The sequence below is a fragment of the Triticum aestivum genome, chromosome 7D, assembly GCF_018294505.1.
Source record: "Triticum aestivum cultivar Chinese Spring chromosome 7D, IWGSC CS RefSeq v2.1, whole genome shotgun sequence".
NCBI lineage: Eukaryota > Viridiplantae > Streptophyta > Magnoliopsida > Poales > Poaceae > Triticum > Triticum aestivum.
The window spans coordinates 98,240,188-98,312,276 of record NC_057814.1 but is presented as its reverse complement, the minus strand read 5'-3'; the positions used below and the strand labels follow the sequence as shown (position 1 = coordinate 98,312,276).

The 72,089-nt window shown below is 44.6% G+C and overlaps 1 protein-coding gene across 1 annotated transcript; it reads left to right on the top strand.

Annotated features, from left to right (window-relative positions):
• Positions 1–33,882: 33,882 nt before the first annotated feature.
• LOC123169559 (BTB/POZ and MATH domain-containing protein 1) lies at positions 33,883–35,501 on the top strand. The gene is made up of 2 exons (XM_044587425.1): positions 33,883–34,025; positions 34,146–35,501. The coding sequence occupies exon 2, from the start codon at positions 34,240–34,242 to the stop codon at positions 35,308–35,310; it is 1,071 nt and encodes a 356-aa protein (XP_044443360.1). The 5' UTR covers positions 33,883–34,025; positions 34,146–34,239; the 3' UTR covers positions 35,311–35,501.
• The last annotated feature ends 36,588 nt before the right edge of the window (positions 35,502–72,089 follow it).

Sequence of the window (72,089 nt, the reverse complement as noted above, 5' to 3'; positions counted from 1 at the left end):
TTGATATAAGCCCTTTTCGAGATGTCGCTTAGACGTCCGACTGTTTCGTTCGCCGTTTGAGTTTCGTTGCATCGTTCGATTTGATTCTTTTTGCAAACCGGAGTTCTTAAGTTGAACTTTCTGGTTAGATCTCTTATTTTGAGTTTTATCCGTGCACCCTTGCTTGATTGCTTATGTATGTATTGTTTGTTTGTGATAGGGTAACCGGAGTGCGAAGCGTGCTACTACGAGTCTCTAGGTTTCACGGATCATCAGCAAGGCAAGTAACACTTTGATCATACCTCTTTACCACCCAGTTTTATTGCATTAGATCAAACCTCAAACTATTGCATGATTAGGATATGATTAAAATGTGGGTTTTGGGAAGTAGTTGAGGTAGTACCTATTGCCCTGTTTATATCAAACCATTGGGAGTTACTTCTACGTTTGCTTACATTGCTATGCTATGCTCGTAGACGTGGATTGGGTTTGAGAGTTTTCCATGACAGATGTGAGATTGTTAATTAATGGTTCAACTTAAGGTGGCTACTCTAATCAACATCTGGGTGGATTGAGGCACCTGGAGAAACCAGTGTTGCCTGTATTTTTGGATATCCCGGAGTACCCGTGTGATCATCCTATGGACCGCCACCCAGACTCAAAGGGATCATGAGATTATTCATGCTAGAAACTTCCGTGTGCAGCCACAAGCTATTATGGGCTCTAGCATAATTGAGTAGGTTACATGACCTCTTGAAGAGGTGGGCTAGCAGATGTAGGGGAAAGTAGGTGTAACTGTCCACCCGGAGTAAAGAGTATTGTTTCTGAAAGACTATGTCTCGGTCATCCGTTTCTCAAACACCATGTAGTGCGAAAAATCAAGCAGAGGCGATTGAGTCTTGTGGGGAAAAGTGCGCAAACCTCTGCAGAGTGTACAATCTAATCATGGTTAGCCGTGTCCCCGATTATGGACATATTGAGTATCTAGTTCTTGGATTATCATGTGGATCTCATCATCATGTTACTTAATTTAATTTGATTGGGTTAATCACGTTCTTAATTGGGATTGAGTTGGAGGTACCTTCTCAATGTTTAACAACCACCATGATAGTTAAATAAAATTTATTCCTTTGTGGTAGGGAAAAATTGGCTTTTCGCAAAACTGTAACAATAGAGCTTTCGACCAGCCAAATATGCATGTAGTGATAGCATTGTTCTGTTCATTACTCTCTATGTGTTACATTGGCAGCATATTCCATGTGCTGACCCGTTTTCGGGCTGCAACGTATCATGTTGCAGACTTTTCAAACGACGAGTAAGGTGCTGTAGGTCGTGGTCTTATACTCAGTGATGCCGTAGGAGTTGATGGACTCACTCTATCTGCCAAGCCTTCCGCCGTTATCCTTTTTAGATGGCCTTAAGCCGTATTTATTGTATTAAGTTCTCTTTTGAGATATTCGATGTAATAAGTGTGTGATTGCTACTCTGTTATAAATCCTTCAAGTACTGTGCGTGTCAGCATTACCGATCCAGGGATGACACTGATGCACAGAGACTAGACTGTTTGAGGTCTGGTCGCTAGAAAGATGGTATCAGAGCACACGCTGACTATAGGACATGACCACTAAGCTAAAGCCCTAGATCACTACTCTCTTCTCATTTCTAACTCCTCTCCTTCTCTTCCACTCTTTTAGGATGGCGGATGCAAGGAACAAGTTCGCGCAACCGGATGAGGATACACCTTTTGGACGACACTTGAAGGAAGTTACTAAGTACCTGAATATCAGAATACCAAGCTTCACCGGAACCTACAACGCCACACTACCAGAAGAGGAGCGCTGGATGATTCAAGTTCAAGTTCCAGGAAGGACGTTCATGCCAGTCACTAAGCCCATAGAGTTTTCCTTTGATGCACCAACCTGGAGTCTAGGAAAGAGCATGGCAGCCCACATCACCATGGGATGCATTGGAGAAGTGTACCACAATGATCTCAAGGATACTATCTATCAGATTTGTGGACGCCGAGACGAGCAATGGGAGATGATCAGCACCAGGAAGGATAGATCTATTGCAGCTTTCATTCAGGAGTTAAACCAGCACATTCGTCGCCAGGAGAACCAGATGTGCGCAGACATGATAGAACTGAAGAAGGCAAAGACAAGGATCATGGAACTAGAGGAAGAACTCAAGGCTACACGCGAGGATTATATGGAGGAAATCGTCGCACTAGTGGAGAAGAATGACGACCTGACAAAGAAGCTAGGAGTTTTCATGGGAGACCCAGCACCAGGAGGAGATGATGACGATTCTACTTGCCCGGAGAACTACATCATCATCGACGACACTGACTCGGCCCCCAGTGATGATGATTGGGAGGATGAAGCCGGAGCAGATATCATGGAGTCTTCGACTGAGCTATTTTTCTAGTAGACCACCAAATTAGTAGTAGTATTCCACCATGTATATAGTATAGTCCAAGCACTTTGTAACGATAGTTAGATCGATTGTATGCCTTGTTTGAATTGATTGGAGTGATATGATTGTGTTTGTCTCATGTGCATATGGGTAGTGTTTTCCCTCTAGACCTCATTCTATCCTATTTTCTCATCTTTTCTATACCCATCAGATGCCTCCGAGATGCGACACCGGATTTGTTTTCCCACCGGAGATCACTCAGTTGATTCAGCAGCAGAATGCCCTGATGCAAGCGCTAGTTCAGAACCAAGGCAACAACAACAACAACAACCCACCACCACCACCTGTTGATCACTTAGCCCGTTTTCTTCGGCTGAATCCGCCGGTGTTCTCCAGTAGCACCGAGCCGATTGTGGCAGATGATTGGCTCCGCAAGGTTGGAAGGGAGCTGACCACTGCAGGATGCACAGATGCGGACAGAGTGCGTTTTGCCGCACATCAGCTTGATGGACCCGCGGCATCATGGTGGGAGAATTACACAGCCACTCACCCCATTGACACCGTCACATGGGACCAGTTTCGGCAATCTTTCTGTACTGCCCACGTTTCAGCAGGAGCTATGGCCATGAAGAAGCGTGAGTTTCGCAACTTACGCCAAGGAGGACGTACTGTTGGCCAGTACATGGAGGATTTCAGTAAGTTAGCACGTTATGCCCCAGATGACGTTGCTATGGATGCAGCTAAGCAAGAGAAGTTTCTGGAAGGATTGAATGATGAGCTGAGCATGCAGTTGATGGTGGCAACTTTTAACAACTACCAGGAGTTGGTAGATAGAGCTCTCATGATTGAAGGGAAGCAGCAGCAGATTGAGAGCCGTAAGAGGAAGTATGGACAAGGAAAGTACAGTACAGGAGCTCACCAGAAGCCTCGTTTTACCCCGAACTCGGGAGGACACCTTCAGCATAACCATGGAGGTCACAATCACAATGGAGGGAGCTCGCACAATCATAGTGGCCCCAAGAATGGCAATGGGAACGGAGGAAGCAACGGACAGAACCGTACCAACCCATCAACCCCAGCCAAGAGGGGTCTAAGCCACGTTAGTTGTTTCAAGTGCCAGAAGACTGGACATTATGCCACTGATTATCCGGAAGCTAAGAATGGAAATGGCAATGGAAGCTTGGGGAAGAAGCCGAACCCTTTCAACAGAGGACAAGTGAACCACGTTAATGTGGAGGAGGTTGAAGCACAGCCTAATGCAGTAATAGGTAAGTTTTTTGTTAAGTCATTTACTGCAATCGTTCTTTTTGATACTGGTGCATCACATTCATACATATCAAGGGGATTTGTCGATAAGTTTAAGTTGCCCACCAAAGTTCTTAGAACACCTATGTTAGTAACCTCGCCAGGAGTAGAGTATATGGCAAGCCAAGGATGTTTTCAGATGCCATTGGCCATAGGTAGGCATGTTTTCCCCTCAGACCTAATAATTTTGGAGTCGCAAGGTTTGGATGTGATTTTGGGAATGGATTGGCTATCGATGTATGGAGGAAACATCGATTGCGCCAGTAAGACGATTTTGCTTACTACCCCAGAAGGAAGAAGGATTAAGTATGTATCCCGGCATGTGCCGAAGAGGACTCAAGTGAATTCCTTATCAGGAGTTTTACAGGAGGAAGTGCCACTGTTGAAGGATTTCCCTGACGTATTTCCAGAGGAGTTGCCAGGCATGCCACCGGATAGAGACATCGAGTTTTTGATTGAGCTTTTGCCAGGCACTGGGCCAATATCTAAGAGACCGTACAGGATGCCCGCTAAGGATTTGGAAGAAATTAAGAAGCAGATTAAGGAGTTACTAAATAAAGGATATATTCGCCCAAGTTCGTCACCTTGGGGATCACCCGTACTTCTAGTGGAGAAGAAGGATGGATCATTGAGGATGGTGGTTGATTATCGTGGATTGAATGAAGTAACAATTAAGAACAAGTACCCACTGCCGATGATCAATAATCTGTTTGACCGGCTACAAGGAGCTAAAGTATTTTCCAAGATTGATTTGCGATCAGGATACCACCAGTTGAAGATTCGAGAGCAGGATATACCCAAGACAGCTTTTACCACAAGGTATGGGCTATATGAGTACACCGTTATGTCATTTGGCCTGACTAACGCACCTGCCTTTCATGAACATGATGAACAACGTGTTTATGAAGTTTTTGGATAAGTTCGTCGTAGTGTTCATTGATGATATTCTGGTCTATTCGAAGAATGAAGAAGAGCATAAGGAGCATTTGCATTTGGTACTTGGAAAGCTGAGAGAACATCAGTTATATGCCAAGTTCAGCAAGTGCGAGTTTTGGTTATAGGAAGTTGGATTCCTTGGACATGTTATATCCGAAGAAGGAATAGCAGTAGATCCCACCAAGGTTAACACTGTGACAAATTGGGAGTCACCCACGACAGTTGGAGAAATCCGGAGTTTTCTGGGACTCGCAGGATATTACCGGAGATTCATCGAGAATTTCTCGAAGATTGCAAAGCCCATGACGGAGTTGTTGAAGAAGGACACCAAATTCAATTGGACTGAGGAATGTGAGGCTAGTTTCCAGGAGTTGAAGAAACGTTTGGTTACAGCGCCAGTGTTGATTTTGCCAGATCAACGCAATGATTATGAAGTATATTGTGACGCTTCTCGTCGAGGACTTGGAGCAGTGCTAATGCAGGAGGGAAGAGTTGTTTCATATGCCTCACGACAGCTTAAACCCCATGAGTTGAATTATGCTACACATGATTTGGAGTTAGCAGCCGTAGTGCATGCGTTGAAGACGTGGAGACATTTTCTCATCGGAAACCATTGTGAGGTGTACACGGATCACAAGAGTTTGAAGTACATTTTCACGCAGAAGGAGTTGAATCTCAGGCAAAGGAGATGGTTGGAGCTCATTAAGGATTATGATATGAGATTGCATTACCACCCAGGAAAGGCTAACGTAGTAGCCGATGCGTTGAGCCGCAAGAGCCATGTCAACACACTCATGACCGGAGAGTTACCCAAGGAGTTAGCAGAGGATTTTCGTGAACTATGTTTGGAAATAGTTCCAAGAGGCTATGTAGCACCATTGGAGATTCAGTCTACTTTGATGGATAAGATCAGAGAAGCTCAGAAGACAGACAAGGAAATTGCCGAGATAAAGGAAAGGATGAGTAAAGGAAAAGCCAAGGGATTTCGTGAGGATGAGCACGATACCTTATGGTTTGAGGACCGCATTTATGTGCCCAATGATCCGGAGATCAGGAAGTTGATCTTGCAAGAGGCCCATGATTCACCATATTCGATTCACCCAGGAAATACCAAGATGTACCTGGATTTAAAGGACAGTTTCTGGTGGACCGGAATGAAGAAGGATATTGCGGAGTATGTAGCAGTTTGTGATGTATGTCAGAGAGTAAAGGCAGAGCATCAGAAGCCAGCAGGATTGCTACAACCATTGCCGATACCCAAATGGAAGTGGGATAAGCTAGGCATGGATTTTATCACAGGATTGCCCAGGACTCGTTCAGGCTATGACTCGATATGGGTTGTAGTCGATCGTTTGACGAAGGTAGCTCATTTCATCCCAGTTAAGACCACTTATACAAGTGCTAAGTTGGCAAAGATATACATGACCAGGATCGTATGTCTGCATGGAGTTCCGAGGACCATTGTATCAGATAGAGGAACCCAGTTTACTTCAAAGTTTTGGAATTAATTGCACAAAACTTTGGGTACCAGGCTAGAGTTCAGTACAGCCTTTCATCCACAGACAGACAGACAGACCGAGAGAGTCAATCAGATTTTGGAGGACATGCTGAGAGCTTGTGCGCTAGATTATGGATCTAGTTGGGACGACAATTTGATGTATGCAGAGTTCTCTTACAACAACAGTTATCAATCCAGTTTGAAGATGGCCCCTTTTGAAGCTCTGTACGGAAGGTGGTGCAGGACTCCATTTTTGTGGGATGAAGTTGGAGACCGCTAGTTGTTTGGACCAGATTTGATTAAAGAGTCTGAACAGAAAGTGAAGTTGATTTGCGATAGGCTCAAGGTAGCCCAGTCCAGGCAGAAGAGTTATGCGGATTCTAAACGCAAGGAGACAGTTTATGAAGTCGGAGATAGGGTTTATCTTCGAGTAACACCACTTCGAGGAGTCAAGCGCTTTGGATTTAAGGGAAAGTTAGCGCCACATTTTGTAGGACCATACAAAGTTTTGGAGCGTATGGGTGAAGTGGCTTACAAGTTGGAATTGCCCGGAGGATTGTCGGGAGTTCACGATGTGTTCCATGTTTCTCAGCTGAAGAAGTGCCACGCAGAGATGGCTGAGATACCACTGAGAGATACAGTGCCATTGGAAGCGATTCAGCTGGATAGCGATTAGACCTATGAGGAGAAACCAGTCAAGATTCTCGAATATGCCACCCGAGTCACCCGCAGCAAGGTTATCAAGTTTTGCAAAGTTCAGTGGAGTCACCATACCGAGGATGAAGCCACCTGGGAGCGAGAGGAAGATCTACGGAAGGACCACTCTCACCTATTTTCTAGCCAACCCAAATCTCGAGGGCGAGATTCATCTTAAGGGGGGTAGGTTTGTAACACACATCCCAAATTTTCAATTTGGAATGTTATACATAGATCCTTCTTGCATAACATATTTTATTGCATTTGTTTTGCGATCCTAGAAATTCTATGCAACTCAAGGACCCACGGAGAGAGTTGGGGATTTCATTATTTTCATATTTGGGTTTTCTCAAATTTTGAAAATAGGATCATTGTTTTAATTATTTTCTCACCGAAAATATTTCATATAAATTATATGAGAGGGGATAATATGACTTCTCCAAAAATAATGAAATATTGGAGGAAAAATATTAAAAACAAATATTTGATTTTATTTGAACTAGGAAAAAATATGCGTTTTTCAAAATTGCATTTTAGGCCCAAATAAATGTTCATCTTGTTCTAAATATTTTATTTAGATGGAGAAAATTTGTTTTGGCATTTTTAGATTTTTATTTATTTTTCTAGGATTTATTTGAGTTTCGGCGAAATTGATTTAAAAAAAATATTTTTTTTCGCCCACGGATCGAACTGGGCCGAAGGCCCAGCCGGCCCATCTGCCCACGCCGCCTCGCCCGAGCGTGGCCGAGCCGGACTCCCGCCGGAGTCCGAGTTAGCGCCGCCGCCGCCGCCCGGGGGTGCCCCCTCCCCCAAGTCGGACGCCCCCCCGACCCCTTTAAGTACCGCCGCCCGCCGCCACCTCTTCCCAACCCCGAGCCGAGCCGCCCCGCCACCGAACGCCGCCGCCCGCGCCGCCGAACGCCGCCGCCCCAGGGAGCCGCCGCCGCCCGCCCTCACCGCCGCCCCGCCGCCCGACGCCAACCCCGCCGGAGCCCGCCGCTGGAGCCGCCGCCGTCCCGCGCCTCGCCGGAATCCCGCCGGAACCGAGGTAGTAGCCGCCGCCGGTCTTTCCCGAAAAACTGATCGTTTTTTATAAAACCCGCGGTTGTTTTTTTATATATATAGATCGGTTTAGTTTTTTCGGTTTATTTATTTTGCGGACGTTCGTCCGTATGTTCGTTTTAACGAATGGTTTTCGCCCGATAGTAACTGACAACGAACGTTCGTTCGTTATCCTGTTCGTCAGTTTTTCTTTTTCTCGGATTTTTCGTGATTATTTTCGATCGCAATTTCCGATCTGTTTTTCTTTTTATTATAACTTTTCGCTCGTTTATCGGAATCAGGCGATTCAAGCGCCTAGAGTTTCGTCTCGAAACCCTCTTTCTGTTTAACCAACTTGAACAAGATTTTGGTACTGTAAAATTTGACTTAGGTCCAGATTAGTAAACGAAGCTTATTTCGTTCGCCGTTTGAGTTTCGTTGCTTCGTTCGATTTGATTCTTTTTGCAAACCGGAGTTCTTTAGTTGAACTTTCTGGTTAGATCTCTTATTTCGAGTTTTATCTGTGCACCCTTGCTTGATTGCTTATGTATGTATTGTTTGTTTGCGATAGAGTACCGGGAGTGCGAAGCGTGCTACTACGAGTCTCTAGGTTTCATGGATCATCAGCAAGGCAAGTAACACTGTGATCATACCTCTTTACCACCCAGTTTTATCGCATTAGATCAAACCTCAAACTATTGCAAGATTAGGATCTAATTAAAATGTGGGTTTTGGGAAGTAGTTGAGGTAGTACCTATTGCCCTGTTTATATCAAACCATTGGGAGTTACTTCTACGTTTGCTTACATTGCTATGCTATGCTCGTAGACGTGGATTGGGTTTGAGAGTTTTCCATGACAGATGTGAGATTGTTAATTAATGGTTCAACTTAAGGTGGCTACTCTAATCAACATCTGGGTGGATTGAGGCACCCAGACTCAAAGGGATCATGAGATTATTCATGCTAGAAACTTCCGTGTGCAGCCACAAGCTATTATGGGCTCTAGCATAATTGAGTAGGTTACATGACCTCTTGAAGAGGTGGGCTAGCAGATGTAGGGGAAAGTAGGTGTAACTGTCCACCCGGAGTAAAGAGTATTATTTCTGAAAGACTGTGTCTCGGTCATCCGTTTCTCAAACACCATGTAGTGCGAAAAATCAAGAGGAGGCGATTGAGTCTTGTGGGGAAAAGTGCGCAAACCTCTGCAGAGTGTACAATCTAATCATGGTTAGCCGTGTCCCTGGTTATGGACATCTTGAGTATCTAGTTCTTGGATTATCATGTGAATCTCATCATCATGTTACTTAATTTAATTTGATTGGGTTAATCACGTTCTTAATTGGGATTGAGTTGGAGGTACCTTCTCAATGTTCAACAACCACCATGATTGTTAAATAAAATGTATTCCTTTGTGGTAGGGAAAAATTGACTTTTCGCAAAACTGTAACCATAGAGCTTTCCACCAGCCAAATATGCATGTAGTGATAGCATTATTCTGTTCATTACTCTCTATGTGTTACATTGCCAGCATATTCCATGTGCTGACCCGTTTTCGGGCTGCAACGTATCATGTTGCAGACTTTTCAGACGACGAGTAAGGTGCCATAGGTCGTGGTCTTATACTCAGTGGTGCCGTTGGAGTTGATGGACTCACTCTATCTTCCAAGCCTTCGGTTGTTATCGTTTTTAGATGGCCTTAAGCCGTATTTATTGTATTAAGTTCTCTTTTGAGATATTCGATGTAATAAGTGTGTGATTGCTACTCTGTTATAAATCCTTCAAGTACTGTGCGTGTCAGCATTACCGATCCAGGGATGACACTGATGCACAGAGACTAGACTGTTTGAGGTCTGGTCGCTACAAAACCGAGACGACGGCGGGCGATGGCGGCGTTCCACGTTGTTACCTTGATGAAGGCATCGTCATGTGACTACCGTCGACCCACTCGTATTGCCTCGGGGGAACCCTAGGATCTGGTGTTCCAGACCGGACGATGGCGGCACTGCGGTGTCGTTTCTCTCTTGGGAGCATCGTTTTGTGGAGCAGCGCTGGAAGTCAGAGGCAGGAGGTGGAGCGGGTTCGTCTTGCACGGAGCTTCGGTGGAGATGTCAAGTCATGCCTGACCGACAGGTGCTACGCTTGGTCATGCCTGGTCGGCAGGTGCTACGCACGACTGATCCTTCAAGGGCTTCAAGCTGTGTCGGCTGGTGATACTTGGTAGCATGGCGCTGAGGTGTATCAGTGGCGACCGCGACGTGTTCAGCTGTTTGCGCGCAGGGAGGAGGTGCCGTTGGGTGCCGTAGTGGCGTCGACGATAGCTGGACCGAGGAAGGTTGATGCATCAGTACAGTTCTGAAGATGGAGCGGTGGCAGTTGGCGGCGGCGGCCTTTGAGAGCACGCCGGACCAGTGTGTGCCCCAGACCCGGCAAGTGGCTAGGTTGGGGTCTCAGGTCTCAGATGTTAGGCTTGGCTGCGATGTCTGTTTGGTATTAGGCCTAGACTATCTGCGCCCCTTCATCAACTGGATAGGTGTAGCGGCAGTTTGTTGCTTAGATAGCGGCTTTAGTCTTACTGCTGTATGACTTTGTAAGGTCTTGTGAGAATAATTAATAAAGTGGCCGTATGCATCATCCAGATGCAGAGGCCAGGGGTCATCCTCCTTTTCTAAAAAATGGGAGAAGTCTTGCTATAAGTAGTGATGTGAATTTGGTATTCGTTCGATATTTTGATGAGATGTATGTTGTCTTTCCTCTAGTGGTGTTATGTGAACGTCGACTACATGACACTTCACCATTATTTGGGCCTAGAGGAAGGCATTGGGAAGTAACAAGTAGATGATGGGTTGCTAGAGTGACAGAAGCTTAAACCCTAGTTTATGTGTTGCTTTGTAAGGGGCTGATTTGGATCCACATGTTTCATGCTATGGTTAGGTTTACCTTAATACTTCTTTTGTAGTTGCGGATGCTTGCAATAGGGGTTAATCATAAGTGGGATGCTTGTCCAAGGAAGGGCAGTACCCAAGCACCCACCCACATATCAAACTATCAAGGTAACGAACGCGAATCATATGAGCGTGATGAAAACTAGCTTGATGATAATTCCCATGTGTCCTCGGGATCGTTTTCCTTTATATAAGAGTTTGTCCAGGCTTGTCCTTTGCTACAAAAAGGATTGGGCCACCTTGCAGCACCTTGTTTACTTTTATTACTTATTACCCGTTACAAATTACCTTATCACAAAACTATCTGTTACCGATAATTTCAGTGCTTGCAGAGAATACCTTACTGAAAACCGCTTGTCATTTCCTTCTTCTCCTCGTTGGGTTCGACACTCTTACTTACCGAAAGGACTACGATAGATCCCCTATACTTGTGGGTCATCAAGACTCTTTTCTGGCACCGTTGCTGGGGAGTGAAGTGCCTTTGGTAAGTGGAAATTGGTAAGGAAATATTTATATAGTGTGCTGAAATTTACTGTCACTTGTTACTATGGAAAGTAATCCTTTGACGGGCTTGTTCGGGGTATATTCACCCCGACCAGTAGAGAAAAGAGTTGCTCCTCAACCTACTGAACCTACTGAAAATGTTTACTTTGAAATTCCTTCGGGTATGATAGAGAAACTGCTAGCTAATCCTTTCACATGTGATGGAACATTACATCCTGATTTGCACCTAATCTATGTGGATGAAGTTTGTGGATTATTTAAGCTTGCAGGTATGCCCGAGGATGTTATCAAGAAGAAGGTCTTCCCTTTATCTTTGAAGGGAAAGGCATTGACATGGTTTAGATATGTGATGATATGGGATCATGGAAATACAACCGATTGAAATTGGAATTTCATCAGAAGTTTTATCCTATGCATCTTGTTCATCATGATCGTAATTATATATATAATTTTTGGCCTCGTGAAGGAGAAAGCATCGCCCAAGCTTGGGGGAGACTTAAGTCAATGTTATATTCATGCCCCAACCATGAGCTCTCAACAGAAATTATTATTCAAAAAATTTATGCTCGACTTTCTCTCAATAATCGCTCCATGCTCGATACTTCTTGTACTGGCTCTTTTATGATGAAGACTATTGAATTCCAATGGGATTTATTGGAAAGAATTAAACGCAACTCTAAAGATTGGGATCTCGACGAAGGTAAGGAGTCAGGTATAACATTAAGTTTGATTGTGTTAAATCTTTTATGGACACCGATGTTTTCCGTGAATTTAGCACTAAATATGGACTTGACTCTGAGATAGTAGCTTCTTTCTGTGAATCCTTTGCCACTCATGTTGATCTCCCTAAGGAGAAGTGGTTTAAATATAATCCTCCCATTGAAGTAAAAGTAGTTGCACCTATTAAAGTTGAAGAAAAGACTATCACTTATAATGTTGATCCTGTTGTTCCTACTGCTTTTATTGAGAAACCACCTTTCCCTGTTAGAATAAAGGATCATGCTAAAGCTTCAACTATGGTTCGAATGAGTAATACTAGAACACCTACACCCCCTGAGCAAATTAAAGTTGAACCTAGTATTGCTATGGTTAAAGATCTCTTGGCCGATAATATTGATGGGCATGTTATTTACTTCTGTGATGAAGCTGCTAGAGTTGCTAGACCTGATACTAAAAATAAACATAGACCGGTTGTAGGCATGCCTGTTATTTCTGTTAAAATAGGAGATCATTGATTTCATGGCTTATGTGATATGGGTGCTAGTGCAAGTGCAATACCTCATTCCTTATACATAGAAATTATGCATGATATTGCACCTGCTGAGATAGAGGAAATTGAAGTTACATTTAAGCTTGCCAATAGAGACACTATTTCACCAGTTGGGATTGTTAGAGATGTTGAAGTCTTGTGTGGGAAAGTTAAATTTATATCCTGCTGATTTTCTTGTTCTTGGTTCCCCACAAGATGACTTTTGTCCCATTATATTTGGTAGACCCTTCTTGAATACTGTTAATGCTAGGATAGACTGCAAAAATGATGTTGTTACTATTGGTTTAGGGGATATGTCTCATGAGTTTAATTTTGCTAAATTTCGTAGACAACCCCATAATAAAGAATTGCCTAGTAAAGATGAAATTATTGGTCTTGCTTCTATTGCCGTGCCTCCAAATGATCATTTAGAACAATATTTGTTCGACCATGAAAATGATATGTTTATGAATGAAAGAAGGGAAATAGATGAAGTATTCTTTAAACAGGGACCTATTTTGAAACACAACTTGCCTGTTGAAATCCTAGGGGATCCTCCTCCACCCAAGGGTGATCCCTTTTTTGAGCTTAAACCATTACTAGATACACTTAAATATGCTTATCCTGATGAGAAAAAAGATATATCCTGTTGTTATTAGTGCTAACCTTTCAGAGCATGAAGAAAAGAAATTATTGAAAACTCTGAAGAAGCACCGTGCTACTATTGGATATACTCTTGATGATCTTTAGGGCATTAGTCCCACTCTATGCCAGCACAAAATAAAATTGGAGAAAGACGCTAAACCGGTTGTTGATCACCAACGAAGGTTAAATCCTAAGATGAAAGAAGTGGTAAGAAAAGTAATATTAAAGCTTCTAGAGGCAGGTATAATTTATCCAGTTGCTGATAGTCAGTGGGTAAGTCCTGTCCATTGTGTCCCTAAGAATGGAGGTATTACTGTTGTTCCTAATGATAAAGATGAATTGATCCCACAAAGAATTGTGTAGCCATAGGTAGACTCTTTTCCTTTTTCCTTGTATAGTCTGTAATTTGTTTGTACAGTTCTGTTTTCTTTAATAAAGGGCCGTGGGGCTTTGCCTCACAGTAAATATTCAAAAAAAATTGTTATAGGTTATAGAATGGTAATTGATTTTCGTAAAATAAATAAAGCTACTAAAAAGGATCATTGCCATTTACCTTTTATTGATCAAATGCTAGAAAGATTATCCAAACACACATATTTTTGCTTTCTAGATGGTTACTCTGGTTTCTCTCAAATACCTGTGTCAAAAGTGGACCAAGAAAATACCACTTTTACTTGTCCTTTCGGTACCTTTTCTTATAGACGTATGCCTTTTGGTTTATGCAACGCACATGCTACCTTTCAAAGATGCATGATGGCTATATTCTCTGATTTTTGTGAAAAGATTGTTGAGGTTTTCATGGATGATTTCTCCGTATATGGAACTTCTTTTGATGATTGCATGAGCAGCCTTGATCGAGTTTTGCAGAGATGTGAAGAAACTAATCTTATCTTGAATTGGGAGAAGTGCCACTTTATGGTTAATGAAGATATTGTCTTGGGGCATAAAATTTCTGAAAGAGGTATTGAAGTTGATAAAGCTAAAGTTGATGCTATTGAAAAGATGTCGTGTCCCAAGGACATTAAAGGTATAAGAAGTTTCCTTGGTCATGCCGGTTTTTATAGGAGGTTCATTAAGGACTTCTCAAAAATTTCTAGGCCTCTGACTAACCTCTTACAAAAAGATGTTCCTTTTATCTTTGATGATGATTGTGTAGAAGCATTTGAAATACTTAAGAAATCCTCGATTTCTGCACCTATTGTTCAGCCACCTGATTGGAATTTACCCTTTGAAATTATGCGTGATGCTACTGATTATGCTGTAGGTGTTGTTCTAGGACAAAGAGTTCATAAGAAATTAAATGTTATTCAATATGCCAGTAAAACTCTAGACAGTGCCCAGAGAAATTATGCTACTACTGAAAAGGAATTTTTAGCAGTTGTATTTGCTTATGATAAGTTCATACCTTATATTGTTGACTCTAAAGTAACTGTTCACACTGATCACACTACTATTAAATATCTTATGGAAAAGAAAGATGCTAAACCTAGACTTATTAGATGGGTTCTCTTGCTACAATAATTTGATTTGCATATTATTGATAGAAAGGGAGCTGAGAACCCCGTTGCAGACAACTTGTCTAGGTTAGAGAATGTTCTTGATGACCCACTACCTATTGATGATAGCTTTCCTGATGAACACTTAGCTGTCATAAATGCTTCTCGTACTGCTCCATGGTATGCTGATTATGCTAATTACAATGTTGCTAAATTTATACCACCTACCTTCACTTACCAGCAAAAGAAAAAGTTTTTCTATGATTTGAGACATTACTTTTGGGATGACCCACACCTTTATAAAGAAGGAGTAGATGGTGTTATTAGATGTTGTGTACCTGAGCATGAACAGGAATAGATCTTACGCAAGTGTCACTGCGAGGCTTATGGAGGACACCATGCTGGAGATAGAACTGCACATAAGGTATTGCAATCCGGTTTTTATTGGCCTACTCTCTTCAAAGATGCCCGTAAGTTTGTCTTGTCTTGTGATGAATGTCAAAGGATTGGTAATATTAGTAGACTTCAAGAAATGCCTATGAACTATTCACTTGTTATTGAACCATTTGATGTTTGGGGCTTTGATTATATGGGACCGTTTCCTTCCTCTAATGGGTACACACATATTTTAGTTGCTGTTGATTACGTTACTAAGTGGGTGGAAGCTATTCCAACTAGTAGTGTTGATCATAACACCTCTATTAAGATGCATAAAGAAGTTATTTTTCCGAGGTTTGGAGTTCCTAGATATTTAATGACTGATGGTGGTTCACATTTTATTCATGGTGCTTTTCATAAGATGCTTGCTAAGTATGACATTAATCATAGAATTGCATCTCCATACCACCCACAGTCTAGTGGTCAAGTAGAGTTGAGTAATAGAGAGATCAAATTAATTTTGCAAAAGACTGTTAATAGATCTAGAAAGAATTGGTCCAAGAAACTTGATGATGCATTATGGGCCTATAGAACTGCATATAAAAACCCTATGGGTATGTCTCCATATAAAATGGTTTATGGAAAAGCGTGTCACTTACCTCTCGAACTAGAACATAAGGCTTATTGGGCCATCAAAGAGCTCAACTATGATTTCAAACTTGCCGGTGAGAAGATGCTATTTGACATTAGCTCACTTGATGAATGGAGAACTCAAGCCTATGAGAATGCCAAACTGTTTAAAGAAAAAGTGAAAAGTTGGCATGACAAAAGGATACAAAAGGGTGAGTTTAATATAAGTGATTATGTGTTGCTATTCAACTCTCGTTTAAGATTTTTTGCAGGAAAACTTCTCTCTAAATAGGAAGGGCCTTACGTTATCGAGGAGATCTATCGTTCCGGTGCCATAAAAATCAAAAACTTCGAAGGTACAAATCCGAAGGAGGTGAATGGTCAAAGAATCAAACATTATATCTCAGGTAATCCCATAAATATTGAAACTAATGTTATTGAAACCGTAACCCCGGAGGAATACACAAGGGACAGTTTCCAGAATGTTTCAGTCTTCGAAAAGGAATAGGTATGTGGTACGGTAAGTAAACCGACTCCAAAATAGTTCTAATGGCAATTTTTCTCCGATTTGGAATATTTAAGAAAATAGGAAAATAAGAAGTAGTACGGGAAGGACACGAGGCGTCCACGAGGGTGGAGGGCGCGCCCTACCCCCTGGGCGCGCCCCCTGCCTCGTGGGCACCTCGTGTGCTCTCCGGACTCCGTTTTCTTGCACGATACTTCTTTTGGTCGGTGAAAATTCATTATATAATCTCCCGAAGGTTTTGACTCTGTTTTCGTTTCGAGCTGTTTTTCTTACAGATCTAGATCACCATGACATCTCTAAGTGCCGCCAAGGACAAGTTCTTCGAGAAGATCATTAACCCCTACCTCGCGGAAGTGCTGCAACATCCTCAAACCATTGAGATGTGTGAGGGGTTGCTGCACATCCGCGATGTCGAGGGACCAAGGAGGACCGGAAGCGTGGAGACAAGACTCGAAGCAATGGAGCACCAAGTTTTCAAGTGCTAGGGGATGGTGGAACGCAGACTCAACGCCAACCACATGATGATCGCGGAGTTCACCAACAACCACAAGCTGGATGCCAAGAGCATTGGGGAGACCATCTTCAAGCTTCATGAGAAAATCGAGCATCTCCAAGCCCAGATCTATGACTTGCAAAACCAAAACTGTGAGTATGAATATAGATTCCAGAGGATGAGTTTGGCTACAGATGCGAGGATCCCGGAGACTCAATCATCCTTCTATGATGGTGAGCCTATGCCTTGGAAGATGGACGGCAAGCCTACATCATCAACAACTCCATCATCACCACCTCCGAAGAAAGAGACATAATCACATGGGTATGGGCACTCCCCTTGGCAACTGCCAAGATTGGGGGAGGTGCCCCGGTATCGTATCACCATCACACTCCTATCTTTACCGTTTTTCTTAGTTTGATCCTTTTAGTAATATCCTGATCTAGTAGAATAAAGTTTTAGTATGATTTAGTTTTGAGTTTTGCTTTATGATCCTTCTATGTAATCAAGTCCGTGAGCTATATATATAATAAAGATTAGTTTTGAGTCAAGGGCTTGATTATCTTGCTATGATCGCGAGGGAATAAAAGAAAAAGAAAGAATAGAAAGAAATAAAGAAATCATATTGATCTTATGTAGAGTAATGACTTCACATATAAAGAGTATGATGAATAAAAGTTGTTGAGAGTTGACAAACATAGTTTTGGTCATCGTTGCAATTAATAGGAAGTAATAAAGAAAGAGAGGCTCTCACATATAAATATACTATCTTGGACAACTTTTATGATTGTGAGAACTCATTAAAATATGACATGCTAAAGAGTTGATGTCGGACAAGTAAGACAACGTAATGGGTTATGTTTTCTTATATCCGAAATAAAGTATATTGTCATGGATCATCCAACATGTTGAGCTTGCCTTTCCCCCTCATGCCAGCCAAATTCTTTGCACCAAGTAGAGATACTACTTGTGCTTCCAAATACCCTTAAACCCAGTTTTTGCCATGAGAGTCCACCATATCTACCTATGGATTGAGTAAGATCCTTCAAGTAAGTTGTCGTCGTTGCATGCAATAAAAATTGCTCTCTAAATATGTATGATTTATTAGTGTGGAGAAAATAAGCTTTATACGATCTTGTGATGTGGAAGAAGTAAAAGCGACAGACTGCATAATAAAGGTCCATATCACAAGTGGATATATAAAGTGACGTTCCTTCGCATTAAGATTTTGTGCATCCAGCCATAAAAGCACCTGACAACCTCTGCTTCCCTCTGCGAAGGGCCTATCTTTTATTCTTGTCTTATACCCTATACAAGAGTCATGGTGATCTTCACCTTTCCTTTTTACATTTTATCCTTGGGCAAGCGCATTGTGTTGGAGAGATCCTGATATATATATCCAATTGGATGTGAGTTATCATGAACTATTATTGTTGACATTACCCTTGAGGTAAAAGGTTGGGAGGCAACACTATAAGCCCCTATCTTTCTCTGTGTCCGATTAAAACTCCATACCCATAAGTATTGCGTGAGTGTTAGCAATTGTGAAAGACTAAATGATAGTTGAGTATGTGGACTTGCTGAAAAGCTCTTATAATGACTCTTTCCTATGTTATGATAAATTGCAATTGCCTCAATGACCGAGATCAGAGTTTCTTAGTTTTCAATGAAGTTTCTGATTCGTACTTTACATTGTGAATAGATTATTACTTGAGCATAAGAAATCATATGACAATATATATATATATGTTGTTGTTACAAGAATGATCATGATGCCCTCATGTCCGTATTTTATTTTATCGACACTTCTATCTCTAAACATGTGGACATATTTTTCGTTGTCGGCTTCTGCTTGAGGACAAGCGAGGTCTAAGCTTGGGGGAGTTGATACGTCCATTTTGCATCATGCTTTTATATCGATATTAATTGCATTATGGGCTGTTATTACACATTATGTCACAATACTTATGCCTTTTCTCTCTTATTTCACAAGGTTTACATGAAGAGGGAGAATGTCGGCAGCTGGAATTCTGTGCTGGAAAAGGAGCAAATATTAGAGACCTATTCTGCACAACTCCAAAAGTCCTGAAACTTCACGGGAGCACGTTTTAGAATATATAAAAAATACTGGAGAAAGAATCAACCAGAGGGGTCCCACACCCTGGCCACGAGGGAGGTAGGGCGCGCCCCTGTCTCGTGGGCCCCCTGGCAGGTCTCCGGTGCCCATCTTCTGCTATATGAAGTATTTCGTCCGAGAAATAATAAGGAGGAAGCTTTTGGGATGAAACACCGCCGCCACGAGGCGGAACCTGGCAGAACCAATCTAGGGCTCCGGCGGAGCTGTTCTCCCGGGGAAACATCCCTCCGAGAGGGGGAAATCGTCACCATCGTCATCACCATCGATCCTCTCAGCGGGAGGGGGCCAATCTCCATCAACATCTTCACCAGCACCATCTCCTATCAAACCCTAGTTCATCTCTTGTATCCAATCTTTGTCTCAAAACCTCAGATTGGTACCTGTAGGTTGCTAGTAGTGTTGATTACTCTTTGTAGTTGATGCTAGTTGGTTTATTCGGTGGAAGATCATATGTTCATATCCTTTATGCATATTAATACCCCTCTGATTATGAACATGAATATGATTTGTGAGTAGTTACGTTTGTTCCTAAGGACATGGGAGAAGTCTTGCTATAAGTAGTTATGTGAATTTGGTATTCGTTCGATATTTTGATGAGATGTATGTTGTCTTTCCTCTAGTGGTGTTATGTGAACATCGACTACATGACACTTCACTATTATTTGGGCCTAGAGGAAGGCATTGGGAAGTAATAAGTAGATGATGGGTTGCTAGAGTGACAGAAGCTTAAACCCTAGTTTATGCGTTGCTTCGTAAGGGGCTGATTTGGATCCACATGTTTCATGCTATGCTTAGGTTTAGATTAATACTTCTTTTGTAGTTGCGGATGCTTGCAATAGGCGTTAATTGAAGGAAATATGCCCTAGAGGCAATAATAAAGTTATTATTTATTTCCTTATATCATGATAAATGTTTATTATTCATACTAGAATTGTATTAACTGAAAACATGATACATGTGTGAATACATAGACAAACAGAGTGTCACTAGTATGCCTCTACTTGACTAGCTCGTTGATCAAAGATGATTATGTTGCCTAGCCATTAACATGAGTTGTCATTTGATTAACGGGATCACATCATTTGGAGAATGATGTGATTGACTTGACCCATTCCGTTGGCTTAGCACACGATCGTTTAGTATGTTGCTAATGCTTTCTTCATGACTTATACATGTTCCTATAACTATGAGATTATGCCACTCCCGTTTACCGGAGGAACACTTTGTGTGCTACCAAACGTCACAACATAACTGGGTGATTATAAAGGTGCTCTACAGGTGTCTTCGAAGGAACTTGTTGGGTTGGCGTATTTCGAGATTGGGATTTGTCACTCCGATTGTTGGAGAGGTATCTCTGGGCCCACTTGGTAATACACATGACTTAAAGCCTTGCAAGCAATGCAACTAATGATTTAGTTGCGGGATGATGTATTACGGAACGAGTAAAGAGACTAGCCCGTAACGAGATTGAACTAGGTATTGAGATACCGACGGTCGAATCTCGGGCAAGTAACATACCGATGACAAAGGGAACAACGTATGTTGTTATGCGGTTTGACCGATAAAGATCTTCATAGAATATGTGGGAGCCAATATGAGCATCCAGGTTCCGCTATTGGTTATTGACCGGAGACGTGTCTCGGTCATGTCTACATAGTTCTCGAACCCATAGGGTCCACATGCTTAAAGTTACATGACGGTTATATTATGAGTTTATGTGTTTTGATGTACCGAAGGAGTTCGGAGTCCCGGATGAGATCAGGGACATGACGAGGAGTCTCGAAATGGTCGAGACGTAAAGAACGATATATTGGACGACTATATTCGGATATCGGAAAGGTTCCGAGTGATTCGGGTATTTTTCGGAGTACCGGAGAGATACGAGAATTCGTATTGGGCCTTAATGGGCCATACGGGAAAGGAGAGAAAGGCCCCAACTTGACAAACTATCGTTGTGGTTTTGATGCGTAGGTAAGAACGGTTCTTGCTAAGCCCGTAGCAGCCACGTAAAACTTGCAACAACAAAGTAGAGGACGTCTAACTTGTTTTTGCAGGGCATGTTGTGATGTGATATGGTCAAAGCATGATGCTAAATTTATTGTATGAGATGATCATGTTTTGTAACCGAGTTATCGGCAACTGGCAGGAGCCATATGGTTGTCGCTTTATTGTATGCAATGCAATCGCCCTGTAATGCTTTACTTTATCACTAAGAGGTAGCGATAGTCGTAGAAGCATAAGATTGGCGAGACGACAATGATGCTATGATGGAGATCAAGGTGTCGCGCCGGTGACGATGGTGATCATGACGGTGCTTCGGAGATGGAGATCACAAGCACAAGATGATGATGGCCATATCATATCACTTATATTGATTGCATGTGATGTTTATCTTTTATGCATCTTATCTTGCTTTGATTGACGGTAGCATTATAAGATGATCCCTCACTAAATTATCAAAGTATAAGTGTTCTCCCTGAGTATGCACCATTGCGAAAGTTCTTCGTGCTGAGACACCACGTGATGATCGGGTGTGATAGGCTCTACGTTCAAATACAACGGGTGCAAAACAGTTGCACACGCGGAATACTCATGTTAAGCTTGACGAGCCTAGCATATAAAAGATATGGCCTCGGAACACGGAGACCGAAAGGTCAAGCTTGAATCATATAGTAGATATGATCAACATAGTGATGTTCACCGTTGAAACTACTCCATCTCACGTGATGATCGGACATGGTTTAGTTGATATGGATCATGTGATCACTTAGAGGATTAGAGGGATGTCTATCTAAGTGGGAGTTCTTAAGTAATATGATTAATTGAACTTGAATTTATCATGAACTTAGTACCTGATAGTATCTTGCTTGTCTATGTTGATTGTAGATAGATGGCCCGTGCTGTTGTTCCGTTGAATTTTAATGCGTTCCTTGAGAAAGCAAAGTTGAAAGATGATGGTAGCAATTACACGGACTGGGTCCGTAACATGAGGATTATCCTCATTGCTGCACAGAAGAATTACGTCCTGGAAGCACCGCTAGGTGTACCACCTGCGCCAGCAACTGCAGACATTGTGAATGCCTGGCAGTCACGTGTTGATGACTACTCGATAGTTCAATGTGCCATGCTTTATGGCTTAGAACCGGGACTTCAACGACGTTTTGAACGTCATGGAGCATATGAGATGTTCTAGGAGTTGAAGTTAATATTTCAAAAGAATGCCCGGATTGAGAGATATGAAGTCTCCAATAAGTTCTATAGCTGCAAGATGGAGGAGAATAGTTCTGTCAGTGAGCATATACTCAAGATGTCTGGGTATAATAATCACATGATTCAACTGGGAGTTAATCTTCCGGATGATAGCGTCATTGACAGAATTCTCCAATCACTGCCACCAAGCTACAAGAGCTTCGTGATGAACTATAACACGCAAGGGATGGATAAGACAATTCCCGAGCATCAAGTGTTGATGGTCAATAAGACCACCATTTTCAAGAAAAAGGGCAAAGGGAAGAAGAAGGGGAACTTCAAGAAGAACAGCAAGCAAGTTGCTGCTCAGGAGAAGAAACCAAAGTCTGGACCTAAGCCTGAGACTGAGTGCTTCTACTGCAAGCAGACTGGTCACTGGAACCGGAACTGCCCCAAGTATTTGGCGGATAAGAAGGATGGCAAGGTGAACAAAGGTATATGTGATATACATGTTCTTGATGTGTACCTTACTAATGCTCGGTGTAGCACCTGGGTATTTGATACTGGTTCTGTTGCTAATATTTGCAACTCGAAACAGGGGCTACGGATTAAGCGAAGATTGGCTAAGGACGAGGTGACGATGCGCGTGGGAAATGGTTCCAAATTCGACGTGATCGCGGTCGGCACGCTACCTCTACATCTACCTTCGGGATTAGTTTTAGACCTAAATAATTGTTATTTCGTGCCAGCGTTAAGCATGAACATTATATCTGGATCTTGTTTGATGCGAGACGGTTATTCATTTAAATCAGAGAATAATGGTTGTTCTATTTATATGAGTAATATCTTTTATGGTCATGCACCCTTGAAGAGTGGTCTATTTTTGTTGAATCTCGATAGTAGTGATACACATATTCATAATATTGAAGCCAAAAGATGTAGAGTTGATAATGATAGTGCAACTTATTTGTGGCACTGCCGTTTAGGTCATATCGGTGTAAAGCACATGAAGAAACTCCATACTGATGGACTTTTGGAACCACTTGATTATGAATCACTTGGTACTTGCGAACCGTGCCTCATGGGCAAGATGACTAAAACGCCGTTCTCCGGAACTATGGAGAGAGCAACAGATTTGTTGGAAATCATACATACAGATGTATGTAGTCCGATGAATATTGAGGCTCGTGGCGGATATCGTTATTTTCTCACCTTCACAGATGATTTGAGCAGATATGGGTATATCTACTTAATCAAACACAAGTCTAAAACATTTGAAAAGTTCAAAGCATTTCAGAGTGAAGTTGAAAATCATCGTAACAAGAAAATAAAGTTTCTACGATCTGATCGTGGAGGAGAATATTTGAGTTATGAGTTTGGTCTTCATTTGAAACAATGCGGAATAGTTTCGCAACTCACGCCACCCGGAACACCACAGCGTAATGGTGTGTCCGAACGTCGTAATCGTACTCTACTAGATATGGTACGATCTATGATGTCTCTTACTGATTTACCGCTATCGTTTTGGGGTTATGCTTTAGAGACGGCCGCATTCACGTTAAATAGGGCACCATCAAAATCCATTGAGACGACGCCTTATGAACTATGGTTTGGCAAGAAACCAAAGTTGTCGTTTCTTAAAGTTTGGGGCTGCGATGCTTATGTGAAAAAGCTTCAACCTGATAAGCTCGAACCCCAATCGGAGAAATGTGTCTTCATAGGATACCCAAAGGAGACTGTTGGGTACACCTTCTATCAAAGATCCGAAGGCAAAACTTTTGTTGCTAAATTCAGAATTTTTCTGGAGAAGGAGTTTCTCTCGAAAGAAGTGAGTGGGAGGAAAGTAGAACTTGATGAGGTAACTGTACCTACTCCATTATTGGAAAGTAGTTCATCGCAGAAACCGGTTTCTGCGACACCTAGACCAATTAGTGAGGAAGTTAATGATGATGATCATGAAACTTCAGATCAAGTTATTACTGAACCTCGTAGGTCAACCAGAGCAAGATCCGCACCAGAGTGGTACGGTAATCCTGTTTTGGAAGTTATGTTACTGGACCATAACGAACCTACGAACTATGAAGAAGCGATGGTGAGCCCAGATTCCGCGAAATGGCTTGAAGCCATGAAATCTGAGATGGGATCCATGTATGAGAACAAAGTGTGGACTTTGGTTGACTTGCCCGATGATCGGCAAGCAATTAAGAATAAATGGATCTTCAAGAAGAAGACTGACGCTGACGGTAATGTTACTATCTATAAAGCTCGACTTGTTGCAAAAGGTTTTCGACAAGTTCAAGGGATTGACTACGATGAGACCTTCTCACCCGTAGCGATGCTTAAGTCTGTCCGAATCATGTTAGCAATTGCCGCATTTTATGATTATGAAATTTGGCAAATGGATGTCGAAACTGCATTCCTATGGATTTCTTAAAGAAGAGTTGTATATGATGCAACCAGAAGTTTTGTCGATCCTAAAGGTGCTAACAAAGTGTGCAAGCTCCAGCGATCCATTTATGGACTGGTGCAAGCCTCTCGGAGTTGGAATAAATGCTTTGATAGTGTGATCAAAGCATTTGGTTTTGTACAGACTTTTGGAGAAGCCTGTATTTACAAGAAAGTGAGTGGGAGCTCTGTAGCATTCTGATATTATATGTGGATGACATATTGCTGATCGGAAATGATATAGAATTTCTGGATAGCATAAAGAGATACTTGAATAAGAGTTTTTCAATGAAAGACCTCAGTGAAGCTGCATATATATTGGGCATCAAGATCTATAGAGATAGATCAAGACGCTTAATTGGACTTTCACAAAGCACATACCTTGAAATTTTTTTGAAGAAGTTCAAAATGGATCAAGCAAAGAAAGGGTTCTTGCCTGTGTTACAAGGTGTGAAGTTGAGTAAGACTCAATGCCCGATCACTGCAGAAGATAGAGAGAAGATGAAAGATGTTCCCTATGCTTCAGCCATAGGGTCTATCATGTATGCAATGCTGTGTACCAGACCTGATGTGTGCCTTGCTATAAGTCTAGCAGGGAGGTACCAAAGTAATCCAGGAGTGGATCACTGGACAGCGGTCAAGAACATCCTGAAATACCTGAAAAGGACTAAGGATATGTTTCTCGTTTATGGAGGTGACAAAGAGCTCATTGTAAATGGTTACGTTGATGCAAGCTTTGACATTGATCCGGACGATTCTAAATCGGAAACCGGATACGTGTTTACATTGAACGGTGGAGCTGTCAGTTGGTGCAGTTCTAAACAAAGCGTTGTGGCGGGATCTACGTGTGAGGCGGAATACATAGCTGCTTCGGAAGCAGCAAATGAAGGAGTCTGGATGAAGGAGTTCATATCCGATCTAGGTGTCATACCTAGTGCATCGGGTCCAATGAAAATCTTTTGTGACAATACTGGTGCAATTGCCTTGGCGAAGTAATCCAGATTTCACAAGAGAACCAAGCACATCAAGAGACACTTCAATTCCATCCTGGATTTAGTCCAGGTGGGAGACATAGAAATTTGCAAGATACATACGGATCTGAATGTTGCAGACCCGTTGACTAAGCCTCTTCCACGAGCAAAACATGATCAGCACCAAGGCTCCATGGGTGTTAGAATCATTACTGTGTAATCTGGATTATTGACTCTAGTGCAAGTGGGAGACTGAAGGAAATATGCCCTAGAGGCAATAATAAAGTTATTATTTATTTCCTTATATCATGATAAATGTTTATTATTCATGCTAGAATTGTATTAACCGGAAACATGATACATGTGTGAATACATAGACAAACAGAGTGTCACTAGTATGCCTCTACTTGACTAGCTCGTTGATCAAAGATGATTATGTTTCCTAGCCATTGACATGAGTTGTCATTTGATTAATGGGATCACATCATTAGGAGAATGATGTGATTGACTTGACCCATTCCGTTAGCTTAGCACACGATCGTTTAGTATGTTGCTAATGCTTTCTTCATGACTTATACATGTTCCTATAACTATGAGATTATGCAACTCCCGTTTACTGGAGGAACACTTTGTGTGCTACCAAACGTCACAACGTAACTGGGTGATTATAAAGGTGCTCTACAGGTGTCTCCGAAGGTACTTGTTGGGTTGGCGTATTTCGAGATTAGGATTTGTCACACCGATTGTCGGAAAGGTATCTCTGGGCCCACTTGGTAATGCACATCACTTAAAGCCTTGCAAGCAATGCAACTAATGAGTTGGTTGCGGGATGATGTATTACGGAACGAGCAAAGGGACTTGCCGGTAACGAGATTGAACTAGGTATTGAGATACCGATGATCGAATCTCGAGCAAGTAACATACCGATGACAAAGGGAACAACGTATGTTGTTATGCGGTTTGACCGATAAAGATCTTCATAGAATATGTGGGAGCCAATATGAGCATCCAGGTTCCGCTATTGGTTATTGACCGGAGACGTGTCTCGGTCATGTCTACATAGTTCTCGAACCCGTAGGGTCCGCACGCTTAAAGTTAGATGACGGTTATATTATGAGTTTATGTGTTTTGATGTACCGAAGGAGTTCGGAGTCCCGGATGAGATCAGGAACATGACGAGGAGTCTCGAAATGGTTGAGACGTAAAGATCGATATATTGGACGACTATATTCGGACATCGGAAAGGTTCCGAGTGATTCGGGTATTTTTCGGAGTACCGGAGAGTTACGCGAATTCGTATTGGGCCTTAATGGGCCATACGGGAAAGGAGAGAAAGGCCCCAAAGGGTGGCCGCACCCCTCCCCTGGACTAGTCCGAATTGGACTAGGGAGGGGGCGCCCCCTTCCTTCCTTCTCCTTCTCCCTTCTCTTCTCCTACTCCAACAAGGAAAGGAGGAGTCCTACTCCCGGTGGGAGTAGGACTCCCCCCTTGGCGCGCCCTCCTCCTAGGCCGGCCGCCTCCCCCCTTGCTCCTTTATATACGGGGGCAGGGGGCACCCCAAAGACATATCAATTGATCTCTTGATGTCTTAGCCGTGTACGGTGCCCCCTCTACCATAATCCACCTCGATAATATCGTAGCGGTGCTTAGGCGAAGCCCTGCGTCGGTAGAACATCATCATCGGCACCACGCCGTCGTGCTGAGGGAACTCTCCCTCAAAGCTCGGCTGGATCGGAGTTCGAGGGACGTCATCGAGCTGAATGTGTGCTGAACTCGGAGGTGCCGTACGTTCGGTACTTGGATCAGTCGGATCATGAAGACGTACGACTACATCAACCGCGTTGTGCTAACGCTTCCGCTTTCGGTCTACGAGGGTACGTGGACAACACTCTCCCCTCTCGTTGCTATGCATCACCATGATCCTGCGTGTGCGTAGAATGTTTTTGAAATTACTACGTTCCCCAACATTAATCATAAGTGGGATGCTTGTCCAAGGAAGGGCAGTACCCAAGCACCGGTCCACCCACACATCAAATTATCAAAGTAACGATTGCGAATCATATGAGCGTGATGAAAACTAGCTTGACGATAATTCCCATGTGTCCTCGGGAGCGTTTTCCTTTATATAAGAGTTTGTCTAGGCTTGTCCTTTGCTACAAAAAAGGATTGGGCCACCTTGCTGCACTTTGTTTACATTTAGTACTTGTTACCCGTTACAAACTACCTTATCACAGAACTATCTGTTATCGATAATTTCAGTGCTTGCAGAGAATACCTTACTGAAAATCGCTTGTCATTTCCTTCTGCTCCTCGTTGGGTTCGACACTCTTACTTATCGAAAGGACTACGGTAGATCCCCTATACTTGTGGGTCATCACCACTCCATCCTCTCCTTTGCAAACATACTGACTCACTCGAACCATAGCCGCTTCTCCTTCTCGGCATGCATAGAGGAGCAGAGAAGCGGTGATCTCCCGGTCTTCACTACCGCAAGAACCCATATGAGGGCGACAATGAGGTTTCTGCAGGACTGCTTGCTATGGCGCACCAACCGGACATGGATATTCTTAGCTTGGGCTCAAATGAGCTTGGGTGAACAGTAAAATCGATAAAAATTGTTTTCTTCTTTTAAAAAAATCTGATTTTTTTGTGTGTGGAACATTGAAAAATGTTCCGAGTGCTTGCAAAATTCCATAATGAAATCACATTCGTGGAAGTTGTGGTGAAAACAACAAAATCAATGCTCCAAAAATGGCATTTTCAAAAGCATTTTGGAGTGTTGATTTTTTTGCCGTGACTTCACGAATGTCATTTCAAACTGAGAATTTGCATGCTCTCAAAAGTTTGCCAGAAAAATAATTTAGGAAATTTTATTTTTTTCCCAATTGTTTCCTTCCAATTTTACTTTTCACGGGGAGCTCATTTGAGCTCGCGAACGGTCGGGGACTTTTTGTATCAACGTAATATCTCAAAGTGTTGGTCAAGCCCGCAACAATCTGGCCTGCTAGGATCGTTCGTTAGGGTTTCTCTTTCTCTCTCCCATCTGTAGTGGATAGGGCACTCATCCCCTCCAAGCTTCGTCGATGAGTCCATGGATCCACCTATCCTTTGCCCACGGCTCGGTGATCGATGATGGGGAGGGGGATCCCAGTGCCTTGACTCCGCCTAGTAATCTAGGTTAGGTTTTTCTCCCGCAGGGGCAGCATTCCGGTAGACACCGGCTCTAATCTTCGAGTTGGTCTTCCGGGCTCTGACCCTCCTCGAGTCCAACAGTTAGAACGGAGTCAATGGAGCTCCGACGTGTACTCCTGCCCTCTCCTTGGGATGGCGAGGTAAGGGTTTCTCGTCGTGTGTGTGTGCCGGTGAGATTTGGTGCCAGCTTCTTAATGATGACGGCTAGGGCTTTGGGGTGCTAGTCCTTAGGGGCACCTGCACGAAGGCTTCCCAGATGTCATCGAAAATGTCAAACCGGCTTCGGTAGGGAAGCAGTGACAATAACGTTTCGGCAGCTTGTTCTGATGACAATAGTGGTTGTTTGATGGTGCAGGGTTCTGGATGTAATATTTATTATGTTTAGAATGCTTTGTACTTCTTATGAATCTTGATAATAGATCTGGTCATTTTTCGCAATAAATAAATAAATCATTACTGCTCCATGTATCATCTTTTCGAACCATCTGTAAGTGATGCTAGCAGTATGCTACACACCTTCGAAGCTTCTTACAACCCTTACACACAAGCACATGTAATAAGAGTAGCAAAAATTCAGTAAAAATCCAACAGCAATGCAGAGAACTGCTTCCAATAATGTAAGTGCATCTTTAACGACAACCCGTAAATTTCCTCCCGCATCTGTTCACGGATAGGGGAACCAGTCTGCGGACACGGATGCAGGAGGACGCCATCCAACAGTACCCTCATACATTTTCATAACAACTCGAACCAACCGGACGAAATTCGATCAAACCGGACAGATTTTGATATAAACACGATGGATTTCATTGAAAGTAGGATAATTTGTACATAAAACCGGATCATATTTCGTCTAGTGAACTAAAAACTCAAAACTAAAACCCAAAACTATCCAATACTTCACCGTAACCTCGTAGGTCATGCCGGGCTAGCCGGCAGCTCCTCCTCCATCATCATTTTCCGACACGACGTCGGAGCCATCATCGTCGGGCTTGGGGCGGCGGAAGGTGGAGACGTCGCGACAGGGCTTCCCGGCGGCTGCCTGACGCTCGCGGATGATTCTCTCCGGCTCCTCCCGCGTCGTGCGCAGTCCGGTCATGGCCAACGAGGATGTGAGCTGGGGGAGAGGGCGGCGGTCGTTGGAGGCGTCGTCGCTGGCGGTACGGCCATCTCGGCCAGGGACCATTCCTCGCCGCACCTGGACATTTCCCCGTAGAGGCGGCAGAGGCGGCACTTGGCCGTCTCCGATGCCGTCACGGAGCGGTCCAGGGCCCAGGCGTACGCCAGGTTCGGGTCCGCTGTGATGTGTGGCGGTGGGACGTCCGAGTCCGCGAACTTGGATCTGCGCGCGGCGTTGTGGCTGTCCCGCTAGCGTTGTTCCGGTCGGCATACTCCTGCGCCATCATGGCGCTCTGGGATGATGACGAGGAGCCGCCGCTGCGGAGGTAGTGCAGGGGCGGCGGCGAGCGGCGCTCCTCCTTCACGACGCGCCGGGGCGACGGTAAGCGGCACTCTTCCTTGACGCGTAGGGGCGGCGGCGAGAGCCGCTCTTCCTTGACATGACGTCCGATTTGGATGCCGCAGCTGTGTGGTGATGGAGAGCATGGAGGGGTGCCGGCTCCGGCTTCACAGGGAGGAGCACCCCCGATGGCGGAGCCGGGCCGTTGGTGTGGACGACGGAGCCACGGAGCATTAGCTCCATCGGCTCCTCGAACTCCACGTCCGTGTCGGTGTAGACCTGGCCCGGCACCGATGCGGACTGTGGCGGCGGCTGCTGGTCCTCTCGTCGCCGGAGGAGATGCCGATCTCCGCCCGCGTCGAGTCACCGCCAGCCGATGAGGACGACATCCTCGGAATTCGAGGGCGGCGTTTCCATGAGCCGCCAGATCCCGCCCCCGAACCGCCTGCTGGTGCCGGCGCCCAGGACTTGCCCATCGCCGGAGATGTGGAGGGAGATGTGCGGAGAGGGGAGGAGGAGGAAGATGCGATGTGGACGGCGCTGGAGAGTGCTTAAATAGCCGCGGCCAGGCCATGCGAAGGGCCGGTCAGCCGCTTCAGTGCGGCACAACGACCGAAGTTGGTTTCCTGGGAACCCGCGTACGCGTGAAGCGGCGGCTGCCAAGAAGTCGCATCAGTCAGCGCCGCCCTCCCTCCCTCCGGTCACATCGCGGCATCAATACCGGCCTCCACATGCTCTGAGTCGGCATGAATGTGACGCGGTAAACGGCGCGTGCATCGGAGGGAAAGCGCGGGAGGGGTGGGTGACGGGTTTTAGGTGGGCCAGGGCGGTCAGAAGCGGGCTTGGGAGCGGTCCGGACTCCCGCAAACCTCTCGCACTTTTGTCTCCGGTTTGCGGGAGAAATCGCGTCCGGACCATGCTGCAGACTGATGTCGGCGTTGGATGACTTCCGCGGTCCGGACGGTAGTGGGAGGTTTACGTAGGGCCGGTCCTGGAGTTTTGGAGGCCCCGGGGCGAACCAAAATGAATGGGCCCAGTGGCGACATTGGAGGGAAAAATTGATACCGTACATTGATAGATTTTCTTTTTGCAAAGCTAAAAAAAACTGTGGTAATTTTCCTTGGTAAATAATATATGATAACAATGTCATATTTCAGGTCTAAATCATATATCATAGAAGTTACGAGCATAAACAAAAAGAAGGATTCTCACGGTCACTCAGATTTTTAGGAGTCTCATGGGCATTATTTTCGAGAACTGTGGTCTCATTCTCAGCATGTTGTTCTTCAGCACCAGTGCCATCTAATTCCTCAAGATTATTAGTAGATTCATGCCTTACAACATATTTATGCATAGCTCCCTTATGCAATCCAATGGACCTATCTGTTCTTTTCCTCCTTTTTTTTCTCCCAACCAGGTAAGTGTTTTCTGGGCAGCATGTTTGCAAGAAAAGGAGTGAAGGCACCTGAAGACTGAAGGTTGCAGTAAACCAGTGACAATGTCTTCTGTATGAGATGGGCCTCCCTGTCTACAGGTTTTTTTTATTTGCACCAATTTATCAGGGCCCATATCTATATATACACTGCAGGTTGCAACGGGAGCTCCTAATCGGCGCTCTCAGCAGCGGTTCCTCCTACTGGCGCCCGAAAAGCGATGCAACTGGACCGGCCCGCTACAGGGGGTAGCGCGAAAAAAGCGAAAGAACCGCAAAAAATGGCCCTCAGCGACGATCCATCTCGCGCCGTGACGACCGCGAACGTGTATGCCTAACCACCTGACCTACGACGTGATACAGACCAAATACGGGGCGAAGTTTTTAAGTACACTTGTAGCCGCGCTATTTATTACACATGGTAACGTTTACTGTAGCGCTTTGATTTAATTTTTGTGAATTTTTTTTGCAAAACGTTCATGAATTACAGAAAATCTCATTTGTTTGAAAGAACTAATCGATTTTGAAAAAGAAAGTTCACGATTTTGAGAAAAATGTCTATCGATTTTGAAAAAGGTTTATCTGTTAGAAAAATAGTTCACAAATCTTGAGAAAAAAGTTCACAGATCTGAAAAAAGTTCATCAAAATTCAAAAAAGGTTCATCAATGCTGAAAAAAGTTCACTGATTTTGAAAAAAGTTCAACAATTTGGAAAAAAGTTCATGAATTCTAAAAAAGTTCATCGGTTTTGAAAAAAGTTCATCGAAATTCAAAGAAAGGTTTTTGATTTTGAAAAAAGTTCATCAATTTGAAGAAAACTTCCATGTATTTGCAAACCAATTCATCGGACCAGGACGAAAGAAAAAAAAATGAAAAAAAAGTTCATGAATTCGAAAAAAATTCATCGATTTTGGAAAAAAGTTCATCAAATTTGAAATAAGTTCATCGAAATTGAAAAAAACTTCACCAAATCTGAAAAAAAGTTTATCAACATTAGAAAAAGTTCATCAAAATTCAAAAAAGTTCATTGAAATTCAAAAAAAGTTCATCGAATTTGAATAAAAGTTCATCAAATTTCAAAGAAAGTTCATTGATTTTGAAAAAAGTTCATCAATTTGAAGAAAACGTCCATGTATTTGCAAACCAATTCATCGGACAAAGATGAAAGAAAAAAAGAAAATGAAAAATTAAAAATGGAAAACGAAAAAAGGGAAAAAGGAAGAAGAACGAATAATAGAAGGAAAAAGTAAAACATAACCAGATCCCAGCCGCCGGCCACGTGGTTAGTCAATGATCTTTGACGAGAGAGGTAGCTGGTTCGAAACCTGGTGGCACCCTTTTTTGCATATTAAGACACAAAGAGAACACTTTAGATGGGCCGGCCCAGAGCATCGCGGGGGTGTGCGCCCGTTTGCGCCCATGCGTGTAGCGGACGCAACGGGCGCCGTTTAGGAAATGTCGGTTGCAACACTACTAGGTCGGGGCCCCTAGTTTGGCCCAGGGCCGGCCCTCGGTTTATGGGTCCGTCTTGGAGATGCCCTAAATAACCTAATCCAAAACGAATGGTGAAAAACAATTACGCCATTTTCAGGTCAAAAACATTTCCTTGTTTTTTTGCGAGGAGATTCCCTTGTTTGTTTGAACCCGCGTCCGCATTGAAGTGGCGGCTGCCGAGAGGTGGCATCAGTCAGCGTCGCCCACCCTCCCTCCGATCACATTGCGGCATCAATGCCGGCCTCCACGTGCTCTGGGGCCGGCATGAATGTGGCGCGGTAAGCGGTGCGTGCATCGGAAGGAAAGCGCGGAAGGGGCGGGTGACGGATTTTTGGTGGACCAATAACTTATGCTGTGTATAGATTGACAAATTGCTGGGTCTACCGTCAGGGCACCCTATAACTTATGATGAGTGCCATGGTAGAAATGAAAGGGAAAGCGGTCTTCTTCAAGCCGAAGGGGAGCCCGGATAATTGAATGAAGGTTGGGACAGTCAGAAGCGGGTTTGGGAGTGGTCCGGACTCCCACAAACCTCTTTCATTTTTTTCTCCGGTTTGCGGGAGAAATCGCGTCCGGACCATGCCGTGGACCGATACAGGTCGGCGTTGAATGACTTCCACGGTTGCGGAAGGTTTATAGGTCCGTCTTGGAGATGCCCTAAAGAACCTAATCCAAAACGTCAAAAACAATTACGCCATTTTTAGGTAATAAACATTTCCTTGTTTGTTTGAATCAGTAGCATGCATGGAATCGAGGAAGAAAGATTTGAGAGGCTTTTATGGGATGTCAAACGTGCTTCACGGGGAGCAGTTATGGGGGAAGCACGTAATTAGTGCAGCACAGTCCGATAACTACCGTGTGAGAACAGTCCGATACGAAGCAACAAAAGACCCACGTCCCACGAGGTCTGCGTCTCACCTTATGATTTCCTCTGGTCTTCTTCGCCGCCGCCTACTTCTCCGATCATCTCAAGGTTGGGTTTCTTCCACCATCTAGTTTTCCATTCTTCTTTTCCCGTCCATTTTTCACATCTGCACTTGCCAATGCGTTCAAATGTCTTCACCATCTGAATCGTGCGTATGCGCTGAGTTAGGGCACGCAGTTCAAAACTCCTAACCGCCGCCGTGGCTGGCGGTGGCGGTTCTTCCGTCGGCGGCGATCCTGCTCGTCCGTCCACGCCCCCCATAATGCCGGCCACGAAAACGGTGTCGAGGTGCACACCGGTGAAAGTGGAGGACAGTTACGTGTTCGAGATCTGCGGGTACAGCCATCACAAGGGCATGGGCATCGGCAAGGTCATCCGGTCCGGCTCCTTTTCCGTCGGGGGCCATGAGTTGGAAATCCGCTTCTATCCTGATGGAGATGGGCAACACAACGAAGATCACATGGCAATTTACCTGGAGCTGTTGAGCAAGGACGCCAGGGTGCACGCATCCTGTGACCTCAGGCTGGTCGACGGCGAAGGGTTGCTGTGTTCCCTGCACAAGACAGAGCCGAGGATGTTCTGCCAAAACATGGAGAGCAGGTTTGCTCCACCCATCGGCACTCATTTCATAAAAAGGGGCGAGTTCGAAGCATCGGTGTACCTTCACGAAGACGGCCTCAAGATCAACTGCGCCATCACAGTCATCAAAGAACCTCGGGTCTCTGAAATAAAACCACCCCCTAGAATCGAGGTGCCGCCTTCGGACATCATATCGCATCTCGGCAGTCTGTTAGAAGCAAAGGAGAAGGCAGATGTCACATTCAGTGTTGCAGGAGAGACTTTCATGGCACACAAGATCATCCTCGCCATGCGGTCGCCTGTGTTTGAAGCGGAGCTCTATGGGCCGATGAGGGAGACGAGGGCACAGCTCGTGACCATCCAAGAGATGCAGCCTGATGTCTTCAAGGCACTGCTCTATTTCATCTATAATGATGCATTGCCAGCTGCTTTTGATGATCTTGAGAGGGAAGGTCATATTGAAATGGTTCGGCACTTGCTCGTGGCCGCGGATCGATATGCCATGGAGAGGCTAAAGCTGTTATGTAAAAGCCTCCTTTGCGAGGATATTAACGTGCAGACCGTGGCAACCACGTTGGGCTTGTCTGATCAACATCACTGCGACGAGCTTAAGGATGCTTGCATTGAATTTATGTCCACTTCACAGGATATGGATGCTGTGGTGGCAACCCCTGGTTATGGAGATCTCAAAAGAAATTGCCCTTATCTCTTGGTGGATGTATTGGAGAGGTCTAGTAAGCTTCACAAAACATAGATGGACAACTCGCTGTTACATGAATCTTTTTTTTTTGTGGGAAACAATTAGATGAACCTTAGAGAGCCTAGCTAATTATTTATGAAGTTATGTGAGTTACAATGCTATATTCTTCTTGAGTTAGCTCATCAAAAGTTGAAAATATTTATTAGTTAGACCTGTTTTCCTGTTTATGACCTTGCTATTTGTATCCGTTGACAACCTGAATATATGATTTATCCAGCTGTATACCAATTTCTCTTCTCCCTAATCGTATTAAAGATACTGTTCTATGGAAAATCCATTTGTTGTGTCTAAACTTCGTTGAATATGATACCTGGATCTTTTACATTAACAAGTATAGCTATGATGGTCTCACCACCACCATAAAAAGTTAAAAACACTCTCGAACATAGCAATGTTGCTATGGTAAAATCATGTTGATATTGTCATATGTTTTCTTGAAAATTGATGTTTCATTTCAATGAAAAACATAGTTCCTGGAGTCTCGGATGCCATGAATATCCACACATTGAAATTTTCATTTTGTGCAATTCATGTTTGGGGAAGCCAATGACCGAACTTCCAATGCAATCAGAGATAAAGTTTGACGAATAAATTCTGTCAGAAAACAATATCCACCAAGGCAATATGTTTATTTTTGGCATGTCCTAGTTCACAGACAATTTATGCCGTTAGCCTCATAAGTCTTTTTTTTTTTTGGCAATTTGCTCAATTTCTAGACTAATGGGTTAGTCGGTTTCAATCAAACATTACTCTAGGATACAATAGATTCGGCTTTATTGCACTAAGTCAAGACTATAATAGCTTAATAAAGTTACATGTCAATTGTTCAGGTTTTCTATCTTGCATCCTACGTTATTCATCGTTATTTGCATGTTTCATTCCCTATGCATCGTTATTTGCATGCTTCATCCCTATGCAGGCATATTTTGTACCATCCTGAATATGCAATGTCTTGTGCTACTGCCTGCCATGTAAAGGATGTCCCTTTTTTTTTGAAGAAAAGACCTCCAAGTACATCTTAGATCTGATAGTTATCAAAGAAAACAGTAGCCAGTACAATGGAAAGTCAATTAGCCCCATTAAGAAATTGCTACAGAAAAAAAGATTGGTTCAGCACAGAACCTTACTTTTGGGGAAAATACATGTATATTGAGTATCATTGCTCCTCTGAGAGTTTAACCAGAGTTAGCGTGACTGTTGTGGCTGATGGGTGGGAGCTCTCGGCAAGTGTTGGCGGGGCTTGCTCTCACTTCCCCTTTTCGCATAGCTTGCATCGACGACTCTGGTTTTGGAGATGACTCGTGATACATACTCCCTTCATCCCATAATATAAGACGTTTTTGCCAGTTGGTTAATTTGCAAAAACGTCTTATATTGTGGGATGGAGGGGGTGTTGGTGTCAAAACCGGCGGATCTCGGGTAGGGGGTCCCGAACCGTGCATCTAGGATCGATGGTTACAGGAGACAGGGGACACGATGTTTACCCAGGTTCGGGCCCACTCTATGGAGGTAATACCCTACTTCCTGCTTGATTGATCTTGATGAATATGAGTGTTACAAGAGTTGATCTACCACGAGATCGTAATGGCTGAACCCTAGAAGTCTAGCCTATATGACTATGGTAATGAGTATATCCTTTCCGGACTACACCCCCCCGGTTTATATAGACACCGGGAGGATCTAGGGTTACATAGAGTTGGTTACATAGGAAGGAATCTTCATAGTTGATCGCCAAGCTTGCCTTCCACGCCAAGAAGAGTCCTATCCGGACATGGGTACAATCTTCGGCTTTCATGTCTTCACAGCCCATCAGTCCGGCCCATGGATAATAGGTCGGACGCCTGAGGACCCCTTAGTCCAGGACTCCTTCAGTAACCCCCGAACCAGTCTTCAATAGCGAGGTGTTCGGCACACGAATTGTCTTCGGCATTGCAAGGCGGGTTCCTCCTTTAATTATTTTCCAAGTAGTGTATTCGGCCGTAGATTCAATGTCTTCCGTCGGCTTCTGCGCGTTTAATAACCTCGTCTTCCACGCGTCGAGCGAATGCGGGGGGTCAGGGTACTTTTGCAAATAACACCCCGTCTAGTCCAGGAAGAGCGCCTATTTAAAGAGATCGGATCTTAGATCCATTCAATATCTTGCGGAGAAAAATCCCCAAAGACTACTAGGAGAAGCCATTCAAACATGGCTAGCACTCCTGGTTCCTCCTTCGACTCAGAGAGAGGCGACTGGGATAAGTGCTCGTGGCCTACAACCAATAAAAGAAGCTGCAAACGCAGGGATTCCTCCCCCCTGTAGATTTGGTCCCTGTTCGAGCAGGGCAAGCCTCCCTTAACGGCGAGACCCAGACGGAGGATTTTCCCAATCCACCCGGGGGGAGCGAGTTTGTTTCGTCCCTTATCTGCTAAGGGGCTTTGGGTTTCCAATCCATCCGTTCCTCTGGGGGCTTCTGGAATATTATGGCCTTCAGCTGCACAACTTTACTCCGGCCTCCATCTTGCACATTGCGGGCTACGTCGCGTTGTGCGAATTGTTTCTGGGCATTGAGGCCCATTCGAACTGTGGAGAAAGTTGTTCTGCCTTGTCCCGCGCAACCACCAGGGGTCAATATTTGAAGTAGGCGGAGCCGAAGTATGGCGCGTCACCGATACAGGATACCTGTCCGGCACACCTAGGAAGGCATCTGAAGAATGGCCTTCCGAATGGTTCTATATAGAAGACGTCGCTTTTCCCGACCCCGTTCGCAGGGGTCTCCCGGAATTTGCAAGAGTTCCGTTGAAGAAACGTCATAACTGGCGTCCCCGAAGTCTTGAAGAGGAGGATAGTGCGGAAGTCCTTCAGCTCCTGGGCAAGATAAGGATTGTTGCCCAGTCTGGCTTTACAATAGTAGAGGTAATGGCGACCTCCATAGTGTGAGGGGTTCAGCCACTTCAATACAGAGGGGTCCCAATGTGGCACTACAATGGGGAGGACGACGCCTCCCGTTGTGGTCGGAAAGGTCCGGACACCCCCACCGATCTAGCCAAGATACTGGCCGAGCTGTTCAAAGGGGAGGAAGAAGAATTTCTCCGCATCAATTAGAGAGACGGGTACTCCATGTACAACCCTCCCAGCTGGGTAAGTCTTAACCCCTTTACTTTTATCCACTCCGCTCTTATAGCCATCTTTGACGAATTCCCCATCCATCTATTTTGAAACAACACTGGTGGAAGGTAACCGAGGGGCTTAATAGCCCTGCCCCACAACCGGAGAACCACAATCGGGAGCTTGATCCTGGGTTCGAAGAGGACCCGGATATATTCGTGGTACTCACGGAAGGGGTGTTTTACTAGGCTAGCTATGACGGCACAGAAGTGGCCATCATCGCCGATTATCCTAGTCTTCTTCTAGCTTCCCACGTAAGTAATCAGGAGAAATCCCCTTCGAAAGAGCTTCCTTGCACTGCCTCACCCACCGCACTGTCTCATGCTTTAAAGGGGAGGCGTTCGGCACGTCATGCTACGCCGGGGATGACTCCAAGAAGAGCGGCTCCCGTGCCGAGCAAGGCCTCGAAAAGGAAGGTCGGCGAAGACAAGGCCGGTCCATCATCGAAGAGGTATGGGTTTGAAGGTATGCTTTGGCAGTCGTACCCAACCGTAATGTTTATGTTGGTCCTGTATCAGAAAAAAGGTTCCCCGTACTATGCCCGGGGATTCAGCCGGTCGCACTCCCAACAACTGGGATTTAGGTCCCACCGGAGAGGTGGGGGCCGCCATGGGGACAACGCCGGACTGTCCTTTGGACGAGGGTTCGGAAGACATGTCTGTTACCAACTCGGAAGTAGAGAGCGCCATGCATCATCGGCGCTGTCGGGCTGTCTTACGAGACCCCGAGTTCTCGGGAGAGGCATTCAATGCCTTCAGCTCGGCTGACGCGTACATCCGAGCTGCTCGAGATGGGCTTAGAAAAGCCACAAAGCAACATTTGACAGATGTGCAGGTAAGTTTTTTTGTCCGGAAAGGATAACCATATACCCGTAGCCCCCGAGACTGAAAGCAGTTGGTACTGATTTAAGGATCGTTGTATAACCGGGTCCTTATAGAGAAGAATGACCTGCTAGCCCGAGAGCTGGAGCAGTGTCGAGCGCAGCTGAATGCTGCTACCGCTGAACTGGAAAACTTCAAGAAGGCTCTGCAGGTTCCCCTCCATCGAGGAACAATAATTGTATACCAACTATACTAATACTGTTGCTGATCGCATAATAGGATCGCCCGATCAACTTGAAGAGAAGTTGAAGATCGCCCAAGAGGGAGAAAGAGAGGCGAAAAGGCTACACGCCGCAGGCGAGCGTGTGCTGACCCGAGTCAGAGGGGAGAAGATCAAGCTACAGGATTCCAACACTACATTGGGTGAAGAATTGAAAGATGTGCGAGCTCAGCTAGCCGACTCCGTGAAGGAGAACAAGAAGGTGCGGGGCGGCATATTCAGTATGTGTCTGGACTATTTTTAAAGTAGTTCAGAGATAAATGGAACTGATATAGTTATGATTGCAGGTATATTGACGGGCCGTCCTAAAGAGGAGGTGTCTGGATCATCAAGTGATCTGCTGCAAGGGCTGTCGCAGTTGCACGCACATGCTCGGCTGGCGATGCGGAGTGTTGCCAAGGCCCTATGGCCATCCGCCTCCCCTCCAGGAAGTATGGAGGAGCTCGTAGAGCTATTCAAAGGAGCTCGGCGGCGTATCCGACTGTGGAAGATATCGGCCTACTGAGAGGGTGCGCGAGAGGCCTAGGCTATGGTGAAGACGCGGTATACCAAGCTGGATCGTAATCACATGGCCCGTGTCGGACTGCTAGGGTCGAATGGGGAAGAAATTCCCGTTAGTTTAGTATATGACCAAGTAGAGGTGGCCGCCAAATATTCCCAACAGGATTGTAAGTTAGACCGCCTTTTGGACGGTGTATAGGAGGAAGTGTTTGAGTCCAAGTGACTATGTACTTTCCTTGATACCTGTAATTCTAGCTGAATTGTATAGCGTTTGTCATGGCAGACCTTTTCACTGCAACCTCCGGACCCAAAGGTGCGGAGTGTTTCCGAATACCCGCACGGCCGAATAGACCGGAGTATGCGTGGAAACTAGGTGTAGGGGTCATAGTTGCTTGAACAGACAAGTTGTATCCGGCTAGCTGTGTTATATTACATTAAGATTATAAGAAACATTTTCCAGAGAGAATAGTTCCGTTAAGGGTTCCTTTCTCTGGGTGTGCATGCATCAGTGTGCATGTCCGAATTTTGATGTGAAAATCACAGTCTGTATAACTTCTAGGGGTTCACAATGGAGTGAGTGCAAAAAACATCTTTAATTCACCGACCGAATATTCCCTTAAGAACGCTAGCTTTCTGCTTCACCCAGTCTGAGGTACACATCCGGATGACCCGGCAGTAACAATCGCAGAGGTGCTCCCTTTATGCCCTATCCGAACTAACGGGAACGTAGGGCATAAGCGCAGGAGCTAGGCAACCTAGCTTGGCCAAAACTTAAGTCATATCGATGCATATAGTGGCGAAGAAAAGGTACATATGGAAAAACTCATATGTGAAGAGCTTGATGCTCAAGGAATAATAATAAAGAACTTCTGTCGAAGAAGCCCCCAGGTATAATGGACGTACATATTTAAAGATGTATGCGTCAGGGGTGTGCGGTCTAGCCGTACGAAAGCTTTAAAGTGAAAACAAAAAAGTGATCGGAAAAGAGAGAAAAAATAATGGAAACTACAGGGGAGAAGGAGACGAACAAGGAGTTCGGCGCTAGGCATAGAATCTTTGGAGTCTGGCCGCGTTCCAGGGGTTTGGCTTGAGGCGATTGTCTGATGCATCACGAAGACGGTACGCCCCTCCGGTGAAAACTTCGTCAATTATGAAGGGACCCTCCCATTTGGGCTCGAGTTTGTCCTTTTTCTTCTCCGGCAGGCGTAGAACGAGTTCGCCAATGTTGTAGGTCTTGGCCCGTACTTCTTTGCTTTGATATCTTCGAGCCTGCTATTGCTAAAATGCTGAACGGGCTTTTGCGACATCGCGCTCCTCTTCCAGGGCATCTAGGTTGTCCTGACGATCAAGCTCGGCTTCTCTCTCTTTGTACATACACACTCGAGGTGAGTCGTGGATAATATCGCAGGGAAATACAGCCTCCGCGCCATACACCATGAAGAAAGGTGTGTATCCGGTAGTACGGTTGGGTGTGGTCCGCAGCCCCCAGAGTACGGAGTCGAGCTCCTCAACCCAGTGCTTGTCTGATTCTCTCAAAGACCGCACTAGTCTGGGCTTGATGCCGCTCATAATAAGACCATTGGCTCGTTCGACTTGACCGTTGGTTTGAGGGTGATAGACGGTGGCGTAATCGAGTTTAATGCCAAGATTGGTACACCAGGTTTTACCTCATCGGCTGTGAAATTAGAGCCGTTGTCGGTGATGATGCTGTGGGGGACACCATAATGGTGCACAACACCGGATATGAATTCTATCACCGGGCCAGACTCGACCATTTTGGCCGTTTTAGCCTCTATCCATTTAGTGAATTTGTCCACCATGACCAGCAGATATTCCTTCTGGCTTACCCCTTTAAGGGGTCCAACCATATCCAGTTCCCAGACCGCGAAAGGCCAAGTAATGGGGATTGTTTGTAAGGAAGTTGGGGGCATATGGCTTTGGTTGGCGAAGAGTTGGCATCCGACGCAGCGTTGGACAAGGTCCCGCGCGTCTGCTCGGGCTGTCGGCCAATAAAACCCAGTACGGAAGGCCTTGCTAACAAGGGCCCGAGCTGCGGCGTGGTGTCCGCCGAGACAAGCGTGAATTTCCGCTAAAAGATGCCGCCCCTCTTCCTCGGAGATACATCTTTGAAGTACTCCAACAGTACTTTTCTTGTAGAGCTCTCCGTCATGAACCTTGTAGGCCTTCGAAAGCCGGACAATGCGGCGAGCCTCATAATGGTCTTCGGGAAGCTCCTTCCTATTAATGTAGGCCAAGAAGGGTTCGGTCCATGGGGCAATGACTACCATAATGAGATGTGCCGACGGTGTTATTTCGGTGGCTGAGCCCCCGATACTATCAGTGTGTTCGGGATTTGGGGTTGTATTCGAATCTAGATTGTTGTTGCCGCCCTCCCCTTGCCACACCACGGATGGCTTGAAAAGCCTTTCCAGGAAAATGTTGGGTGGGATGGGGTCGCGCTTGGCGCCAATGCGAGCAAGGACGTCCGCTGCTTGATTACTCTCCCGGGCGACGTGATGAAATTCGAGCCCCTCGAACCGAGCCGATATTTTTAAGACGACATTACGATAAGCTACCATCTTTGGATATTTGGCATCAAAGTCTCCGTTTATTTGAGATATCGCGAGATTTGAGTCCCCGTGCACCTCTAGGCGTTGTATGCCCATGGATACGGCCATCCGAAGACCATGCAATAGGGCCTCGTATTTGGCTGCGTTGTTGGAGTCTGTGTATAGTATTTGGAGTACATCCTGGACGACATCGCCGGTGGGGGATGTTAACACGACTCCCGCTCCTAGCCCCGCTAGCATTTTGGAGCCGTCAAAATACCACTACAAGAAATATGTCAACTTATGACCTTCTGTTAGTGACCCTGGAAGAATTGGTCATAAATTTATGACCATTTTAGACCAATTGGTCAAAAGCTGTCTGGGGGGCTCCAACCCTGAACCATAACGACCATTTTGGTCAGAAAGGTTATAATTTCATTAGAGGAAATGGTCGTAAAGCTAGTAGCACTGTCCACTGCCTCATGCCTAGCTGATAACGACCAATATAAATCGGGAGCTACCCTTTATTTTGAATGCATTAGGATGATTAGGCAGCCACCTCAGCAACCTCGCTTATGTGTCATTGTCTAGGTGTCAGTTTTGCTTAAATGTTAATATTCAATAGACAGGCGGGGCACACACTGATAGGCGGGACCCATTTGACAAGCGCCCGAGAGCTTAATTCGCCCAAAAAAGATGCGTGAGGCGGGACTCGAACCCACGACCTCGTGCTTGATTCGCTCGCTCGCTACTGCTGGGCTAGAGAGGGATAGTTGCTCATGTATGGGAATTTGCCTATACATTATATAAAACTATGACTCTCTCGTATCATTGACAAGTGGAACCTTCCGACCAGGTGGCATCGAACAGAGCAACACTTAGTGTTTTTCTAGGTCTTCCGACCAGGTGGCGGCGGGCGTTTTTCTAGGCCTTCCGACCAGGTGGTGGCGGGCGACGGCGGGCGCGAGGGCGGGGGCGTGGGCCAGCAGCGGAAGCAACCGGCGGTGGTGTTGCCGGGGCCGCTCGCCTCGACCACAACAGGAACGGCGACCTCGCCGCTCGCCTCGCCCATGACATGAACGGCGACCTCGCCGCTTGCCTCGCCCACACATGGGGGACTCGCCGCTGCTGAGCATGGGGGAGTCACCGCCGCCGCAAGCAGACCTCGCCAACGTATGCACCCCTCTCCTTCCCCCCTCTCCTCTCCCCCACGCCTCATATTTGCCTGCGTTGCGCCTGCTGATGAACACTAGCGTGTGTTGCGCCTGCTGCTGAGGGGCAGGGGAGAAAGAGAGAGATAATTTGAGTTTTATTATCTTACTAGCTGAGGGACAAGGGATGAACACACCTCCCAGTATGCACCCCTCTCCTCTCATGCTGATCTTGTTACAACACTAGCTGAGGGGCAGGGGAGAGGTTTGTTTGAATCCTAGGAAATGTTTGCGTGGAGAACTGATAGGACTTAATTTGTCTGATATGATCATAGGTATGTAGAGAACTTTGGACTGTCCAGAACTTTGAACTTTGCTCCTAAACTGAATTTGTCTGATCTGAATTTTTGAGCATTGGGCAATGGAACTAGTTTTGTGGATGTCATAATGTGTGTGTGTGTGTGGTTGTATGAATAATCAATCTCCACCTCTGAAGTTCCAGCCTAAGGTTTATGTAGATTTGATGTAAACTTGGAAAATATGAAGGGAGTTGATGTAGATTTGATGTCACACCTCTGAAATTTCAGCCTCAAAATCTGTTAAAGAACATCAATATTGATGTAGACTTGATGGAAACTAGGAAAAATCTCATTGATGTAGATTTGATGCAATCTTGGAAATGTCGTTCATGTAAATTTGCAGTGCTGTTATTGTTGGTGGTTTAACCACAATAGCTCTTTGTGGCAGCATATGTTGTTATTGCTGGTGGTTTAACCACAGTAGTTCTTTGTAAATCACCTTTGTTTTTTGTGAACCAGTAGGTTTTTGTTAGCTTTTCTTTTCTCCCATGTGAAATCTGTAATTCCTATGAACTGCTTTTTATTGCTCCCATGTGAAATCACTAAACCATGTGAACTGAACTAAAGTAGTGAGAAATTGGAAATAGCTGAATGTTGTGGTTAGGGAGTTAGCATATAAAGTTGGGTGCCATTACTGCCATCGATTTTCATTAATTAATCTTGATGCACTTAGATTGATTTGCTAAGTTGCAACAATTTGTTGTCTTTGGCAGATGGACATAAGCTGGATTAGAAAAGGAGTTAGAAAGTTTTCGAAAGAACATATGAAAGGAGTTGATGATTTCATGGCATTTGTTTGACCAAATTTTGCCAACGATGCTCACATTCTTTGCCTATGTTGCGAATGCCTCAACCGTTCAAGAATGGTTCAAGGAAGAGTGGAAGATCATCTGCTTCTTAATGGGATGTCCAGCACATATGATAGGTGGATATATCATGGGGAACCTTTAGACAGACAACCTCAACATTTTGAAGCTGATACAGAGGCCCCTCATATGATGGGTGGTGGTGATGCTGGCATTGATTTCATGGAAAAGGTTTTGCGAGATAATGCTGGTTTGGAGGAAGAGGATGGGCATGAAGATGATAGGATTCCTGACCTATTAAAGGATTTGTACGATGTTGAACATCATGCTGATGGACAGAAGTCGTTGTTTGCTGAGGTGTTAGAGGAGGCGAAGCGCGCAGCTCATGAAGGGGGTAAATTTTCAAGATTTACCTTCACCGTGAAGTTACTCCACATCAAGTCTTTCTACCGGATTAGCAATGCTGCATTCAACGCAATACTCCGCCTTTTGAGCTTGCAATTCCCTGATAGTTGTGTTCCCAGATCTTATGATGTAGCATTGAGCATAATCCGCAGGCTGGGGTTAGGTTATGTGTCAATACATGTGTGCCCAAATAACTGCGTCTTGTTTCGGAAGGATTTAGCAAAGCATGACAACTGTCCAAAATGCAATGCCTGTAGGTGGAAATATGCTGATGGGAAGAAGTCAATACCGGAGAAGGTACTGAGGCACTTTCCGTTGATACCAAGGCTGCAGCGGATGTTCATCTCGAAGAAATCATCGCGTGAGGTACAGTGGCACTAGCTGAAGCGGCAACCTGTGGACAATGAGCTGAGCCATCCAGCGGACGGAGAGGCATGGAAAGAGTTTGACCGTATACATTTAGATTTTGCTGCAGATCCAAGGAACATAAAACTTAGCATTGCCACAGATGGGTTTAATCCGTTTGGGAACATGAGCACGTCTTATAGCATGTGGCCAGTTTTTGTGGTGCCGTACAACCTGCCACCATGGGCATGCATGGATCAGTCCAACTTCATGATGTCATTGCTTATCCTGGGTCCAGAGTCTCCAGGAAAGGATTTTGATGTCTTTATGGAGCCCCTCGTAGAAGAACTGCTCCAGCTCTGGACTGGTGTACCTACATACGATGCCTTGAGTCCGGAAGAAAAGTTCAATCTACGTGCTGCAATCATATGGTCCATCCATGACTTCCTGGCTCTGCACACTATGTCTGGGAGGATCACAATGGGTTATAAGGCCTGTGTCCATTGTGACAAAGACCCTTGCTCAAAGAGAATAAGGAGCAAGATCTTCTATATTGGGCACCGCCGCTTTCTTCCCCGAAACCATCGCTGGCGAAGAAGCAAAGATTTTAATGGTAAGAATGAAACCCGTGACAAGCCAGCTGAATTCACTAAAGAAGAGCTGGAGCAGCAACTTGAAAAGGTGAAAGATGTGAGACCAGGAAAGCTTGCGAAGAAAAGAAAGCGTGAGGAAGGTCAATGTTGGGACCGGTGGTCTTATTTGTGGGACCTGCCATACTGGGCTGATCTGAAATTAAGGCATAATCTCGATGTAATGCACATTGAGAAAAACATATGCGAGAATCTGCTAGGGACATTTCTGAACATTGAAGGGAAGACAAAGGACACAGTTAGTTCTAGGCTTGATTTGGAGGACATGGGCATAAGAGAAGATTTGCATCTACAGCACAATGAAGATGAAGATTCATTTGAAATGCCACGAGCATGGTATACAATGAGTAAAGAACAAAAGCTTGCATTATGTGAATTCCTAAGAGGGGTGAAATTTCCAGATGGTTATGCTATTAACCTAGCAAAGTGTGTTACTTCTGATGGATTCAAGATTTCAGTACTGAAAACCCATGATTGTCACATCCTCCTCCAAAGGATTTTACCAGCGGGCCTCCGAGGAATCATGGACAAGGATATATATGAAGCGGTTGCTGAGCTGGGAAATTTCTTTAGAGAACTGTGCTGCAAAACACTCAAGTTAACTGTCCTGGAAAGACTTGAAAAAGAAATCCCAATTATTCTTTGCAAGCTTGAGAAGATTTTCCCTCCATCTTTCTTCACCGTGATGGTCCATTTGGCGGTGCACTTACCAAAAGAGGCAATGCTTAGAGGCCCTGTGCAATACGGTTGGATGTACCCAATCGAAAGAAGGTTGCTTACTTGTAAGCGTTATGTGCGAAACACGGCAAGATCTGAAGGTTCTATTGCTGAAGCATATGTCATTGACGAGTGCTTGACTTTTTTCTCTAGATACTTTGGCGATGTGGAAACAAGATGGAACCGGCCGGGCAGAAATAGAGAGCGGTCTGATTCGCAAAGTGGTGATGTCTCTGTTTTCAACCATGGTGTGAACTTTCTTGGAGCCTCATAATACTTGGAGGCTGGTGATGAGTATGACAAGATGGTTTGGTATGTGCTCAGCAATTGCGCCAAGGTTCTACCATATATTGAGTACGTTATATCTTGTGCACTCATTATTATTTTTTTGCTTGGGTTGGCACCAGCCTAATGTTTTAATTCACATGTTTTGTTTGCATTGCAGGAAATGCAAGGAAGAGTTAAATCAGGAAGAAAGCAAGATCAATGTTGATAAAAGGGTTTCCAAGGGGTTTGCTAATTGGTTTAAGAATCATGTGAGATCTTTAGCTACTACGAGCGTGTCCGTAACCGTGGACTCGGCTATCGATAGATTATTACACTCTGCAGAGGTAGCACATTGTACCCACACCACGGAACCCATGGCCTCGTACTCCCATTCGGGTGGACCAACGGCATTCCGACGAAACCCCTCCATTGCCATGACACTCTCCCGGCCACTCCGACTCAATCCCCACCGGGCTAGTCCTGGGTGGCCCCGTGTCTACCAAAGACACAACGACCACTGTTGTGGCCAAAACGACCCACAAGGGGACCCGGTACCATAATCTCAACAACGGGCACACAAGGTTATGTTTGCTTACCGGGCCAGGGTAAGCATGCCCATAACCTTCCCTAGTTGGAGGCACCGACCAGAGGCATGACAACGGACCGAATTGAGGCCTTCCCATAAAGGCAAATGTGGTTGCACTGGGAAAAACTCGATTCAGTGGCACCATGGCCCGGCCAATGATATAGTCAAGTTGAGTTATATTCAGGTTCAACTTAAATGGAAAATAACCGGTGTCATAGTATGCCATCAAATGCAACACTAACATATGCATCACATATTAACGGAAATGACTGAGTCAACTATATTCACACTAAGCATAAACATCAACAACTCAGGTCACTTTTCTGGTTAGGATAAACCTCACTTTAAACAGAATATTTCCTAGCAAATTTTATTATTTTATTCATGCAAGAAAATAACTTCAAGTAATTACTCATATGCAGAACAGTATTATTCTCTCATCACCACAAATGAATTCTAGTTTCTTTACGAACTAAGTTAGTTTCAAACATTCTGTAAATCAAGCATATTAACTGAAACAAGCACTTAACAGAATATATATAACATAATAGTTATTTAAATGCATGGATTAAATCTTTCATTCAAGTAAGAAAATCATAAATATTGAAGTGCCACCATGAAAATGTTGTTGTGGCTTGCCTTAGTGCAGATGAGGTTCACAAGCCTTCTGGTGATCCTCAAGACAAGCCTCACCCTCTGAAAATAATTTTAAACACAAGAAGAAAATATCAAGAACCCTTCTGAAAATCACCAGAAAATCTAGACAGCACAGAAAAATCTCATTTTTGGTGAGCTCCTAGATTTCTTTGCAAAGAACACAATGCAAAAAGAATCAACTCATTTGGCTTATGGTTGAAGAGTTATAGCTGTTTGAAGCTGTCTGGAAAATATATATGAATTTGAATTTAAATAAAACAAACTAGGGGGGTGACGTCGAAGGCATAAATCCTCGGGGCGCCACCACTCGTACCGCTTCGCGCGTGTACTGAGTGGCTGACTAGTGGGCCCTGCTAGTCAGGTGAGGTGGAGGGGGAGGAGGAAACAGAGGGGGCTGCGGCTTCGCTGGAGCTCACGCCGGTGATGAGAGCTCCTTGGCCAAAACGAGAGGGAGGGATTGAGAGAGGGGATGGAGGCGCACCTGCCCGTACCTGTAGCGTAGCTAGGGGTGGTTGGATGGCGTCGGAATCGACCTCGCAAGCGGAGGCAGAGAGCAGAGGTCACTGGAGCGAAGATGACGGCGAACTGCGGCGACTCCAGGGGCTCCAAGTGGATGGAACGGCTTCACCGAAGAATGGCGGAGGCTCAGGAAGGGTCGCCCAGGCCAGGGATGGGCTGGAGCTACCACGACGACCCGAGGGGATCGCCGGCGAGCTCGAGCTCGGGGACAGCGGCCCGCGGCTTGCCCGGCCGGGCTACGGCTATCTACAAGTTTGTGGAGTGTGTGGGAGTGGAGGATGGTGCTCGAGGAGGCTGGGGGTGGCTCCATTTATAGGCGAGCAGCGAGGAGGTTCGGGCTTCGCCGATGGACACCTGCACACGGCGCCCGGCGACGAGGGGCATCAGTGAGAGGGGGAGAAGGCGACGCAGCTCACGCGGGGACTGTGGGCGAACGGGGACGAGCACTGGATCGAGGAGAAGGCAACGAGCACAGTGCACACCGCACTGTTACGTTGGCCGGACCGTGCCCATGCTCGCTGCGGCGAGCTCCGGCATCGGCGAGTGCCAGGTGGGAGTTAAGGGGGTTGGGACGAAGATGGTGGCGAACTTTGGCGCGCTATGGTAGTCGGGGAAGCGAGCACGCGCGAAACAGAGCGCTCGGCGGCACTCAGAGCGCGTCGACATGCAGGCTGGCATCGTGTACACGCGTGGTCACCGCGTGAACTCTGCCCTCAGGCCGACCTACGTCCAAAGTTCATGTCTGGCTTGTTGTTCGTGGTAGTTTTGAAGATTACCACGCTTTGGTTTGGATACAGACGCAGTAGAAAAAATTTCACAAGGTAAGTTTTTGATCAGTAACTTTGAGAGGTTACTGAGGTCAAATGGCTGGGAGTTGGGGGTTGTGCTCTGGAGGCTAGCAATCATCTACTAAGGTGATGATGCACAAGAAAAATCAGCCACAATGGAGCAAGTAAAATGGTAGTTGCTGTAGAAACCACCATTTCTGTCCAGAACAGAAAATATTTTCTGTAGCAAAAATATTCCAAAAAGTGGTGCAATATTTTTGCTCAGGAAAGTGCCCTAGGGTTCAAAGAATATTTGTGAAGGGTATCACGAAGTGCTCTTTTGCGCTTTTTGTTTGAAGCGAATGTCTCGAAGACCGTCAATACTCTTGTGTCGTCGTTTTCTGGAGGGTGCTGTTCTGGGGCGTCCTTGATAAGGATGTCCTCGCCGCTCTTGGCTACCTGCCGGAGTATCCAACAAGCTCTAAGGCTGTGGGTTGCCACGGTATCTGGCGTCATGTGTATTTTGCACGGGCCATCGAGCCATCCCTCCAGAACGGTGCCGTGTCGCGTAATGGGTTTATGTTTCTTGACTGTTGGACAGGGTGTGCCACGGGGGTGCGCCCTCTTCGCCTGTAGGAGGGGTTTAGTTGGGACCGACGGTTCCCAGAAAGCTGCCTGAGTTTTCTAGGCGCTTTCCATCGCGCTGTACTTCTGTATGATAGTTGCTAAGTCAGCGAACTTCAGTATGCAGCGGTGATTGATGGCGTTGAGGATTCCTTCATCCGCGCAATTGTTGCAGAACGCTGATATCGCGTCCTCATCGCGGCAATCTTTTACCTTGTCTTTGACAAGGAGGAATCTGGCCGAGAAGTGGTGAACCGTTTCCTGAGACTGCTGTTTTATGCTCATGAGGGCGTCTACGTACGGGTGGGTGGGTGGAATTAAATCCGAACCCTGACCTGAACAATTATCCGGTGTCTGAAGACCTTCCAGACTCAACAGTCCGGGATCCGGAATATCTTTGATTTGTTTAGGACCGCCGTCCGATTCTATGTTCCGAGGGCTGGTCGCATCCTTTCGCTGGTGAGTATCCGGCTCTTCCTGATCGGTGATCCGAACATAGTCCTTCTTCGATATCGAAGAAGACTCGCCGTCCTGCTCCTCGACTACCGCTATCTGGTGGGTGACCGGTGGAGTTTTGGTTTCTCCTTGATCGGTTTTAGGCCCGATCCGGTTGTAATCTGTAGCGATTCCCAAAGCGGCGATGCGATCCAGGATTTCGTTCAAGGACGAAAACTCTGCCGGATCCATCTTCTTGGAGTGTTGGGAGTTGATGCGAAGGGGGTTTTCAATGGCCCGAGAGGTCATCATCGGCTCAACAGGCGAACGAGCGATCATAGTAAAGCCGCCCAGCCGGAGGGTTTGGCCTGGGGCCAGAACTGCCTCGGAGGTGATGTTGTCTTTAAGGACGAGGTGAGCCATCGAGCCTTTCGTTGACGTCACAGTGGAACTCTCAATGAAAGCACCAATGTCGGTGTCAAAACCGGCGGATCTCGGGTAGGGGGTCCCGAACTGTGCGTCTAGGATCGATGGTTACAGGAGACAGGGGGCACGATGTTTACCCAGGTTCGGGCCCTCTCTATGGAGGTAATACCCTACTTCCTGCTTGATTGATCTTGATGAATATGAGTGTTACAAGAGTTGATCTACCACGAGATCGTAATGGCTGAACCCTAGAAGTCTAGCCTGTATGACTATGGTAATGAGTATATCCTTTCCGGACTACACCCCCCGGTTTATATAGACACTGGCAGGATCTAGGGTTACATAGAGTCGGTTACATAGGAAGGAATCTTCATAGTTGATCGCCAAGCTTGCCTTCCATGCCAAGGAGAGTCCTATCCGGACATGGGTACAGTCTTCGGCCTTCATGTCTTTACAGCCCATCAGTCTGGCCCATGGATAATAGGCCGGATGCCTGAGGACCCCTTAGTCCAGGACTCCCTCAGGGGGTGCAGCATGAGCGGGAGGAGGCCTAGTGGAGTGGTGCCTACTCTTGGAAAGTTTTAGTGGTGTGGCGCTGAATCTAATAGAGTAGGAGACCTTATTTCCGCGCTGAGCAATGGGGCATCGTTGCACGCCAATGCACCTACGGGGTGTAGGATTATCGTCGCTGCTGATCAAGCATGCGTCACCCAGGACGCTGCATGTGTTCCAACGTGGCGGTGGCCTTTCAATCTTTCATGATGGACCGGGCTGCTTCCTTGAGGTCAGGGGTTACAAAAGGCTACCGTCTATTGGACTGTTTCTAGCATAGGCAATGGATAGGCAAGGGGTCGCCGTTGATGGTGTCAGCGGAAGCGAGGAAGCGAGATCTTTGTTTTAAAGTAAGTCGGGTTGTTTTTTGCAAAATAATCTAGGCCTCTGTCATGGACGTGAGCCGGCTCCAATTGACTTGATTCAGGCGTTTCTGTAGGGTTGTGGGTCGAGTCGAGACATAGGGTTTCCAGGAATGGTGAGAGGGCCAAAAACACCCAGGGTAAGGAGAAGAAGCTCTTCGACAACGCCTCCAAGAAGTAAATGGTGTCCGTAGGCGCCAATGTCACCGGTACCGACCCTCGCTGGGACAAAGCTATCACCTAGATCTTCACACTCCACCACCCCATCGAACCCCGTAGCAGGGATCCGACCGCACCAGTAATCGCTAAACCCGCTACAACCAATAGTGCTCTAGTGTCAGGATGAACTCTTCGACGATGCCTTCAAGAAGGAAAGAGACGCCCATGGACGACACCGCGTCGCTGCCACGGACCCCTGTTGGCCAAAGCATGTGCCCAGAGCCAGAGACCTTCCAGCTCGACAAGCCTCTTGGGAGGAGGCTCAACCACCAACACACTCCAAACAAGCCGAAGCACGACCGAAGTGGCAATGACAGAGCTCTTGAACTAGAACAGAGAGCAAGACACCATCCGACGCCGCTCCACTACACTGCAAGTGTCAGAACACCAAGGAGAGTATCCTCGCCAATAGGACACCGACACTACTGCCACCACCTCCACCGCGCCGCCAACACGGGCCAACCACATTCGCAACACACAAGCTTAGATTATGTCCACGACTCTATCGCAACCCCGCGCCACAACCACCACCACCACCACCGCTGACCACCCCATCATGCTGCGACCATCGACAGACCCCCACGCCCACAGATCGACTAACGGAACCAACAAAGACCGCTAACCACTGAACATGATGCAACCGGATCCAGGCATCAAGCCCCCATGTCAGCAACCACCGCCGACAGCAGAAGTAACCCCAAGTATCGAAAGTGACTGTCACGCCAGCATCAAGCACACATCCACTAAGAGGCAAGAGCATCTCTAATAAATGATGTGAATGTTGTAGGACAATTTTTTCACTTCTAGTGCATGCAATCGATAGACCCAAGCATACATAGAAACCCATGGGTTTTGTTCATCTCCAAAAGCCTCTGAGTGTCCCGAGCATTGGGTGCTCTCAAGTACTCTGGACCAAATACTTCTACCATAGTATTTGCAAATAGTTTGACATAAAAGATAGAAGTGCTCTCTACCATCGCCAAATTATCATCAATGTAGTCTGCCAGAACACCATCAAACCCATTAACAGTCGCGTAAATAGTGCCTCCTCGCGCGTTCCACCTGTCCCGATTTACTATGCCGATTTTTTTAACCGGCTAAGGTAAGGTGGAAACGCAGGGAGCTAGCTCACATGAGACAAATAGCCCAGCCCTCGTTCCCCGTTCGCTGCATTCGTCCCCGATTCCTCTCCCTGTTCCTCATCAGCCGCCGCCGCCGCTCACCGATCCCTCCGCCACAGTCGCCACACTCTCCAAGAGCAAACTGCATGGCGCTCGCTCGCGCATACCACATCGATTGATTTTACCGTGCTTAAATAAAAAAGTACTCCCTCCTCATTCGCTCTCCCTCGTTTTGTCCGGCGGCTAGGGTTAGCGCGGCCGCCGCCCCATCCCTGCTCGTCGTCGCCTCTGCTCCATCGGCCCATCCCATCACCTCTGATGTCGGCCACTGGAGAAGGCGCCCCCCTGAGACCTTCTTCTTCCCCAAGCCTTCTATCTTTGAGTTCCAGCCGGCCACCATGGTGGTTGCAGGGGACGGGAGCAAGGGGATGGCATCGAGGAGCTCTGCCCATTTCTTCGTACGCGGCCGCCAATTCAGTTCCGCCTCCATCCCCACTGTTGCAGCCATGGTGGTCCACGGTGAAGGAAATATGCACTAGAGGCAATAATAAAGTTGTTATTTATATTTCCTTATATCATGATAAATGTCTATTATTCATGCTAGAATTGTATTAACTGGAAACATGATACATGTGTAAATACATAGACAAAGCACAGTGTCCCTAGTAAGCCTCTACTAGACTAGCTCGTTAATCAAAGATGGTTAGGTTTCCTAACCATAGACATGTGTTGTCATTTGATGAATGGGATCACATCATTAGGAGAAGGATGTGATGGAGAAGACCAATCCGTTAGCTTAGCATAATCATCATTAAGTTTTATTGCTATTGCTTTCTTGGCCCTCCTGGTAATGCACATCATGATAAGCCTCGCAAGCAATGTGACTAATGAGTTAGTTACGGGATGATGCATTACGGAACGAGTAAAGAGACTTGTCGGTAATGAGTTTGAACTAGGTATGAAGATAACGATGATCGAATCTCGGGCAAGTAACATACCGATGACAACGGGAATTACGTATGTTGTCATTACAGTTTGACCGATAAAGATCTTCGTAGAATATGTAGGAACCAATATGAGCATCCAGGTTCCCCTATTGGTTATTGACCAGAGAGGTGTCCCGGTCATGTCTACATAGTTATCGAACCCGTAGGGTCCGCACGCTTAACGTTCGATGACGATTTGTATTATATGAGTTATGTGATTTGGTGACCGAATGTTGTTCGGAGTCCCGGAGGAGATCACGGACACAAGACGAGTCTCGAAATGGTCAAGAGGTAAAGATTCATATATTGGATGATAGTATTCGGACACCGGAAGTGTTCCGGAATGTATTGGGTACATATCGGAGTACCGGGGGGGTTACCGGACCCCCCCGGGGAAGATATGGGCCATATGGGCCATAGGAGGGAGGCAAACCAGCCCACATAGGGGTGGCGCGCCCCCCAAGGGAGGAGTCCGAATTGGACTAGGGGAGGGGGCGGCGCCCCCCTTTCCTTCTCCTTCTCTTTCTCCTTCCCCATTTCCCCCTCCGATAAAAGGAAGGGGGGCAAATCCTACTAGGAACCCAAGTAGGGCTCCACCTACTTGGGGGTGCACCTAGGGCCGGCCTCCCCCTCTCCCTCGTTTATATATGGGGGTGGGGGCGCCTCTAACACACATCAATTGTTCCAAGCCGTGTGCGGCGCCCCCCTCCACGGTTTACGCCTCCAGACATATTCACGTAGTGCTTAGTCGAAGCCCTGCGCGGATCACTTCACCGTCACTGTCACCACTGTTGACACACGAACACGTCACGTGTAGCCTCAACGCCGGGGGTGATGCCCCGCAGCTCACATCGAAGGAGACCCGACCGACGACGCAATACGCAGGACAGTCGACATTGTTTTTGTAGACCTGAAACCCCGCACACCCGGGAGGGATCCCGTGAGGGCGCGCGACAGCTATGGGATGCTCCAGGTCGATTCGCTCGCCCCTAGAGCCTCGTGGATCACTGCCCTCCAATACAAAGAACAAGCAAAGAACGAGAAAGAAAGATACCAGGGTAGGGGATAAAGATAGATGAACACGAAAGTGTAATAGATTGATTGGTTCGATTGGTGTTATTCAATCGGCCGACACCCCCAACATATATAAGAGGCGGCTGGACTTCCTGTACAAGTAAATGATTCATCTAGGCTTTCCTTACAAAACATTACATCAATTCACATCCTAGAGTCCTAGTTCTAGTCCAACTCGGATTCAGTCTAAATCTGGCCCAAACTTCTGTCTTGCTCCTTGTGCGGGCCGTCCAGCCTGCATATGACCTCCGATTGAGACAGCCCAATATGAAATTTGTGCTTCTCGACGAGACAAACAACTCTCGTATTGATCACTTTTCCAAACAAGGCCATCTTGAATACTTTATGAGGTCATCTTTACTTCCAGTCGGACTCGGTCTTGCAGCAGACTAGATTGTCCGAGTCTCGTAGTGAATTTGCATGCCATATACTATCTCTGATGATGATGACTCCAAAACCAAAGTTTGCCATTTTGACGTTACGCACAACTTCTGTATTGAACACTTCTCCATCCGAGGTCATCTTGATAAAATTTCGGGCACATGTTCAATTTCACTCGGATTCGAGGTCATCCATTCGGATATTATAGTCATTCACTCGAATCGTCCGACTGGACTTTTTCACTCGGATGTTAGAATCTTTAACTCGGAAGATAATCTTTCACTCGGATGACTATATTTTCACTCAGAAGGCAATCTCTTACTCGATCGGCAAGTTTCATTCCAACGGTAATCTTTTCACTTGGATGACTATATTTTCACTCGGAAGGCAATCTCTTACTCGATCGGCAAGTTTTCATTCCGACGGTAATACTTTCACTCGGATGATAATAAGTTCACTCGGACGCAAACTTTCACTCGACCGGTAAGTTTTCACTCGGATGGTAAGCTTTTCACTCGGATTTCGCGACTGAAAACATAGCCTGACCTTGATTTGTCTCTCCAGGCCACATCCACGGTGCGCCATTAGTAAATTTTTTTTAATTTTTTCAAAACTACTAATGGCGCACAGTGGGAGTGGTGCGCCATTACTAGTTGTTTCAAAAAAAAAATTCAAATTTTTTTATTTTTACTTTTTAAACTACTAATGGCGCACCGTGGGATGGTGCGCCATTACTAGTTGAACTAGTAATGGCGCACCACTCACACGGTGCGCCATTAGTAATTTTGTTACAAATTTTGTTTCAATTTTTTTTGAAAAACTACTAATGGCGCACGGTGGGGGTGGTGCACCATTACTAGTTGAACTACTAATGGCGCACCACCCCCACGGTGCGCCATTAGTAACTTGGCCCATTCCACCGAATGCACCCCCCCGGACCGCCTTTTCAGTTTAAAAAAAATAAAAGAAAATGATGGAAATGTCAAAAAAATAAAAGAAAATAAGTTTCCCATGTGATATGTGGTCCAGTTGTTGGAAAAATTTACAAATATGAATTTCGACTTTATTTGCAAAATCTCTCTGGAATTTGTAAAATGGGCATAACTTTTGCATACGAACTCGGATTAAAAAAATTTTATATATGAAAAATCATCTACTCGAAAAGTTACATAAGAACCCCGTTAAACATTTTCAAAATCCTCAAAAACCTAACAGAAAAAAAGATACGGGGCTTTCGAGATCTCGAGGCAAAAAAATTCAAAAAATTTCAAACTTACTAGTGGCGCACCGTTTGCTAGGTGCGCCACTAGTAACAGAAAAAATATTGGTTTTGAAAAAAAAATTGGAATATTTTTTCAAAAAATGATTCGTAATATGACAGGGAAGTTTGAAATATTTTTCAAAATTTCATCATACTCATGAATATGAATAAAGTCCTAGACATCAACAAGGTTTAATAGGATTGATATGATAGATATATCAACAAGTGGCTGTTAAGTGAGGTGGTGCTCGGGTTGGATAGAACTGCGAAGTTAAGCGTGCTCGGGCTGGAGTAGTGTGAGGATGGGTGACCTTTTGGGAAGTTTGACCACTTAGTGCGATTTGACTTGAGATTAAGTATATTGACCCGATATTAAGCCATAGTGACCCGAGATTAAGAAAAAAACGAAAAAATAATTTGAAAAAAATTTGAATTTTTTTTTAAAATTTTTTGAAAAAAATATTTCTGAAAAAATATTTGAATAAAAATTGTTACTAATGGCGCACTTCTATGTGGTGCGCCATTACTAAGTCAGATAGTAATGGCGCACCGTGGCCTATACTAATGGCGCACCACTGGTGCGCCATTAGTATACCAGATACTAATGGCGCACCAGTGGTGCGCCATTAGTAAAAAATACTAGTGGCGTGATGCTAGTGGCGCACCAGTAGTGCGCCATTAGTAGGCAAAACTGGTGCGCCACTAGTAGGCCTTTTTCTAGTAGTGTAGTTTCAAGAAAAAGGGCAAGGGAAAGAAGGGGAACTTCAAGAAGAATGGCAAGCAAGTTGTCGCTCCCGGGAAGAAGCCCAAGTCTAGACCCAAGCCTGAAACTGAGTGCTTCTACTTCAAAGGGACTGGTCACTGGAAGCGGAACTGCCCCAAGTATTTGGCGGATAAGAAGTATGGCAAAGTGAACAAAGGTATATTTAATATACATGTTATTGATGTGTACCTTATTAATGCTTGTAGTAGCGCCTGGGTATTTGATACTGGTTCTGTTGCTCATATTTGCAACTCGAAATAGGGGCTACGGATTAAACAAAGTTTGGCTAAGGACGATGTGATGATGCGCGTCGGGAATGGTTCCAAGGTCAATGTGATCGCCGTCGGCATGCTACCTCTACATCTACCTTCGGGATTAGTTTTAGACCTGAATAATTGTTATTTGGTGCCCGCGTTGAGCATGAACATTATATCTGGATCTTGTTTGATGTGAGACGGTTATTCATTTAAATCAGAGAATAATGGTTGTTCTATTTGTATGAGTAATATCTTTTATGGTCATGCACCCTTGAAGAGTGGTCTAGTTTTGTTGAATCTCAATCGTGGTGATACACATATTCATAATATTGATGCCAAAAGATGCAAAGTTGATAATGATAGTGCAACATATTTGTGGCACTGCCGTTTAGGTCATATTGGTGTAAAGCGCATGAAGAAACTCCATGCAGATGGACTTTTGGAATCACTTGATTATGAATCATTTGATGCTTGCGAACCATGCCTCATGGGCAAGATGACTAAGACTCCGTTTTCTGGAACAATGGAGCGAGCCACTGACGTATTGGAAATAATACATACCGATGTATGTGGTCCGATGAGTGTTGAGGCTCGCGGCAGGTATCGTTATTTTCTGACCTTCACAGATGATTTGAGCAGATATGGGTATATCTACTTAATGAAACACAAGTCTGAAACATTTGAAAAGTTCAAAGAATTTCAGAGTGAAATGGAAAATCATGGTAACAAGAAAATAAAGTTTCTACGATTTGATTTACGAGTTTGGCCTTCATTTAAAATAACGTGGAATAGTTTCACAACTCACGCCACCTGGAACCCCACAGCGCAATGGTGTGTCCGAACGTCGTAACTGTACTTTATTAGATATGGTGCGATCTATGATGTCTCTTACCGATTTACCACTATTGTTTTGGGGTTATGCATTAGAGACAGCTGCATTCACATTAAATAGGGCACCATCTAACTCCGTTGAGACGACACCATATGAACTGTGGTTTGGCAAGAAACCTAAGCTGTCGTTTCTTAAAGTTGGGGGTTGCGATGCTTATGTGAAAAACATTCAGCCTGATAAGCTCGAACCCAAATCAGTGAAGTGCGTCTTCATAGGATACCCAAAAGAAATTGTTGGGTACACGTTCTATCACATATCCGAAGGCAAGATCTTTGTTGCTAAGAATGGATCCTTTCTAGAGAAGGAGTTTCTCTCGAAAGAAGTGAGTGGGAGGAAAGTAGAACTTGATGAGGTAATTGTACCTTTTCTCTAATTGGAAAGTAGCTCATCATAGAAAACCGTTCCGGTGATGCCTACACCAACTAGTGAGGAAGTTAATGATGATGATCATGAAACTTCAGATCAAGTTACTACTGAACCTCGTAGGTCAACCATAGTACGTTCCGCACTAGAGTGGTACGGTAATCCCGTTCTAGAAGTCATGTTACTAGACCATGACGAACCTACGAACTATGAGGAAGCGATGATGAGCCCAGATTCCACGAAATGGCTTGAGGCCATGAAATCTGAGATGGGATCCATGTATGAGAAGAAAGTGTGGACTTTGGTTGACTTGCCCGATGATCGGCAAGCCATAGAGAATAAATGGGTCTTCAAGAAGAAGACTGAAGCTGATGATAATGTTACTGTCTACAAAGCTCGACTTGTTGAGAAAGGTTTTCGGCAAGTTCAAGGAGTTGACTATGATGAGACCTTCTCACCCGTAGCGATGCTTAAGTCTGTCCGAATCATGTTAGCAATTGCCGCATTTTATGATTATGAAATCTGGCAAATGGACGTCAAAACTGCATTCCTTAATGGATTTCTTAAAGAAGAGTTGTATATGATGCAACCAGAAGGTTTTGTCGATCCTAAAGGTGCTAACAAAGTGTGCAAGCTCCAGCGATCCATTTAGGGACTGGTCCAAGCATCGGAGTTGGAATATACGCTTTGATGAAGTGATCAAAGCATATGGTTTTATACGGACTTTTGGAGAAGCCTGTATTTACAAGAAAGTGAGTGGGAGCTCTGTAGCATTTCTAATATTATATGTGGATGACATATTGTTGATTGGAAATGATATAGAATTTATGGATAGCATAAAAGAATACTTGAATAAGAGTTTTTCAATGAAAGACCTCGGTGAAGCTGCTTATATGTTGGACACCAAGATCTATAGAGATAGATCAAGACGCTTAATTGGACTTTCACAAAGCACATACCTTGATAAATTTTTGAAGAAGTTCAAAATGGATCAGTCAAAGAAAGGGTTCTTGCCTGTGTTACAAGGTGTGAAGTTGAGTCATTCTCAATGCCCGACCACTGAAGAAGATAGAGAGAAAATGAAAGTCATTCGCTATGCCTCAGCCATAGGTTCTATCATGTATGCAATGCTGCGTACCAGACCTGATGTATGCCTTGATATAAGTCTAGCTGGGAGGTACCAAATTAATCCAGGAGTGGATCACTGGACAACGGTCAAGAACATCCTGAAGTACCTGAAAAGGACTAAGGATATGTTTCTCGTTTATGGAGGTGACAAAGAGCTCGTCGTAAATGGTTCGGATGAGTCTAAGTCGCAAACCGGATACATATTTATATTGAATGGTGGAGCTCTTAGTTGGTGCAGTTCCAAGCAAAGCGTCGTGGTGGGATCTATGTGTGAAGCGGAGTATATAGCTGCTTTAGAAGTAGCAAATGAAAGAGTCTGGACGAAGGAGTTCATATCCGATCTAGGTGTAATACCTACTGCATCGGGTCCAATGAAAATCTTTTGTGACAATACTGGAGCAATTGCCTTGGCGAAGGAATCCAGATTTCACAAAAGAACCAAACACATCAAGAGATGCTTCAACTCCATCCGTGAACAAGTCAAGGAGGGAGACATAGAGATTTGCAAAATACATAAGGATCTGAATGTAGCAGACCCGCTGACTAAGCCTCTTCCACAAGCAAAACATGATCAGCACCAAGACTCCATGGGTGTTAGCATCATTACAATGTAATATAGATTATTGACTCTAGTCCAACTGGGAGACTGAAGGAAACATTCCCTAGAGGCAATAATAAAGTTGTTATTTATATTTCCTTATATCATGATAAATGTTTATTATTCATGCTAGAATTGTATTAACCGGAAACTTGATACATGTGTGAATACATAGACAAAACATTGTGTCCCTAGTAAGCCTCTACTAGACTAGCTCATTAATCAAAGATGGTTAAGTTTCCTAACCATAGACATGTGTTGTCATTTCATGAACGGGATCACATCGTTAGGAGATTGATGTGATGGACAAGACCCATCCGTTAGCTTAGCATAATGATCGTTAAGTTTTATTGCTATTGCTTTCTTCATGACATATACATATTCCTTTGACTATGAGATTATGCAACTCCCGAATACGGGAGGAATATCTTGTGTGCTATCAAACATCACAACGTAACTGGGTGATTATAAGGATTCTCTACAGGTATCTCCGATGGTGTTTGTTGGGTTGGCATAGATCGATATTAGGATTTGTCACTCCGAGTATCAGAGAGGGAGATGTATCTCTGGGCCCTCTCGGTAATGCACATCATGATAAGCCTTGCAAGCAATGTGACTAATGAGTTAGTTACGGGATGATGCATTACAGAGCGAGTAAAGAGACTTGCCGATAACGAGATTGAACTAGGTATGAAGATACCGATGACCGAATCTCGGGCAAGTAACACACCGATGACAAAGGGAATTACATATGTTGTCATTACGGTTTGACCGATAAAGATCTTTGTAGAATATGTAGGAACCAATATGAGCATCCAGGTTTCGCTGTTGGTTATTGACCGGAGAGGTAACTCGGTCATGTCTACATAGTTCTCGAACCCGTAGGGTCCGCACGCTTAACGTTTGATGACGATTTGTATTATATGAGTTATGTGATTTGGTGACCAAATTTTGCTCAGAGTCCCAGAGGAGATCACGGACATGACGACGAGTCTCGAAATGGTTGAGAGGTAAAGATTGATATATTGGATGACAGTATTCGGACACCGGAAGTGGTTCGGAATGTATCGGGTACATATCGGAGTACCGGGGGGGGTTACCGGAACCCCCCGGGGGAAGATATGGGCCATATGGGCCATCGGAGGGAGGCAAACCAGCCCACATAGGTGTGGCGCCTCCCAAGGGAGGAGTCCGAATTGGACTAGGGGAGGGGGCGGCGCCCCCCTTTCCTTCTCCTTCTCGCTCTCCTTCCCCCTTTTCCCCTCTGATAAAAGGAAGGGGGGTGGGCGAATCCTACTAGGAGCCCAAGTAGGACTCCTCCTACTTGGGGCGCGCCTAGGGCCAGCCTCCTCCCCTCTCCCTCCTTTATATACGGGGGTGGGGGCGCCTCTAACACACATCAATTGTTCCAAGCCGTGTGCGGCGCCCCCTTCACGGTTTACGCCTCCGGTCATATTCACGTAGTGCTTAGGCGAAGCCCTACTCAGATCACTTCACCATCACTGTCACCACGCAGTCGTGCTGACAGAACTCTCCCTCGACACTTTGGTGGATCAAGAGTTCGAGCGATGTCATTGAGTTGAACGTGTGCAGAACTCGGAGGTGCCATACGTTCGGTGATTGATCGGTTGGATCGAGAAGACGTTCGACTACATCAACCGCGTTAAGCTAACGCTTCCGCTTTCGGTCTATGAGGGTACATGGACACACTCTCCCCCTCTCGTTGATATGCATCTCCTAGATAGATCTTGCGTGAGCATAGGAATTTTTTTGAAATTGCATGCTACGTTCCCCGACACACGGTGCCGTCACCGTCTTACTTGGCAGGAGCAACGCGCCCGATGCTGCTCCGCTGTTGCTGTCAAGCGCTGCTTCGCCTTCATCGTCCCAACTCAGCCATCGCTGGAGGCCTGCACTTCTGTAGCTATCTTGTTTACGACTGGTTAGTTACTGTACTTGAGGGTTCCTTTATTCCAAATCAGTTGCAAGTAGGCCGTGGATGCATAGCATGGCTCATTGGATGTATTGGTTGGAACTAGGCAAATAAATAAATCCCAATGAGATGTTCTTTGTGTTGGATTCATTGGATATTTTTTTAAGGAGTTTGTTGCCGGAGGAAACGGCTAGCAAATGTGCAGGCCTCATAATTGGAACTAGTGGATAAAGGTTGAAATCTGGTTTGCTAGCAAAAATATTTCTACACACAGTGATGGAAGTACTAGTAGACAACAATGCGGGCTGCAGAGACGGCTGGCTTCGTCCTGCTCTTGTCTCGCTGCGACCGCCCGACGAAGGAGAGGGGCATCAACAGGAGAAGCACGATGCACGTACACACGCTCCTGTTATTTATGAAAGTTTCTCGCCTCTACTCCTAGAGCTTCACATCTTTGTCTCTTTGTTTGTGCAGATTTTGTTTCTCTATGCCTACAAGGTGTTCTTCGTCCACTTCCATGGCCCCCACGTTAGTACACCCCCGTCTCATCTCTTGCTTAATTAGTTTGCTTCTTTTCATTAATTTGGTGCAGATTCATTCATTAGCTGATGATATTATTTTGGTAGATAGCTTTCATAGCGTTCAATGAACTCCTTTATCTAAAAATAAAATAGGGACAACGCTTCAACATAGTTGCATATCAATGTGAGATTTTATGATCAAGTCTGGAATGTGATCAATGTATTTATTTTGATTTCTGCAGAATGTCCATGGTTTGATACAAACAGACACCTGCTTCATGAATGCCTTCATCACTTGTTTATGATATTCAGGGTTGTGAAAAATCTGGTCTGCCCAAGCTCGAAATTGTAACAATAGGTCATTTGTGGGGTTAAAAATGGGAACATATTGAAGAAGCAACAATATGTTAATTAACATGTTAACTTTAAGAAACGAATGTTATGTTTGAATCTCATCAGGATTTCAGATAATCCATCTTACGTGGACCTACTGTCAGTAGTAGCACGATGGAATTTGATATATTTATTGCTGAATAAATTCTTCTCGCATTGTAGCTTGACATAGAATTTCAAATGCAGAATCAAGAATTAGCTTAGTATTGGCAACAAGTGTGCTTTAGAAACGAGTTCAGAAGTACTCCCTCCATCGACTATATGCTATTTCTGGAATTTAATATGCTTGTTTAGTATATACATTTGGAATCTAGAAGCCTTGAACTGGTTTAGTTTTGCTGATTAAGTATTATATTTTGTTAAACTTTCAAGCTTTCCAAGTGACATGCTTGTAATCTTGTAGGTAGCATGGGAACATGAGCAATTCTTGAGGTTTAGGGTGACTGTACTAAGTCTGCTAGAATTTTCCACACCTCCTAAATTTTTGGAAAGCGTTGGTTGTCTGTATGACACTAGGTGAAGTCACTTCTAATGCACCCTAATTCTTTTTTCACTGCCTTAGTTTTTCATATTTTACTTATACATTTCCCTTCTTTCAGAGAATCAACATATCGCCAATCGATATTCACTTTTGGTCATGTCCACCCTGCCAATATCTGTTGTATTATTGAACTTTGTAGCAGATGGTTCTCCTGTTTGTATACACTATTATGCAATTCTTTCATGGCCATTGCATTGATGTTGGTGTGTGAGGAATTGGGTAGGTGAATAGCTTTGTATACAACTTTCTACCCGAGGCCTATGCACTTGATTTATGTAACATAGCAATGGCCTATTTGTATTAAATTTATCTTACAACATCTTAGGTATTTCTTTCGTGTATAAAATGATACCTCTGCAATATTCCATATGCATGTTTACTGCAGTATAGTTGTTGTATAAACAACATGTATTTGTAGGTGTTATACCATTGTGTCAAAAGATCTAAACTGTATATATTATTTGTTGTACATGATTCCAGATTCAGTGTCACTATTCGTGGTTTTACTCCTTCTGGTGTTCTCTAACTGGCATCCACTGAGCTGCTCCGACATCGACTGCAGGTTGGTGCTCTCTCTCTCTCTCTCTCTCTCTCTCTCTCTCTCTCTCTCTCTCCCCCCGCAGCTATGCCATACTTCTACCTGTTCCAGGATTTGGAAGTGAACGGCTCATCTGTGCCGAACTGAAAAGCTCAACTAAAGGAAGACACTTTTTTATGTGCACATTCTTTCATTGCTGGAAGGATCTGTAAAGAAGAAAGAAAATTTACCCCATGAGTAATTGATCAAAATTCATGTTTGTAGATTCACATATAAAATGTAGGACGTAATGTAGGTGCGAGTCTTTGGCTTTATGTCTTGCAACGTGTCAATAGTGAACATTAATGTTCCTTCTAGTTAAAACTTTTAATTGGTAGATGTTCCAGGCTGCAAATAAACATGTATTATTAGATGCTAGATGTCTTGTGTAAGAGATGAGGAGTGATAACCCACAAGTATAGGGGATCACAACAGTTTTCGAGGGTAGAGTATTCAACCCAAATTTATTGATTCGACACAAGGGGAGCCAAAGAATATTCTCAAGTATTAGCAGTTGAGTTGTCAATTCAACCACACCTGGATAACTTAGTATCTGCAGCAAAGTATTTAGTAGCAAAGTAGTATGGAAGTAACAAAAGTAATATTTTGGGTTTTGTAGTGATTGTAACAGTAGCAACGAAAAAGTAAATAAGCGGAGAACAATATGTGAAAAGCTCGTAGGCATTGGATCGGTGATGGAGAATTATGCCGGATGCGGTTCATCATGTAACAGTCATAACATAGGGTGACACAGAACTAGCTCCAATTCATCAATGTAATGTAGGCATGTATTCCGAATATTGTCATACATGCTTATGGAAAAGAACTTGCATGACATCTTTTGTCCTACCCTCCCGTGGCAGCGGGGTCCTAACGGAAACTAAGGGATATTAAGGCCTCCTTTTAATAGAGTACCGGGCCAAAGCATTAACACATAGTGAATACATGAACTCCTCAAACTACGGTCATCACCGGGAGTGGTCCCGATTATTTTCACTTTGGGGTTGCCGGATCATAACACATAGTAGGTGACTATAGACTTGCAAGATGGGATCACGAACTCACATATATTCATGAAAACATAATAGATTCAGATCTGAAATCATGGCACTCGGGCCCTAGTGACAAGCATGAAGCATAGCAAAGTCATAGCAACATCAGTCTCAGAACATAGTGGATACTAGGGATCAAACCCTAACAAATCTAACTCGATTACATGATAAATCTCATCCAACCCATCACCGTCCAGCAAGCCTACGATGGAATTACTCACGCACGGCGGTGAGCATCATGAAATTGGTGATGGAGGATGGTTGATGATGACGATGGCGACAGATTCCCCTCTCCGGAGCCCCGAACGGACTGCAGATCAGCCCTCCCGAGAGAGTTTAGGGCCTGGCAGCGGCTCCGTATCGTAAAACGTGATGAATCCTTCTATCTGATTTTTGTCTCCCTGAACACGAATATATTGAGTTGGAGTTGAGGTCGGTGGAGCTCCAGGGCGGCCACGAGGCAGGTTGCGCGCCCTGGGGGGCAGGCACGCCTCCCACCCTCGTGGACAGGGTGTGGGCCCCCTGGCCTTCATTCTTTCCCCAATATTTTTATTATTTCCAAAAATAATCTCAGTGAAGTTTCAGGTCAGTCCGAGAACTTTTGTTTCTGCACAAAGATAAGACCATGGCAATTCGGCTGAAAACAGCATTAGTCTGGGTTAGTTCCATTCAAATCATGCAAGTTAGAGTCCAAAACAAGGGCAAAGGTGTTTGGAAAAGTAGATACGACGGAGACGTATGAACTCCCCCAAGCTTAAACCTTTGCTTGTCCTCAAGCAATTCAGTTGATAAACTGAAAGTGATAAAGAAAATTTTTTACAAACTCCGTTTGCTCTTGTTGTTTTAAAAATGTAAAGCCAACATTCAAGTTTTCAGCAAAGATTATGAACTAACCATATTCACAATAACATCTATGTCTCATGTTTACTCATGTCAATGGCATAATCAACTAGCGAGCAATAATAAAAAATCTCGGATGACAACACTTTCTCAAAACAATCATGATATAATATAACAAGATGGTATCCCGCTAGCCCTTTCTGAGACCGCAAAACATAAATGCAGAGCACCTTTAAAGATCAAGGACTGACTAAACATTGTAATTCATGGTAAAAGAGATCCAGTCGTAGTCATACCCAATATAAATTAATAGTAATGGATGCAAATGACAGCGGTGCTCTCCAGCTGGTGCTTTTTAATAAGAGGGTGATGACTCAACATAAAAGTAAATAGATAGGCCCTTCGCAGAGGGAAGCAGGGAATTTGTAGAGGTGCCAGAGCTCGATTTTGAAATAGAGATGAATAATATTTTGAGCGGCATACTTTCATTGTCAACATAACAACCGAGAGATGGCGATATCTTCCATGCTACACACATTATAGGTGGTTCCCAAACAGAATGGTAAAGTTTATACTCCCCCTCCACCAACAAGCATCAATCCATGGCTTGCTCGAAACAACGAATGCCTCCAACTAACAAGAGTCCCGAGGGAGTTTTGTTTGCAATTATTTTGATTGGATTTGCATAAAGCATGGGACTGGGTATCCCGGTGACCAGCCATTTTCTTGTGAGTGAGGAGCAGAGTCCACTCCTCTTGAGAATAACCCACCTAGCATGGAAGATACAAACAACCCTAGTTGATACATGAGCTATTCGAGCATGCAAAACAGAATTTCATTTGAAGGTTTGGAGTTTGGCACATACAAATTTACTTGGAACGGCAGGTAGATACCGCATATATAGGAAGGTATGGTGGACTCATATGGAATAACTTTGGGGTTTAAGGGATTGGATGCACAAGCAGTATTTCCGCTTAGTACAAGTGAAGGCTAGAAAAATACTGGGAAGCGACCAACTAGAGAGCGACAACAGTCATGAACATGCATTAAAATTAATAAACATTGAGTGCAAGCATGAGTAGGATATAATCCACCATGAACATAAATATCATGAAGGCTATGTTGATTTTGTTTCAACTACATGCGTGAACATGTGCCAAGTCAAGTCACTTGAATCATTCAAAGGAGGATACCACCCTATTATACGACATCACAACCATTTTAATAGCATGTTGGCACGCAAGGTAAGCCATTATAAACTCCTAGCTAATCAAGCATGGCATAAGCAAATATAATCTCTAATTGTCATTGCAAACATGTTTATTCATAATAGGATGAATCAGGAACGATGAACTAATCATATTTACAAAAACAAGAGAGGTCGAGTTCATACCAGCTTCTCTCATCTCAATCAGTCCATCATATATCGTCATAATTGCCTTTCATTTGCACGACCGAACGATGTGAATAATAATAATAGTGCACGTGCATTGGACTAAGCTAGAATCTGCGAGCATTCAATAAACAGGAGAAGACAAGGCAATATGGGCTCTTGGTTAAATCAACAATAATGCATATAAGAGCCACTTCAACAATTTTATTATGGTCTTCTCCTATTGACCCCCAAAGAAAACAAAATAAATAAAACTATTTACACGGGAAAGCTCCCAACAAGCAAAAGAAGAACGGGAAATATTTTTGGGTTTTCTTTTAATTACTACTACTACAGCATGAAAATAAACTAGCTAAAAGCTACTACTAATTTTTTTTGTTTTCTTAAGGTTTTTCAAACACACAAGAAGAAAGCATAAAAATAAAAATAAACTAGCATGGATAGTACAGTGAAAAAGTATGAGCACCGACAACTAGCATGAGTGTGTGAATATGAATGTAATGTCGGTGAGAAATACGTACTCCCCCAAGCTTAGGATTTTGGCCTAAGTTGGTCTATTGCCATGGCTGGCCTGGCGGATATCCAAAGTTGTAACTGGGGTCGTACTGAGATGCAGCGACTATTGCATCGTGGGCTGCAGCTTGGAGGCGAGCTGCCCTCGTCCTCCTCTCATACTCATTTGCCTCCTCCCTGGTTATGACATATCTCCCCTTTGCCTGAAAATCGAAGAGAGTAGGAGCAGGGAGGACAATATTGACGGCGTGACGCATGTCAAATTTTAGTCGGTACTGGAGAGGCGGTTCATTCCTCCCAACAAACTGATGGTGAATCATGGCATTAAAATCTAGATAAGAAGGAGGCAATTCCATATCATAATCACGAATAGGCATATCAAGAAAATTAGCTAGACGGGTTGCATAAATTCCGCCAAAGAAATCTCCATTAATTCTATTGTTATGCAACCTACGTGCAACAATGGCTCCCAAATTATAATGTTTATCTCCTAATACAGCACTCCTGAGAACACTGAGGTCAGGGACACACAGGTGACATGCTTCATCCTTACCATTTATGCACCTACCTATGAAGAGAGCAAAATAATGTATAACAGGAAAATGAATGCTCCCTATGGTAGGTTGTGTTATATCTCTAGACTCCCCCACAGTTATACTAGCAAGAAAATCTCTAAATTCAGATTTGCAAGGTTCACTAGGACTACTCCATTGTGGAAGCTTGCAAGCAGTATTAAAATCCTCTAAGTCCATAGTATAAGAATTTTCATAAAGATCAAACAGGACAGTTTGAGAATTGCGTGATGATGAAAATTCAAACCTCCTCACAAAGGAATCAGTGAGATAGTGGTACTGACGACACTTATCTGCCTTGAAGCTCACAAGATCAGCGTTACGCACATATGCGTTAAATTCTTCCTTGATTCCTGCTCGATCCATGAAGTCCTCTGAAGGCCATTCACAAGCCCGCACCTGAGCTTCCCTCGGTGGTTCATCGTCCGCATCGCGTATTGCGGGCCTGGGCCCTTGCTTCCTTGAAGGACCACCTTGGTACATTTTCCTAAACATATTTCTTCCTTTGAAAAATTTCTGAAATTTTTAGTAACTTCAAATAAAAGTGAACCAAACTCAACAAAATTGATAGCAACTACTCCCACAAGTGCCTAGAGAGTATATCATGCATTAGAACTACTTGGGACCATATAAATTTGACATGCAAGCTCAAGAACAGGGTCACCTAGGCAGCAAAAATTTGCAATGAATAAAGCACTAGAACAAAAACTAATTGGACCATTGGAGGAGTCACATACCAAGGAACAATCCCCCAAAGCAGTTTTGTGAGAAGTGCTTTGAGCTAGGAGATCGAAAATCACAGCAAAATGAGCTAGAACTCGTGCTTGAGCTGGTTGGTGATTTTTTTGGGAGGAAGAAGGAGTGTGTGGTGGCTGGAATAAGTGGAGGGGAGCCACCATGGGCCCACGAGGCAGGGGGCGCGCCTAGGGGGGTGGGCGCGCCCTGGACCCTCGTGGCCAGGTGCTTGCTCCCCCTGCTGTGTTCTCAGTGCCAGATATTCTCAAATATTCCAGAAAAAATCATATTTCAATTTCGGGGCATTTGGAGAACTTTTATTTTCGGGGTATTTTTTTATTGCACGGATAAATCAGAAAACTGACAGGAAATACTATTTTTGCTTTATTTATTCTAAATAATAGAAAGTAGAAGGAGGGTACAGAAGGTTGTGCTTTCTAACTTCATCCATCTCATGCTCATCAAAAGGTATCCACTAACAAGGTTGATCAAGTCTTGTTAACAAACTCATTCCGAATAATATGGAACCAGAGAAATTTCGAATAACACTATGTTACCTCAACGGGGATATGCACGTCCCCAATAATAAGAATATCATATCTCCTTTTGACAGTAGGAAGAGGAAATTCAAAACCTCGAAAAATAATCGATGGAATTTTTCCAATAGAATTGATACTGTGGACTTGAGGTTGTTTCTTCGGAAAGTGTACCGTATGCTCATTACCATTAACATGAAAAGTGACATTGCCTTTGTTGCAATCAATAATAGCTCCTACAGTATTCAAAAAGGTCTTCCAAGAATAATAGACATACTACCGTCCTCGGGAATGTCAAGAATAACAAAGTCCGTTAAAATGGTAACATTTGCAACCACAACAGGCACATCCTCACAAATACCGACAGGTATAGCAGTTGATTTATCAGCCATTCGCAAAGATATTTCAGTAGGTGTCAACTTATTCAAATCAAGTCTACGATATAAAGAGAGAGGCATAACACTAACACCGGCTCCAAGATCACATAAAGAAGTTTTAACATAGTTTCTTTTAATGGAGCATGGTATAGTGGGTACTCATGGATCTCCAAGTTTCTTTGGTATTCCACCCTTAAAAGTATAATTAGCAAGCATGGTGGAAATTTCAGCTTCTGGTATCTTTCTCTTATTAGTAACAATTTCTTTCATGTACTTAGTATAAGGATTCATTTTGAGCATATGAGTCAAACACATACGCAAAAAGATGGGTCTAATCATTTCAGCAAAGCGCTCAAAATCCTCATCATCCTTTTTCTTGGATTGTTTGGGAGGAAAAGGCATGAGTTTCTGAACCCATGGCTCTCTTTCTTTACCGTGCTTCCTAGCAACAAAGTCTCTCTTATCATAACGTTGATTCTTTGATTGTGGGTTATCAAGATCAACAGCAGGTTCAGTTTCTACATCATTATCATTGCTAGGTTGAGCATCAACATGAACATTATCATTAACATTATCACTAGGTTCATGTTCATCACCAGATTGTGTTTCAGCATCAGAAATAGAAATATCATTAGGATTCTCAGGTGTGTCTACAACAGATTCGCTAGAAGCATGCAAAGTCCTATCATTTTTCTTTTTCTTCCTTTTAGAAGGACTAGGTGCATCTACATTAGTTCTCTGAGAATCCTGCTCAATTCTCTTAGGGTGGCCCTCAGGATACAAAGGTTCCTGAGTCACTTTACCTCCTCTAGTTGCAACTCTA

What these genes read in the sequence shown, in the direction of transcription:
- LOC123169559 (XM_044587425.1), top strand. Translation starts at nt 34,240, where the DNA reads ATGCCGGCCACGAAAACGGTGTCGAGGTGCACACCGGTGAAAGTGGAG.